The following is a 72089-nucleotide window of genomic DNA, read 5'->3' as shown; positions in this document are numbered from 1 at the left end:
GACTTCAACGCACACGTGGGCAATGATGGAGACACCTGGAGAGGCGTGATTGGGAGGAACGGCCTCCCTGATCTAAACCAATCTCCCATCAATGATCGATTTCATAATCATTTCATCTGATCTGAGGCCGTATGTTTTGGACACTCGGGTGAAGAGAAGGGCAGAGCTGTCAACCGATCACCATCTGGTGGTGAGTTGGGTCAGGGGTTGGGGGAAGACTCTGGACAGACCTGGTAAGCCCAAACGTGTAGTGCGGGTAAATTGGTAACGTCTGGAGGAGGCCCCTGTCCGACAGACTTTCAACTCACACCTCCGGCGGAGCTTTTCGTGCATCCCTGTGGAGGCTGGGGGCATTGAACCCGAGTGGACAATGTTCAAAGTTTCCATTGTTGAAGCTGCGGCGAGGAGCTGTGGTCTTAGGGTCTTAGGTGCCTCAAGGGGCGGTAACCCACAAACACCATGGTGGACACCGGTGGTCAAGGAAGCAGTCCGACTGAAGAAGGAGTCTTTCCGGTATATGTTATCCCGGAGGACTCCGGAGGCAGTTGCAGGGTACCGAAGGGCCCGAAGGGCTGCAGCCTCTGCCGTGAAAGAGGCAAAGCAGCGGGTGTGGGAGAAGTTTGGAGAAGACATGGAGAAGGACTTTCGGTCGGCACCAAAGTGCTTCTGGAAAACTGTTCGCCACCTCAGGAGGGGGGGGGGAACCATCCAAGCTGTGTACAGTAAGGATGGGACACTGTTGACCTCAACTGAGGAGGTAATAGGGCGGTGGAAGGAGCACTTTGAGGAACTCCTGAATCCGACTGATACGCCCTCTATGTTAGAGGCAGAGCTGGAGGATAACGGGGATTGTCGCCGATTTCCCAGGCGGAAGTCACTGATGTAGTCAAACAACTCCACAGGGGCAAAGCCCCGGGATTGATGAGATCCGTCCCAGAAATGCTCAAGGCTCTGGGTGTGGAGGGGCTGTCCTGGTTGACACGCCTCTTCAACATTGCGTGGAAGTCTGGGACGGTGCCAAAGGAGTGGCAGACTGGGGTGGTGGTTCCCCTTTTTTTAAAAGGGGGACCAGAGGGTGTGTGCCAATTACAGGGGTATCACACTTCTCAGCCTCCCTGGTAAAGTCTACTCCAAGGTGCTGGAAAGGAGGGTTCGGCCGATAGTTGAACCTCGGGTTGAGGAGGAACGATGCGGATTCCGTCCTGGTCGTGGAACAACGGACCAGCTCTTCACTCTCGCAAGGATCCTGGAGGGAGCCTGGGAGTATGCCCAACCGGTCTACATGTGTTTTGTGGATTTGGAGAAGGCGTATGACCGGGTCCCCCGGGAGATACTGTGGGAGGTGCTGCGGGAGTATGGGGTGAGGGGGTCTCTACTCAGGGCCATCCAATCTCTGTATGACCAAAGTGAGAGCTGTGTCTGGGTTCTCGGTAGTAAGTCGGACTCGTTTCAGGTGAGGGTTGGCCTCCGCCAGGGCTGCGCTTTGTCACCAATCCTGTTTGTAATATTTATGGACAGGATATCGAGGCATAGTCGGGGTGGGGAGGGGTTGCAGTTTGGTGGGCTGGGGATCTCATCGCTGCTCTTTGCAGATAATGTGGTCCTGATGGCATCATCGGCCTGCGACCTTCAGCACTCACTGGATCGGTTCGCAACCGAGTGTGAAGCGGTTGGGATGAGGATCAGCACCTCTAAATCTGAGGCCATGGTTCTCAGCAGGAAACCGATGGAATGCCTTCTCCAGGTAGGGAATGAGTCCTTACCCCAAGTGAAGGAGTTCAAGTACCTTGGGGTTTTGTTCGCGAGTGAGGGGACAATGGAGCGGGAGATTGGTCGGAGAATCGGGCGCAGCGGTGCGGTATTGCATTCAATCTATCGCACCGCCAGGACGAAAAGAGAGCTGAGCCAGAAGGCAAAGGTCTCGATCTACCGGTCAGTTTTCGTTCCTACCCTCACCTATGGTCATGAAGGCTGGGTCATGACCGAAAGAACGAGATCCAGGGTACAAGCGGCCGAAATGGGTTTCCTTAGGAGGGTGGCTGGCGTCTCCCTTAGAGTTAGGGTGAGAAGCTCAGTCATCCGTGAGGAGCTCGGAGTAGAGCCGCTGCTCCTTTGCGTCGAAAGGAGCCAGTTGAGGTGGTTCGGGCATCTGGTAAGGATGCCCCCGGGGCGCCTCCCTAGGGAAGTGTTCCAGGCACGTCCAGCTGGGAGGAGGCCTCGGGGAAGACCCAGGACTAGGTGGAGGGATTATATCTCCAACCTGGCCTGGGAACGCCTCGGGATCCCCCACTCGGAGCTGGTTAATGTTGCTCGGGAAAGGGAATTTTGGGGTCCCCTGCTGGAGCTGCTCCTCCCGCGACCCGACACCGGATAAGCGGACAAAGATGGATGGATGGATGGATCAGTTTGACCATGAGAATAAGTTACTCCTCAACCTGTGACAGGCAACAGCGGCGCATTGTTCTTTCTGACCATCAGTATAGCTAAAGTCTGCCTAACAGCTGATGAAGAGGGCGTGTGCCAAAAGACTGGGACCAGTCTGTGCACCAACCAGGGGACGCTAAGTCTAAATCACGGTACTCCTCCAACTTTAATAAACAAATCAAAATGCTCTTAGAGACTGATATATGAATTCATGTATAAGCTCAACTCGGACCCGTGTACACGTTTATGCTCTTATGATTTTACTTAAATAAATACTTGTTAAACTTTTAAATCCTCTCCTTGCCTACTTAGTGGATTTTGAAACGCACAAAGTGGTGACCCCGACGTGATCCACTAGGTGGCGCCAGAGGACTTTCCCCTGAATTGAGCAGACAGGACGGACTCCAGTTTTTCCTTCACTCAAAACAGAGCGCTGTCAAAAATAAGGTAAGCAGAGACCTGTTAATATCTAACTTCTGCACATTGAGCATAACCAAATTTTTGAGTGAAGAAGAACAAGAGTGCCATTGGTAAATTGAATGAAATCTTAAGAGTATAAAAGAAAACTAAACAGTAAAACGAAATTGCAAAATAAGAACTGTTAACAGAGTGAAAAGAAAGCCTGTAAAAAGCTCCTGGTCTACTGTGACCTGGGAGTTGGGCAACAAAAAATAAATCTAAATTAGCCTGTAAAAAGCTCCTGGTTCGCCGTGATCGGGGAGTTGGGCGACAAAAATTAAATCTAAATTAGACCTGTAAAAAGCTCTTGGTTCATTGAAATCGGAGAGTTCGGCAAAACTAAAATCAAAGAGGTAAACCTTCGAAGGTTCAATGGTCTGACGAGACCTATAAATTGGCTATAAGAGACTCGTAAAAAGCTTTTGATCTACAACTGGTCGGAAAGTTGAGTACATTGGGTGAAATAAAACCGTAAAAAGCTCTTGGTTAGAAAAATCTGAGAGTTGGTTTAATTTGACTTAATTAGAGGAATCTCAGTCGGTTGGTTGGTAGATACTGTAAAAAGCCAATGGTTGGTTATTCAATCGGTTGGTTGGTAGATACTGTAAAAAGCCAATGATTGTAAATTCACCGTAAAAAAGCTCTTGGTTAGAAAAATCGGAGAGTTGGTAAATTTGACTTAATTAGAGGAATCTCAGTCGGTTGGTTGGTAGATACTGTAAAAAGCCAATGGTTGGTTATTCAATCGGTTGGTTGGTAGATACTGTAAAAAGCCAATGATTGTGAATTCACCGTAAAAAGCTCTTGGTTAGAAAAATCGGAGAGTTGGTTTAATTTGACTTAATTAGAGGAATCTCAGTTGGTTGGTTGGTAGATACTGTAAAAAGCCAATGATTGTGAATTCAATGCAATGACAGAAAACGTTTTACATTTCGATACGGAGGCAGATTTTGAAGTATATTGTGAAGAGAATAAAATTACTAGAGCACTGTTTGATTTTGAGGTATACTGTGAAGAGGATAAAATGAATAAGGCACAGCTTGAAGTAGAAACAATTACTAGTGAAGGTTCATTGTGTGAAGTGTCCGAACGGACAGGAGAGAATACTTTAGGAAGAGTGAAACAGTAACAGGTAGTGGTGACGAAGTGAGTTTAGAGCTAGACTCAGATTTTGAGAGCAACATACAGCAGGACAAGAGACAGACTGACGTTACAGAGCCAAATTGACACTTTGAAAAGCAGAGACAATTGTTCGTTGAAAATATATACGGTTTCTTATATATAGTGTGTTTCGGGTGCTGTTGGGAACTGTATCATGGCATAAAGAAGTGAAAGATTGTGCATACAGTGCTGAAATGGAAGAACTGAAAGCTTTTCTGTTGGTGAAACTGGGGAAGAAAGCACCGGGGGGGCAGCAGAAACAATGGGTTGAGACAGGGAAAAAGATACTCTGTAAGTGGGAAAAGGAAGGACTGTTGGCAGACATAGGGAGAGATGAGAGTGTATTGAGAACTTTGAATATCAGAGCAGAGAGTCAGGCACGAGTGGCAGACACAGAATGGAAAGAAAAAGGGAGTAGTAGGTGGGGGCCTGCATGGGGGCGTAAACAAAAGAAAGCCGTGGAGAAAGATGTCACAATCGGGCTGACTGAACTGCTGGGTAAACTGAAAAGGAAAAATGATAAGTTGGCAACATCTGGTGGCACAACTGAAGTAGTACCAGAAAAGACTAATAATAACCCAACCACAGCCACTGCCAGCATGTACCCTTCCCTGCCACAACCAACAGCACCTCCATCCTACGAGGCTATAACAGTGGTTCAAGCTCCTGTGGTGCCAGTAAAGAGAGGTGTACTGGAAGTGAATGGAGGAGTTCTGGATCTGACATCCCCAACACAACGACCTGGCAAATCTGGTGAAATGCACAGCCGACCTGACTGACACAGTTGACAAACTAGAAAATCAAATGCAAAACACCAGAGCAGAAATGAGCCAGCTCAAGGGGGAATCCATGGTTGGGACACAGTCGCCATCAGGCCAAGGACCCCCAGGACCATCCACTGCATCACTCCAGCTGCCACCATCACAATCAACGCCTCAACTCCTGCCCCAACCTCGGTCCCAGAGCACTCCTAGAGGGGGTCTGCAAGTGAGACCACCTCCTTTTGATCCATTTGTAAATGAGTATGCCCCCTCAGATAAAGTCTCCAAACACTCTGACTACACCTTCTCCAGCCACACCTCAGCAGTTAGCTTGAAGGAATCAGGAACTGACGTATCCTCTACTGACGATGAAGATGAAAAGCAGCACAGAATTATAAAACACTTCACCAAAAGGGGTCCCCCACACGATGGAGGCATGCAGAAACTGCAGCTGCAAGGTGTGTTTGAAGGAGAAGCGAAGGTCATGGATGAAGCAAGAAGAGTATATGACCTTAGAGACAGACCCCAAAAAAGGGGGGCTGGAGCTTTCCCTATTATGGAACACCCCTCAACCAACTTTGGAGTGTATGTGCCATTCAAACACAGAGATCTGGAGGGGTTACTGGATGACCTCCCGCCAATCACCCAGGGAGCTGGACCATGGATACGAAAGTTGGAAGTGGACTCAGGAATAATACCACAACCTGCATCAGCACAAATGGCTGAAATATTGGCACTCACAAAAGCACTGCAGTGGTCAGAAGGGAAAAGGGTCAATATCTACACAGACTCAGCATACGCACATGGAGCGGTGCATATAGATGGACCACAATGGCAGAAGAGGAATTTCCTGACCACCAGCAAGACTCCTGTCAAGCACAAGGATCAACTGGTAACCCTACTGGAAGCAATAATGAAGTGCAAAGGACTTGACAAAGCAGACACAAGGGTGGCAAAAGGAAATGAAGCAGCAGACCAAAGAGCCAAAGAAGTTGGAGGGTACACTCCCAGACAAATGACACTGCAACCAGAGGGAGGACCAACAGAACTAACCACAGAAAACATAAAAGACATCCAAGAAGAGGCCAGACCATATGAACATTCAGAATGGCAGAGAAAAGGAGCATGCAAGGATAAAGACGGCATTTGGAGGTCACTCACTGGACACATAGTGGCTCCGGCAAAGCTATGTCGACTATTGTTCCCAACCATGCACGGACCCACCCATGAGGGAACCAGAAGAACCCTTACAAACATGAAAGAACTATGGTGGCACCCATGGATGTCAGACAACATCACCAACTTTGTGGAAGAATGTGACACATGCAACAAACACAATAACAAGAAACCATTCAAGGCCCCAGCAGGAAAATTCCCTGTGCCTACAGCCCCCTTTCAAGACATCACCATAGATTTCACAGATATGGGGCCAGAGAACAGAGTAGGGGGAAAAAGGTATCTCCTTGTAATGGTAGACAGATTCACAAAATGGGTTGAAGCGATGCCAAGTAAAGATGAAACAGCACAGACAGTTGTAAAATGGCTGAAAAATGAACTAGTACCCAGATATGGCGTACCACGCACAATAAGATCAGACAATGGATCTCATTTTGCTAACAAACATCTACAGAAAGTAGAAGAGGCATTAGGGATCATACACAGATATGGGTCAGTTTATCATCCACAATCACAGGGATTAGTGGAGAGGGCCAACCAGACACTGAAAAGAAAAATCGCTAAAGCATGTGAAGGTACAAAACTAACATGGGTAGAAGCACTGCCGTTAGCTCTTATGTCCATGCGCAGTTCCCCAGGATCTGACACACACTTATCTCCTCATGAGTTACTGACTGGAAGAAAAATGCCAGGCCCACCCAGGGATGGAGGTCATATGCCATCCCTGGATGTGTGTAAACAAGAATATGATGACTACATGAATTGACCTGTCTTACTTCAGTTTTATCTGAACAGGTCGCCAGAGCACAGACCCCGGGAGAAGAGGAGCCCCGGAGCAGTGTCAAGGTAGGTGACTGGGTGCGAGTGAAAGTCCACAAGAGAAAGTGGACCGAGCCCAGGTGGCTTGGACCGTCATTTAAGTGAGGGAGGTTACTTCACACTCTGTCCAAGTAAAAGGCCGGGCAGGAGCTGCTTGGCACCACCTGACACATTGTGCCCCAGCACCTACACCTTCCCGTGATTTGAGGGAAGTTAGAGCTGATTTGATCAACAATGCCGCTCCCTGCTCAAACTTAGGCAATCAGGCCAAGGGAGTGAACCCAGACAAAAATACTACTATGGATGCACATGGAAGGTCTGGTTAGGTATGCTAATATCTACAGCCATACTCGTTATGTTGTTATTTTGGTTCATAGATACCAAATATGACAGAGGAAGAAGGGAGGTTCAGGTGACTAGAACAAAAGGGACAGATCACATTGTCATTTATTAGGGGACACACAAGCACAGCCCTATTAGACCTATGCGACATAGTGCCATGCACCACCAAAGACAGAAGAGAGGAAGTCATATACATATGCGTCACGACCAACTCAGACAAGTGGTGTAGCAGTTGGAAGTGTGCCATAGCTAACACAGGCTCAGATTGGGGAAATGTGGGATGTGAACCATATGATACAATGCACCTTACGATAACACATAGGGACCTCAAATCCAGACTGAGTGTAGGTAGAAAGCAGGAAGGACGATGCCAGAAACAGAAATGTAATCCTATATATGTGACGTTGAAGGATCCAAAACAAGAGGATGCAGGGACTTATGTTATGGGATTGTATGCTGAAGGGAAAGATCCATTAGGACAGTTCATCATTCGAGTCACCCATGGAGTAATAGTACACCGTCCACATCCATTACTTCCCAGGTTGACGCAATGAACACAGGTATGGGTGTCCTGAAAGACTCTAAAGGGCCATTAGTGAAATATTTGAACCTAGAGGACTTTACCATTGAGGAAAGGTTGGAGATGGAAACTGGTTTCACACCCTCAGGTAACATGTGGCTCAAAATGATGAAATATACTGCTAGAACGCATAAAATGTCTGACTGTGTTATCTGTGCTAAAGCAAGACCTCATTTGGGGACCGTACCATTCCCACTCTCACCTGTGGATGACCTTATTGGTTATAATTGTATGTTAAGTCTTTACAGTGATGTGACCATGGAAAGTGATGTCTGCAGGACCCTGTCTCTCCTGTATCCCAGAGTGCGTGCAATACAACCGCCTCCAGGAGTGGTCGCCTACCCTGGTAACTATACTTGCATCACACAACCCAACAGCTCTACCATGAATGTGGGACACCTACCTAAGAAGAACATCTTTGTTCGTTCCCAATGTCACACAGTCGATGTTTAACAATCAGAGTAAGGGACTCGCTGATGTCTGGTGGATGTGTGGGACACAGCCCCGCCTTAGACCATCCTTACCTGCTAAATGGGGGGGAACCTGCGCCTTAGTGTCCCTATTACTGCCAATTACCATGCTTCCTATTAGCGCAGGGAAGCTAGAGGAGACAGTACAGTCTACCTACCACAAACATTCCTTGAAGAGGGCTAAAAGAGACACTGACTTGGGTTTTGGTACATGGGGAGATCCAAGCACCCCGTTCGGGTCTATAGATAGTAGGGTGTATATAGATGCAATTGGAATACCAAGGGGTGTACCAGAGGAGTTCAAAGCTCAGAATCAGATAGCAAAGGGTTTTGAGTCTATACTGCCCTGGATAACTACAAACAAGAATGTGGACTGGATAAATTATATATACTACAACCAGCAGAGGTTTTTGAACCGGACTAGGGATGGCCTGAGGGGTGTGTCCGAACAATTAGCCGCCTCCTCACTCATGGCATTTCAGAACCGTATAGCACTGGACATGTTGTTGGCAGAAAAAGGGGGTGTGTGCCACATGTTTGGAGATGCTTGTTGTACATTTATTCCCAATAATACTGCCCCGGATGGTAGCATCCCTAGAGCCTTGGAGGGGTTGACCTCTCTAGCCAATGAATTAGCAGAGAACTCGGGTGTGGCTGAAAACCTCATCACCAGTTTGCTGGAGGACGTTTTTGGCAAATACAAAGCAATTGTGCTCTCCATGCTTATGTCCGTGGCAGTGTTTGTGGGCATATTGGTGTGTTGTGGATGCTGTTGCATCCCTTGTTGTCGCACTCTGGTGAACAGATGGATTGATGTGGCTCTGACCAAAAAAGATCCCCAGAAAGATGCTCCTCCAGCCTACTCCATGCCCCTGTTGGGGATGGAGGATGGTGATGAGACTGATTCGGACAATGAAGGAAGTGAATCACCAATGTAATGCTATGCTATATTAATCTTGCTTCTTCTTCCCCTAGTGCGGACAATTATTTACCAGTTTGAGGGCCATATAATCTTAAGCTTAGTAGTATTCACACCTGAGGTGTGAAAAGGGGGATCTGTAAGAAATAAAAATAATCAGTCAAGCTGGCTATGCTTTATGAGGATACAAATCATAGTTGAATTATAGTTGTGTGTTTAGTGGAAGAGCACTGTGACAGCTTAGTCATGCAAAATAAGAAAAGGATACTGTTGTACTGTTGTACAGCAGCACTGTATGACGGTGGTCAGAAAGCAACAAAAGTGCAGCAACAAAGTTAATATCAGTTTGATATCAGTTTGACCATGAGAATAAGTTACTCCTCAACCTGTGACAGGCAACAGTGGCGCATTGTTCTTTCTGACCATCAGCATAGCTAAAGTCTGCCTAACAGCTGATGAAGAAGGCGTGTGCCAAAAGACTGGGACCAGTCTGTGCACCAACCAGGGGACGCTAAGTCTAAACCACGGTACTCCTCCAACTTTAATAAACAAATCAAAATGCTCTTAGAGACTGATATATGAATTCATGTATAAGCCAGAAAATTCAGTCTGATGAGAGAAGCCTGTGTGCCTGCTCGACTCGGACCCGTGTACACGTTTATGCTCTTATGATTTTACTTAAATAAATACTTGTTAAACTTTTAAATCCTCTCCTTGCCTACTTAGTGGATTTTGAAACGCACACCAGCCAAACCAGTGAACCTTGGCCGCTAGGCCAAGATTGGCCCCCATGGTCTCTCTGGCCCTCTCTTCCCCACGACGAATTTAGCTGCTGCCCCAAATCACTGGACCTGTTAATAGCATACAGTAATCACAATCAGAACAGTGTTTTGTCAGTGTCAGTACACATGTTAAAGGCATGATATAATGCAAAACTGATTTTTATCCTGTCATAGTTGAATAACGACAGTTCGGTGGGTAAATAGGACATACATAGAAGCTCAAAATCCCATTGAGGCCCCTTTACTATTAAAATCTCATTTTGAAACTGCCGCTGAAAACAGGCGAATCTCAACAAAGCTGGAAGTTGACGTCAACCTCCCAAAAACCGGAACCTTTGTCAGCCCATGGGTGTATTAAGAGAACGGTCACGCCCCAATATTTACATAGGCTACACAACTGACCTGAGATCAGGTAGTCTTCCGAATCTAGGTTGCGCAGATCTCTGCTATTCCATTACAAAATTCACTTCTGAAACTTTTTTATGCGAGAAATCAACTATGTAAAGCTCAAATGTGGGCCGTTTTACGAAAATGTATGGCTAATTGCAAATTTTGTCCGACTGTGTGTCGGAATTCAGCGGCCGGTGCTGCCTGTGTTGTTGCCTCGCCGCCCGGCCTGCCTTCCTTCACAGACCCCGGCCTGCTCTAATCTTGGCTAATGGACTACTAAATGCCCCTGCCCTGACCGAGCTCCAGGGCCTGCAGCTCCCCTCTTCCTGCTAGTCTTAAAGCTAACAATGGTGTCTGATTTCAAATTAATGAATTTTTGTGAACATTAGGGGTTTCGATATATATGACTGTCCTTTCAATCCTAGCTATGTGTAGCTACAAATCACGGATAGTTAGCTTCATTTTCGGCATAATTTCTGTATATTTACAGTTTGAATTTCGTCATGCCAGTTATACAACATCTCCCTAAATGTCTTATAAAGCTAACAACGGTGTCCGATTTCAAGTTAATGAATTTTTGTGAACAGTGGGGGTTTTGTTAGCTATGACTGTCCCTTCAATCCTAGCTATGTGTAGCTAGCTACAAATCACGGATAGTTAGCTTCATTTTCCGCATAATTTCTGTATATTTACGGTTTAAATTTCGTCACGCCACTTATACAACATCTCCCTAAAGGTCTTATAAAGCTAACAACGGTGTCCAATTTCAAGTTAATGAATATTTGTGAATTTCAGAGGAATTCTAAGAGGAGGCTAGCTAGCTCTCATTGATAGAGCTCCATCCAGCAGCAGGCTCTATCAATGAGACTCGCGGACAAGCGGCGTTTATTTCCCCAATCGTTTGTTTAAATAACTCAACACATTATAATTACACACATTAAAAGATTAACTGGAACTTTGGTAACAGATTGCTGGTGTAACAAGCTCGCTGACCGTGCTTTCACTCACACACACCGGGCATTTAGCTAGCAGGAAGAGGGGAGCTGCAGGCCCTGGAGCTCTGTCAGTGCACCGGCGTTTAGTAGTCCATTAGCCAAAAACCGGTGACTTTGCGCGGGTATGGAGTGCTGTGGGAGTTCAATTGAGCTCAGACCAGGTCGGGGTCTGTGAAGGAAGGCAGGCCGGGCGGCGAGGCAACAACACAGGCAGCACCGGCCGCTGAATTCCGACACACAGTCGGACAAAATTTGCAATTAGCCATCCATTTTTGTAAAGCGGCCCATATTTGAGCTTTACATAGTTGATTTCTCGCATAAAAAAGTTTCAGAAGTGAATTTTGTAATGGAATAGCAGAGATCTGCGCGACCTAGATTCAGAAGACTACCTGATCTCAGGTCAGTTGTGTAGCCTATGTAAATGTTGGGGCGTGACCGTTCTCTTAATACACCCATGGGCTGACAGAGGTTCCGGTTTTTGGGAGGTTGACGTCAACTTCCAGCTTTGTTGAGATTCACCTGTTGTCAGCGGCAGTTTCAAAATATGAGATTTTCATAGTAAAGGCGTGTCAATGGGATTTTGAGCTTCTATGTATTTCCACCGAACTGTCGTTATTCAACTATGACAGGATAAAAATCGGTTTTGCATCTATCACCCCTTTAACGGGAGCATTTACAACCTTAAAATCCGATTTTGTTATGTGCTCAGAGTTTGGCGCTGGGCTGGTGGCGCTCTATTTCCGTGCACGTCAACAAGTTAAAGCCAGTAAAAATGTATGTTCCTAAACAGTCTTTGCTATGCGATTAACTGTCAGTATCTATATATTTTTTTTAATTATTATTATTGTCTGGCATAATAATAATTTTTCACTCGCTTTGCAGAAACACAGCTGAAGAACAAGAACCAGACCAAGGCAGTACCAGCCAACAGGAATTCACAGTACCTCAGAAGGTGATTTAAAAAACGAATTGAAAATGTAACAGACAGGATGGCTTTCATATCAATAATATTCATACTAGTTTACAACACAACTGGCGCTCTCCACAACCCCTCACTTGCTGAATATGGCTCCCTGCTTTTACCCGTCCTATTCCCCAAGATAAAGATTTGACACAGTAAAGAGAAAATCTAAAGTTTTTATCCATGCACAAGAACACTACTTTGAAGGGGATGGGTGTAACTGTCTGAGGGACAGTGTTATAAAGATTTGCTCGTTTGGTCTATATTTCTGATAATTTCATATTTAAAAAACATTAAAAATCTAATAAATAAGAGTTTAAAAAGGGGATGTTCAATTTAAAATTGTACAAAAATATTTTACTTTAAAATAAGTGGGTTTGAATGTTGTTCTGTAGTACAAATGTCATTTTTGTATGTGGAGGTCAAATGACCAGAGTTTAATGAAGGCCACACCTGTTGCATTGTGGGTCGAAGACAGATAGAGAGCAAACGTGGCAGCAGAGACACATGTACGGCTTCAAATTAAGATTATGCACGGTTCAAGAGGCGCACACGGTAATTTTGCCCTTGTATTTCAGCCTTGTCACATTTATGTTTAATATTGTTGTACTTTCTTTACATTTACTGTATTGTTGTGAAGCTAACATTGTGGGCCCGTCTAGTTGGTGAAACGTGTTTCAGAGACTGTGAAATGATTGGTGGAATTGCATTTGACTTATTGTATTTTATGTGTTTATTTTTCTTTTAGTTTTCACGGTGTCTTACGATAAAACGTGGAAATAAATGAACAAGGACATCTGTATGATGCGTGGCCTTACTCAATTGGACCAGTGTATTTACAGTGAAAACGTAACGCCAGCATGGCCAAGAGTCTAAAGTGAGAGTCTTACTAAAGACCAGCGGTGTCCGGGAAGAGAGAGAGAGAGAGAGAGAGAGAGAGAGAGAGAGAGAGAGAGAGAGACAAGCATCGTTGAGGCAGCGTGTGACCGGACAAGAAGCGAGAGAAGTGGCGAGCTGATCCACGGAAGAAGGAAGGAGAGTCGTTCCTGAGACAGGGCGGAGAGTGCCGCGATTTCGCCAATAGAGGCCCCCACAGCGAGGACTAGCTCCGCAAATACCCTCTACTGGCCAGAGTGCAGAAACTGTTTCGGCCCAGTGCTGTCAACACAAAACGGGCGGCTCCACAGACAGCGCCAGGTTTGATTGTGCTACTCTGTGCTTCTTTATGGACCTTTGTACAGTTTGAAAGAAGGGACTTGATAAACAAACTACTGGTTCATTAAGAGAGATTCGCTCATTAATCCTTATAAGCAAAAAAAAAAAAAAAAAAAAAAAAATGTTAAAGGAAACTTGTTAAAAAAAAAAAAAAAACTGGTTTATTAACGATAGGGTACTTTATTTGTTTTTATAGCCCAACTGTTGTTCCTGAGTTATCAGTGTAGGCCTAATTGTTATTAATGTTTTAATGTTATTGGTAATAGCTTTCATCTGAGAGTTCAAATACTCTTAACGAGTTGAGTGAATAGAAATAGTAGTCGATCGCAATGATAACTACATAGTTGTAAAGGGTTTACCTGTACAGTTAGTAATAATTTGATGTATACAGCGCATTTTCCAAAATCTGTGAAATGTCAGTTCAGGATGAAAAATCACCAAGTGCCAAATTAAGTGAAAAAATAGAGTCCCTGCAAAAGGAGTTAAGCAGTTTGAGAGTACAGTTAAAGGCACAAACAGAGGAAGCTGAAAGGGAGAGACTAGAAATATGTATAGGTGAAATTCTTGCTAAAATAGAGATACTAAAAATATCAACAGTTGAGCCTAGCTCTAACACCTCCCAGACAGACAACCTCAGGAGATCTTCACGAGAGAAAAGTTAACCCCAAAAATGCTGGAGCTGAAGCAACAAGAGACCTCTCAAAATGAGGGTAAATTCATAACACTGTATGAAAAATGGAAAGAGCAGGTTAAAGCTGCACGCATCAATCTTAAAGATGAGTGCTCTGATGAAGACTTGAGTGAAATGATGGATGCCGTGGAAGGGCTAGAGAAACAAGTTAAAGATGCGTACGTAAATGTACGATCTCAATCAACACCCTCTACTGAGATTAGAAGGAAGGTGGATTCCTGCTCAGCGGTATCAAGAGACTTGATGGAGCTAATGAAGGTACGCATGAGTGAAGTAGGGCAAGAGGAATTTGATGCTAAAGCAGAAAACGCAAGACTTCATGTGATACTGGATAGAGAGTATGCCCAGTCAATATTTGGGTCTTCAAAGACCAAATCTACTGTTCGTAGCCACCACTCAAACCGTTCTTCACAGTCATCAGAACAGCAAAGCATAACAGCAAAAAGGGCGGAGTGCGCAGCGCAGCTGGCCGCAAAGAAGGTTGAAATAAATATGGAGGAGGCAATTGCTGCACAAAAGCAAGAACTTAAAAGACTGGAAAACCAGAGAGATCTTAATGTGATAGCTGCTAAGCTTAGGGCATACTCTGAAGCGGACTCAAATGAGATTTGCAGCGAAGACCAAGCAACACCTCCAGTACCACGTAAAGAAATTAAAAAGAAAAACGATAAGAATGATGATGAACAAACAACCAATACTAGCAAGGAATCATCATTAGTACAAGCCCTGCATGATGCAATGTTTCTTACAAGACTTCCTACACCTGAACCCTCAGTCTTTTTAGGAGACCCACTTAAGTTCTTAGAGTGGAGAACAAATTTCAAAGCACTAATAGAACGTCGATGTATAAATCCAGTGGACAGGTTGTTTTACCTGCAGAAGTACATCGGTGGTGAGGCAAGATCCGTAGTAGAAGGAGCCTTCTACAGAAAGGATGATGAAGCTTACAATCAAGCATGGGAAGCATTGAATGCTCGATACGGCCATCCCTTTGTGATCCAGTGTGCATACAGAGAAAAATTGAACAACTGGCCTAAGATTGGCTCAAGAGAGTCAGTGAAATTAAGACAATTTAGTGATTTCCTGACAGCATGCAGCAACGCCATGCCTCACATCAAGGGACTCCAGGTATTGAATGACTGTGAGGAAAACCGAAAGATCCTCCAGAAACTCCCAGATTGGTTGACCTCTCGCTGGAATCGCCATGTCACAAAGCAGCTGCGACAAACAGAGGAATATCCCAATTTCAAGGAGTTTGCAGACTTTTTAGCAAAGGAAGCAGATATAGCCTGCAATCCTGTGACATCCTTTCAAGCTTTAAAGTCTCCTGAAGAAAGGCCACTAAGAGATGTAAAACGTCCAAAGGCTAGTGCATTCAGTACAAATGTGAAAGCAGATACATCTGATAAATCAATGTCAAGTTTGAAAACAAACAGTGCTGTAGAGAACAGCTCAAAAGATTCAAATGGATCAAGGAAAGTGAGCATATCAGCATTCTCTTCTAACCCAGTAACATGCCTATGCTGTGGAGAGAGCCACTCCATCCACAAATGCCAGAAGCTCTCCGGTAAGCCTGCAGAGGAAAAGAAAAGGTTCGTATTAGACAATAACCTGTGTTTTGGTTGTCTTAGGAGGGGACACAATGCAAAGAACTGCAAGAATAAAGCAGCTTGTGGCATATGTAAGAAACCTCATCCAACACCACTTCACGAGGACCGATCTGCTACAGCAGACGCATCTTCTTCTCATGCTATGCAAGCAGAAGAAAACACATCTTCCCTTTCCTGCTGCGTGGATAGAGGTGAAGGTGGGAGCACATCCATGATAGTGCCTGTTTGGATTTCTTCAGTCACCACCCCTGAAACAGAGACCTTAGTGTATGCCCTACTAGATACGCAGAGTAGCAACACCTTTGTAGACCAAGGGGTAAGTGAGAAGATGGGGGCGGGTTCAGAGCCAGTCAAGTTGAAGCTTACCACTATGATGGGAAAAGATTCCATTGTTCAGAGTGAAAGAGTCAGTGGGCTTAGAATTAGAGGGTTTACCTCAAAAAGCTTTGTCAACTTGCCACCTGCTTACACCAGAGACTTCATTCCACTTGAACGTTCTCACATTCCTACCCCTGAAACTGCCAAAAGTGGAAACATTTGACCCAAATAGCACAGGAAATACCAGAGCTGATGGAGTGTGAGGTTGGACTCCTCATAGGCTATGATTGCCCCAGAGCCTTGGCTCCACGACGAGTCATAACAGGAGGTGACTGTGAGCCGTATGGTATCAAAACTGACCTGGGTTGGAGCATTGTTGGCAATTCATCTCAGGTTGCAAAGTCAACAGAAGTGACCGGTCTGTGCCATCGGGTATCTGTCAAGGAACTTCCACCATTGACACCAGCCAATGTCATCAGAGCCCTTGAAGCTGACTTCAAAGATACTAACCCAGGGGAAAAGAGCATATCACAATATGACATTCAGTTCATGCATTTACTGAATGAAAAAATACACCAGAATGCAGATGGACACCTTGAGATGCCTCTTCCTTTTAAGACACGCCCACAACTGTCAGAAAATAAGCGTCTGGCTTTGGTGCGGCTGAAGCAGCTGAAGAGAAAATTTGAGAGAAATCCAAGATTCAAAGATGACTACATTAAGTTCATGGACAGTGTATTTAAAGATGGGGATGCAGAGAAAGCTGAGAACCAACCCAGGGCAGGAGATGTCTGGTATATTCCTCACCAGGGAGTATACCACCCTAGAAAACCAGAAAAATTAGGGTTGTGTTTGATTGCTCAGCCAAGTATGAGGGCACAGCTCTGAATGATCACTTGTTAACCGGACCCGACCTCACAAACGGATTGACAGGAGTACTCTGCAGGTTCCGCAAACACCCAATCGCACTGATCTGTGATGTTGAAAAAATGTTCCATAGGTTCCATGTAAAGCCCAGAGGATAGAGACTACTTACGATTCCTGTGGTGGGAAAACGGTGATACAAAGACAGAGCCAAAAGAATATCGAATGCGGGTCCATCTGTTTGGAGCAGCATCTTCTCCAGGCTGCGCAAATTATGGAATGAAGTACCTCGCAAGCAAAAACGAGAAGGAGTATCCCGCAGCAGCCAACTTCATAAGAAAGAATTTTTATGTTGATGACGGGTTGATCAGCGTAGACTCTGTGGACACAGCCATCAAACTAGTCAGAGAAGCGCAAAATGTATGTGCGAAAGGAGATTACATCTTCACAAGTTCATCTCAAACAACAGAGAAGTCTTGGAGTCTATCCCTGACAGGGAACTAGCCAGTGGAGTACAGGATGTGGATCTCAATCATGAGGAACTCCCAGTTCAGACTGTGTTGGGAGTGAAGTGGAGTGCGAACAGTGACACATTCTCCTTTAATGTTGCCCTGGATGAGAAGCCAGTGTCACGGCGGGGAATTCTCTCTACAGTCGCTTCTGTGTTTGACCCGCTAGGCTTCCTGGCTCCTTTCCTTCTGCTGGGAAAGAAAATACTGCAGGAGATGTGCCAAAAGGGCATTGGATGGGACGAACAACTGCCTGCAGAATTAAAGCCTCGATGGGAGAATTGGCTGAACGATCTACAGAATCTGCAGAAACTCCAGATCCCAAGATGCTTTGTTCCTGAAAACCTAGGGATGGTACAGAGGATTGAACTGCATCACTTCTCGGATGCAAGTAGTTATGGGTACGGTCAGTGTTCATATATCCGAGTTGTGACAGAAGATAAAGTGCATTGCTCCTTAGTCATAGGTAAAGCTAGGGTTGCACCCACCAAAGTTGTAACTATAACTAGACTGGAGTTAACAGCTGCAGTGGTCTCCTCAGCAGTTGGCAGTATGTTAAAGGAGGAGCTGGAGCTCAAGATCGACCAAGAATACTTTTGGACAGACTCACAGGTAGTCTTAGGCTACATTAACAACGAGTCACGCAGGTTTCATGTTTTCGTTGCTAATCGAGTCCAACGAATCAGAGAAACATTTGAGTTGATGAATTCATCGTGGTTCACTGGACCAAAATTCCTGTGGGAAAGAAAATTGTCACCCAAAAGTCAACTCCACAGCTTATGGTGGGAGATCCAGAAGTCAAAGTAATACAAGCACTACAGACAGAAGTCGAGGAGGAAAACTTTCTGGAAAGACTTGGGCGCTTCTCAAAATGGCATACAACGTTGAATGTTGTTGCTCGAATCCAGAAACTGGCAAAAAGAGCAAAAACAGCAGAACCCATAAGTGTAGAAGACAGAAGGAAAGCCAGTCTTGTACTTGTGAAGTTAGCTCAAAAGAATGCCTTCAAAGAGGAAATACAAATGCTGAATCATGGTAAACTGCCACAAAACCATCAGTTGTTCCAGCTTGATCCGGTAATGCAAGACGGTGTTCTCAGAGTGGGAGGGCGATTAAAGAAGGCCTCCTTACCTCATGACTTGAAGCATCCGGTAATCTTACCAAGAGATGGGGTAATTACACCTCTGATCATAGGTTACTGTCATGAAAAAAGTCAGCATCAAGGCAGAGGACAGACTCTTAATGAGCTCAGAGCACATGGTTACTGGGTAGTGGGTGGCAGCAAAATTGTGGCAAGCTACATCAAACAATGTGTCACATGCAGAAGAGCTCGCAGACCTACAGAAACACAAAAGATGGCAGATCTACCTCCTAACCGTGTCGATCCCTCACCACCATTCTCCTTCTGTGGGATGGATTGTTTTGGGCCCTTTCTGACTAAACAGGGTCGTAAAGAGCATAAGGGATATGGTCTGATATTCACCTGTCTGTCCTCAAGAGCAATCCACATTGAAATATTAGAAGATCTAACAACTGATGCCTTCATAAACGCACTGCGATGTTTTATAGCTATTCGTGGAGCTGTAAGACAAATCAGGTCAGATCGAGGGACAAATTTTGTTGGGGCTAAAAATGAACTCACAAAGGCCTTTAAAGAAGTTGATAAAGACAGGCTGACGTCTTACCTGGCTGAGAAACATTGTGACTTTATCATGAACGTACCTGATGCTAGTCACATGGGAGGGGTTTGGGAACGGCAGATAAGGACAGTTAGGGCGTCCTCAGCTGTGTCCTCTCCAAGAGTGCTGGAAGATTAGATGATGCTTCTTTAAGAACATTTTTCTATGAAGCGATGTCAATAGTAAACAGTCGTCCCCTCACTACTGACAGCATCAATGATCCCAAAAGTCTAGAACCACTTACTCCAAACCATTTGCTGACCATGAAAAGCTCTGTTCCGCTTCCTCCTCCAGGAAAATTTGTGGCAGAAGATGTGTATGCCAAGAAAAGGTGGCGCAGGGTACAGTACCTGACAGAACAATTCTGGAGTAGATGGAAGAAAGAGTATCTGACAAACATTATCCTCAGACAACGCTGGCACTCTGCAAGGCGTAATGTGCAGATTGGCGATATAGTCATTGTCAAAGAAGATGAGGTGCCCCGTAATGAGTGGAGAATTGGCAGGGTACTAGATGTGTGTAAAGATGAAGATGGGTCATGCGTAAAGTTACAATACAAATGGGAAACAGAAAGCTCAAGAAAGAGGGTCAAAGACTTACTAGCTCATCCATTTTTGAGCGACCTATTCATAAGTTAGTTGTACTTGTAGAAAACAATTAAAATTGTTGTAATGGAACTAATATCTAAGAACCTACAAGTAAGGAGAGTTTAAAGTGGCAATGTTGACCTGCGAGGTATAAAATACCAGTTGTTTATTTCTGGAAATTACTAGATTTATTCAAATGCTTCCATAAATGTGTCATAAATCATAGTAATTTGATGGGAGTGTAACTGTCTGAGGGACAGTGTTATAAAGATTTGCTCGTTTGGTCTATATTTCTGATAATTTCATATTTAAAAAACATTAAAAATCTAATAAATAAGAGTTTAAAAAGGGGATGTTCAATTTAAAATTGTACAAAAATATTTTACTTTAAAATAAGTGGGTTTGAATGTTGTTCTGTAGTACAAATGTCATTTTTGTATGTGGAGGTCAAATGACCAGAGTTTAATGAAGGCCACACCTGTTGCATTGTGGGTCGAAGACAGATAGAGAGCAAACGTGGCCAAGAGAGACACATGTACGGCTTCAAATTAAGATTATGCACGGTTCAAGAGGCGCACACGGTAATTTTGCCCTTGTATTTCAGCCTTGTCACATTTATGTTTAATATTGTTGTACTTTCTTTACATTTACTGTATTGTTGTGAAGCTAACATTGTGGGCCCGTCTAGTTGGTGAAACGTGTTTCAGAGACTGTGAAATGATTGGTGGAATTGCATTTGACTTATTGTATTTTATGTGTTTATTTTTCTTTTAGTTTTCACGGTGTCTTACGATAAAACGTGGAAATAAATGAACAAGGACATCTGTATGATGCGTGGCCTTACTCAATTGGACCAGTGTATTTACAATGGGCGTTTTTTTTTATATTTGTAATTGTATAATTTGTCTAATTTTCTGAAATGTTATATCTATGCTGTTGGGTAGGCACATGATGATTCCATTGCAGCAGTTACTTCTAGAACAGCGATTGGATCAGCAAATTTATCGGAATCTGATCATGAATCAGATCCTCAGATGGTGAGTTAAAAAACGAATTGAAAATGTAACAGACAGGATGGCTTTCATATCAATAATATTCATACTAGGCCTGCAGGATAAATCGTTATAAAATCGCGATCTCGATTCACCCTGTTCACGATTTAATTTTTAAATAACTTCAATTTCAAAAAATAAAATAAAATCGGCCTTTATTTTGAAACGACAGCTTTCACAAAGTTCAGGGCTTGCCTCAGCCAATGACAAAGCACCTTTTAGTCTTGTGTTTTGGTCGTCGAGCTGCGAGCGCGGTAGTTTGGAAATAAACCCAGTCTGAAGCCCCAGGTCTAGTAACGAGAATCAGCAAACCACTCAGTCTAAAAAAAAAATTGCTCACATTCGGTGGTGTGGAAGTATTTTGGATTCAAGCAAGAAGACGAGGGTCATGTCTGGTGCGTAGCTACCAACTCTCACGCATTCACAGTGAGACACACGCAATTGACACTGTTGACACGCTAGACATCATTTTCTCACGCACAGTAAAATTGCAAAGCAAATACAGTAATTATGTGTAGGCCTACTATATTAAATATTCATTATATTTTTACTTATATCATTCAATACAGTAAAAAAAAGCATTATATTCCATTTGAGTTATAATTAACCTTAAATAATACTACCAGCTGAGGGTTGATTAGGTGAGGTTCTTTTTGTTTTTGTCTTGAGAAAAATGAATGCCTATCTTGTGTAGCCTACCTAATATTTATCCTAATGAGTCAATATTGAATAAAATCATAATCACTGAATTGAAATCATAAAATTTGTGTCAAGCAATAACAAAAAAAATTAGCTTACCAGAAATTGTACCATTTAAACAATATAACAATTAAAAATGTTGTTACTAAACCTAATACAATTGTGCTTAGTTATTAAAATGATCAGATTTTTTTTTTTACACCAATCTTTCAAATGATGATCTATACCAGTGGTTCCCAGCCTTTTTCCTTGGGGCCCAACCTATGTACATATTTAACAAGCCGAACATAACTTCTATAATTTTAATGATTATGGCTTACAGCTTATGAAATCCCCAAATTAAAAATTTGAATATTGTGAAAAGGTTTTAATCACCAAAATTCCAGATACTCTGGTTCTATGGGTGCCAAAACAAATATTTTTGGTACTGCCAATTTGTTTTGTTTTGTCATGGTTCATGATTGTGTGCAATAAACATTACACTTCATGAGAAAAAAAATCGTTGCAGAGAATCGTGATATCAATTCTAAGCTAAAAAATCGTGATTCACATTTTTCCCAAAATCGTGGATGCCTAATTCATACTAGTTTACAACACTGTTGCTCTTCACAACCCCTCACTTGCTGAATATGGCTCCCTGCTTTTACCCCTCCTCTTCCCCAAGATAAGGATTGACACAGTGGAGAAAATCTAAAGTGTTTATCCATACACAAGAACACTACTTTGAAGGGGATGGGCGGCCTTTTTTATTTTTGTGATTCTATAATTTGTCTAATTTTCTGAAATGTTACATCTATGCTTTTGGATAGGCACATGACGATTCCATTGGAGCAGTTACTTCTAGAACAGCAATTGGATCAGCAAATTTATCGGAATCTGATCATGAAACAGATCAAGGTCCAGTCCAGCCTGATGTGGAGGGATATCAGCAGAACAGATCTTCCCAGCAAACAAAGGAGCAAGTAGGCCTACTTTTTAGCCTTAAAATTAAAACATGGACTTACTGACAAGGCTACAGAAGATATTGGTCAATTAGTAAATTTCATTAGTCATGATCCTATAATTCCATCTAATTACTTGCATCAGAAGACCTTTGGGGATGTTAGAAACCATATGCAAGTTCACTATGTCTGTGAAAACTGTGTGTGTATCATGGAGGAGCAGGCAGATGACTCTTTACAGTGCAGATCTTGCAAAAAAAACTCAACGGTGACCAATCAGATGTCCAGAGGAAACTGTTTCCTTTATCTGCCCTTAGAGGAGCAACTAAAAACTTTGTTTTTGCAGAAAGATGTCATTAAACATGTCAGCCATGAATTTGAAAAGGAAATGGATCCAAATGTTATTAGTGACATATGTGATGGTGCTTTATATCAGCAACTGTCAGACTCACCCGAATCACCTTTACGTTCACCTAATATATCTCTAACATGCAGTTGTGATGCTGTGCCCATTTTTAAGTCCTCCTCATTTAGCATTTGGCCTCTCTTTTGCATCATTAATGAACTGCCAGTGTTTGACAGACAGAAGCATGTAATGCTATGTGGGCTATGGTTTGGCAATAGTAAACCAACATGAATGTGTACCTTCAACCCTTTTTTGAAGAGATTTTACATCTACAAACTCAGGGGTTCACTTGGCAAACATCTTTCACTACTAACACAGGAGTTTATCCTCTGGTACTTGTACGTGATTCAGTAGCAACGCCGGTAATCCAGAACTTCAAACAATTCAATGGTGAATATGGATGTTCATTTTGCCTGCAGAGAGGTGATATGGTTGAAAAAGGCAGGGGTTATACACGTGTATACCCAGTTGAATCCTGTGAGTTACGAATCCAGGCTCAAACTGAGGAGCACATTAAATGTGCTCTAGAATCTGGCATGCCTGTTAAAGGTGTGAAAGGACCAAGCATTTTACTACGTGTCCCACATTTTAATATAATTGAGTCCTGTGTCCCAGATTACATGCACAGTGTCTCTTTAGGTATTGCAAGGACAATGGCCAAGCTGTGGTTAAATAGTGAGAATCATCAAACAACATGGTACATTGGCAGATCAATTCACATGTTAGATAAGAGGCTTCTAGACATCAGACCTCCATGCAATGTTTCAAGGATACCTTGTTCCTTAAAGGACAGAAAGTTCTGGAAAGTGCACGAATGGTTGATGTGGTTGCTATACTATAGCATCCCGGTGTTGAAAGGAATTCTGCCTTAAAAGTATCTCCTTCACTGGTCTATGCTTGTCCAGGTGTAGCTATCTTACTGGCTGAGAGAATCAGCTTAGTTGAAATTCAGCAAGCTGAGGAGCTGCTACTGCAATATGTGGTAGAGATGCAAGACCTTTATGGACTTGAGAACATGACTGTCAATACACACCTTTGCCTTCATTTAACAAGGAGTGTTAGAAATTGGGGTCTGCTTTGGGCTCATTCTGCATTTGTATTCGAAGCATACAACAATGATCTCATGAACATGATCAGAAGTACACAAGGGGCCCTGTCTTGCACCCAGCGCAATTGCCTTTGTACACCGACGCATGTATCATTTTTATTTTGCACCCGACGCACAGCGGACTTTTCCCTCCACAGACGCACGTCGGTAAATTAGGGAATGAATTTGCGCTCCCGGGGGCGGTTCAGCGAAAAGAGGAGGCGTGTTCCGGCACAAGCGTTACTTGGTGCTATTTTGCACTTTCAGAAAACAATTCAGTGGTGCTAGTCTAAAGTCAGTGGTGCTAGTCTAAAGTCAGTGACGCTTGTCTAAAGTCAGTGGTGCTAGTCTAAAGTCAGTGGTGCTAGTCTAAAGTCAGTGACGCTTGTCTAAAGTCAGTGGTGCTAGTCTAAAGACAGTGTTGCTAGTCTAAAGTCAGTGGGTATAGTCTAAAGTCAGCGGTGCTAGTCTAAAGTCAGTGGCGCTAGTCCAAAGTCAGTGACGCTAGTCTAAAGTCAGTGGTGCTAGTCTAAAGTCAGTGGGTATAGTCTAAAGTCAGCGGTGCTAGTCTAAAGTCAGTGGCGCTAGTCCAAAGTCAGTGACGCTTGTCTAAAGTCAGTGGTGCTAGTCTAAAGTCAGTGGTGCTAGTCTAAAGTCAGTGGGTATAGTGTAAAGTCAGTGGTGCTAGTCTAAAGTCAGTGAAGCTTGTCTAAAGTCAGTGACGCTTGTCTAAAGTCAGTGGTGCTAGTCTAAAGTCAGTGACGCTTGTCTAAAGTCAGTGGTGCTAGTCTAAAGTCAGTGGTGCTAGTCTAAAGTCAATGGTACTAGTCTAAAGTCAGTGGTGCTAGTCTAAAGTCAGTGGTGCTAGTCTAAAGTCAGTGACGCTTGTCTAAAGTCAGTGGTGCTAGTCTAAAGTCAGTAGCGCTAGTCTAAAGTCAGTGGTGCTAGTCTAAAGTCAGTGGTACTAGTCTAAAGTCAGTAGCACGTTATTCAGATGCTATTTTAGGGGCGCATGCTTGGCCATAATGTAGCGTGTGCACAACGCGCATACACTTCTCTCATTTTTGCAAACCATACTACAAGGAAAAATATTACTGAAAATGCGCTTCAGGTGTTTGGATATGCTGCGACTCAAAAAGTCAAACATCGCCACCCGGCCAAGACGGGCATTTATTACTTTGCTGCATCTCGGACAGCTCCCGCTGGCGTGCGCCAGGCAAATCCGCCGTCATAATAGCAATCCACCATGGAACAAGCGCGCCTGCTCTTAAAGGGAATGTGAGATGACGCTGTGATTGGTTTATTGCACGTTACGCCCAAACCACACCTAGCTACTTCAGACCAACCCATTTTAGATTTGCGTCGGGAGCAAGACTCATTTATCCCGCCGTTATAATAGCAACAGCGCCCGAGATCCGCCTACTAAGCTACTTGCGTTTTGCGTTTCATACTTGCGTTTCAGATCGTTAAAATAGGGCCCTCAGAGTCTGGTCTGGAGGACACACAAGCCACTCCGCAGGGGATTACTACAAGATTAATAAGGTGTAAGTATTGATCATATATATATTATCTGTGATCTACGTTGCAAGCATGGTTACTAGACATTTGTTGTTTTGTTGTGTTAAGTTACTAGCTAGCTAGCTAGTAAAGCTTTTTTAAGTTAGCATTTAACGTTAGCTATACTGCTAACTTTATCTAAAACTTGTAGCCACGGGCTACCTTACTGAGTTAATTTACCATGGGAATCATGTATTCTTTGTGAGGCCTTACTCAATAGAGCTGTATTAATTATTGTCTTCTCTCTGTAGAGACCTGCAGGACCCGAGCAGAGCTACAATGCTCTCCCAGGTAACCTTAGGTTAGTAACGTAGCTATATTATGGTCTATTAGGAAAAATTATTATCCAGCTAAGATCTGAAGAACGATGCAGACGTAGCCACATTTCTTCTCGACAGGTAACATAATTACCATGAATGATTCATCTTTCACTTGGTTATTAGTAGTCAAAAGTCCACAAAGCTACGTTGGTAGGATGATAGTAACGTTTGCACAGTGGTCGGTCTGATATGATGCTGAAATGGCTAACGCTAGCCTGCTAGTTAGCATCGTTTTACTGTTGGTGAGTAAAGTTAACATTGTGTTAGTGTTGTTAGTTATTGAAAATATTGTCTAACATGCCGGCAGTTCTGTCAAACTCCCTTGTGTGGGAGGGGCTTAGGAGACGGTTTGGGCTGCAGCAGAAAGGGAGGGACTGAGAAGTTGTCCATGTTCAAATTTGTTAGCAAAGTCCTTGCTCTTCACAATCTTACCTACAGCAGCTTTAATTGCTTTGCTTTCATCCGTCTTCTTCTGTAAGTTCCATAGGTCCCTCCGCATTTCTGTATATTTCCTTTGGAGTCTAGCTTTCACTTTCTTCTGTTATATTAGTTCTACAGATCACATCTTGTTTCTGTATATTTTCTTTCATGTTTGTAGCTTAATTGCTTTGCTTTTTTCTGTTAGATGTTTAGTTCTGTAGTTCACTCCCTCTGTAAATTGTTTTTGGTAAATTGTTTTTATACCTTTCTAGTTTGCTTGTGTGCCATTTGTCTTTGGAATTTCATTTTGATTAGTATTTCTTTCTGCAGTCCTTTTCCAAGTTCTTTGGTTACCCCTTGCCTTGGTATACTTGAGGAGTACAACTCCACATTTAAACAAGGACATTGGTCATCATTCTGACATGCACACATTGCAGTGCATAACAGCCCTGATGTGCATTGTTTTTTACAGGCACACAGGATAATTTCCAGGCAACTTTCAGGTATTGGATTCTGTGACATAAGAATGGGCTGTAGTCCTGAATCGCCATGTTTCCATCCCATGTCCAAGGGTGAAGAAGCTCAGGTGTGGCATAGTGATCATTTCTCCAAACCATTGCCTGGTAGTGTACTCTCAACAGTTGGAAGTGGAGCGCATCGCTTGTTGCCAACATTGCTTCTGGTTTACCTGTCCTGGATATGCCTGAGTTGATTTATAAAAGTGTATTTTTTTGGTCTTGTAATTTACAGGAAGCAGTACACCGTCTTCACAACTCAGAGATAAACTGTAGCAGGCGCTACGAACCGGAGCAAAGGTAAGATTTGAAGAATATGCTTTCATTGAATGAATTTCATTAATTCTTCTGTATAAGCACATAGATACGTTAATAGATGCCGGTCTTTTTTTTTTTTTTACAGACTAACCTCGCCTCATAACGAGGCTGTGACCTATATTTGCTCGGAGCTGTCTGCAAGTCCAGATTTACATGACGCTGATAATGACGCCATTGTGTGTAAGTCATTTTTACTTTTTCATCTTTCCTTGTTTAATTTTACTGTGACTTATGTTTTTTTTTATTCATACCACTCTCATTTAGGACGTGCTGACGTGTAAGGTGAGCGTATTGTGTCACTTCCGGTGTTCCCGTGTTACAAACGCTAGTTTGCTGCTCCGGCAAAAACTTATTGAACTCTGCTTTACTGGCTAAATTAGTGGCTATTTGCCTGGATTGCATTTGAATTACAACTGTTTTACTCAAGCACTTATACTTAGCTTCACTTACAGTGACTGACTCGCTGAATTTACAATTGTTAAAACGCTGTTAGCTACTTTAGCTTAGCCACTAGCAATGGCTTATTCCTCTCCCTCTCCTGCTCTTTCTTGCTCTGTGTGTCAAATGTTTAGTTATTCCTCTGCCTCCTTTAGTGATAACGATACATGTAATAAATGTAGTATATTCGCTGCTCTGGAGGCAAGGCTTAGTGAATTTGAGTCACGGCTCCGCACCGTGGAATCAGAATCGTATGCTTCCGTAGCTAGCCAGCACCATGTGGTTAATGCGGACCACCATACTGTAGCTTCTCTAGCTGCTTTAGCTTCTGCTAGCTGTCCCCGTCAAACCCCGAGCAGCCGGGCGGTGGGTGACTGTCCGAGGGAAGTGGCGTTAGATCTAGACCAGGGAGTGCACATGATGACGGTCGCTCTAAACGGGCGTCTTCGCCTCTCTAACAGGTTCTCCCTACTCAGTGATACACCCGCTGAGAAGCCAATTCTGGTTATTGGGAACTCTATACTGCGATATGTGAAGCCGGCGGCCCCAGCGGCTAAAGTACCTACGGTCATATGTGTCCCCGGGCCAGAGCGGGCGATATAGAAACCCATCTAGAGCTGCTGGCCAAAAAGAACCGTAAATACAGTAAGATCATACTTCACGTAGGGGGTAATGGTCGTAAATCAGAGATCACTAAATTGAATGTTGAGTCACTTTGTGCATACGCAAAGACTATGTCGGACTCAGTAGTTTTCTCTGGACCCCTGCCAAACCTGACCAATGATGAAATGTACAGCCGTACGTCATCCTTCCACCGCTGGTTGTCGGGGTGGTGCCCAGCTAACGATGTGGGCTATGTGAATAACTGGGGGGCGTTCTGGGGAAAGCCTGGTCTGATGGAGAGAGACGGCATTCATCCCACCTGGGACGGAGCCGCTCTCATATCAAAAAAATCTGACCGAGTTTATCAGACATAAACCATGACAACCCAAGTTTGATATTAGTAATCAGGGGTGCAGTGCAATACACCCCCCTGTGCTTCCGTTGGAGCAGTCACCCACTCATAGTCTAATAAGCACGGTGTCTGTTCCCCGACTCAGATCGGTTAAATCAAAGGTAAACAAAAGATACGCTATACAAAAGATACGCTATACTTAACAACCTAATTGGAATTAAAACGACTGCAACGATAGAACAAAATAAGAAAATTAGATGTGGACTATTAAATATTAGATCTCTGTCTTCTAAAGCATTATTGGTTAACGAGTTGATATCAGATAACAACATTGATTTATTTTGTCTTACTGAAACCTGGCTGGGCCATGAAGACTATGTCAGTCTAAATGAAGCCACTCCTCCCAGTCATATTAATACTCAAATTCCTAGAGGCTCAGGCCGAGGAGGGGGAGTTGCAGCCATCTTTGATGCAAGCCTGTTAATTACTCCTAAACCTAAATTAAATTATAACTCCTTTGAAAGTCTTGTTCTTAATCTTCAACATCCAAAATGGAAAACATTACAGCCAATTATATTTGTGGTTATTTACAGGGCTCCAGGTCCGTATTCTGAATTTTTATCAGAATTCTCAGAGTTTTTATCATGTTTAGTCCTTAAATCAGACCAAGTACTTATTGTAGGTGATTTTAATATCCATGTGGACGTTGACAATGATAGCCTTAGTACTGCTTTCAACTCATTACTGGATTCAATCGGTTTCAGTCAGAGTGTGCACAAGGCGACGCACTGTTTCAACCACACCCTCGACCTTGTGCTGGCATATGGTATTGAAATTGAGGATTTAATAATATTTCCATGAAATTCGGTATTGTCAGATCATTCTTTAATCACTTTCGAATTCTTACTTCCTGACTATATTAAATTAGATAAAAGCTACTACACCAGATGCCTATCTGACAGTGCTATAGCTAAATTTAAAGAAGATATTCCAACAGCATTCGACTCTATGTCATGCCTTAACATAACAGAGGACCTCTATGTTAACCTCAGTCCCTCTCAAATTGATACATTTGTAGATTTGTTGCTACGACTTGCCTACGGACGACCTTAGACTCTGTTGCTCCCCTGAAAAAGAAGATGATGAAGCAAAGGAAATTAGCACCTTGGTATAACTCCCAAACCCGCAAATTAAAACAAATCTCGCGAAACCTCGAATGTAAGTGGCGTTCCACCAAAGTGGAAGAATCCCGTTTCGATTGGCAAGAAAGTCTGAAAACCTATAGGAAGGCCCTAAGAAAGGCCAGATCAGACTATTACTCATCACTAATAGAAGAAAACAAGAACAACCCAAGGTTTCTTTTCAGCACTGTAGCCAGGCTGACAGATAGTCACAGCTCCACTGAGCCATCTATTCCTTTAGCTCTGAGTAGTGATGACTTCATGAGCTTCTTTAATGATAAAATTACAACAATTAGAGATAAAATTCATCACCTTTTGCCTTCAACCTCTAACGGTTCACCTTTAAACGCAGAGTCGCTAGAAATAACGACTAGTCTCGACATATACTTAGACTGCTTTTATCCTATAGACCTTCAACAATTAATGTTAAAGATATCCTCAGCTAAGCCATCTACCTGTCTCTTAGACCCCATCCCAACGAGGCTACTTAAAGAAGCGTTACCCGTGGTATACACTTCATTACTAGATATGATCAATATGTCCTTATTAAAAGGTTATGTACCGCAGTCATTTAAAGTAGCTGTGATAAAATCTCTTCTGAAAAAACCCACCCTCGATCCTGAGGTCTTAGCAAACTATAGACCTATATCTAACCTTCCCTTTCTCTCCAAGATCCTTGAGAAGGTGGTTGCTAATCAGTTATGTGATTTTCTACATAGCAATAGTTTATTTGATGACTTTCAATCAGGATTTAGAAAGCATCATAGCACAGAGACGGCACTGGTGAAAATTACTAACGACCTTTTAACTGCTGCAGACAAAGGACTTGTCTCCATTCTTGTTTTACTAGATCTTAGTGCTGCATTTGACACTATTGACCATTCAATCCTGTTACAGAGATTGGAACACTTAATTGGCATTAAAGGAATTGCTCTAAGCTGGTTTAAGTCCTCTTTCTCTGATCGATCTCAATTTGTTAATGTTAATGATAAATCCTCCAAGTACGCTAAAGTTAGCCATGGGGTTCCTCAAGGCTCAGTGCTTGGACCAATTCTATTCTCCTTATATATGCTTCCTCTAGGCAATATTATTAGGAAACACTCAATTAACTTTCACTGTTATGCGGATGACACCCAATTATACTTGTCAATCAAACCGGACGAAAACCAGTCAGCTAGCTAAATTTCAAACGTGCATTAAAGATATAAAATCCTGGATGACCTATAATTTTCTGATGTTAAACCCTAACAAAACTGAAGTTATTGTACTGGGACCTAAACACCTCAGAACCTCATTATCTAAAGACATAGCTACTCTGGATGGTATTGCCCTGGCCTCCAGCACTACTGTCAGAAATTTAGGAGTTATTTTTGATCAGGATATATCCTTTAATGCCAATCTACAACAAACCTCAAGAACAGCCTTTTTTCATCTTCGTAACATTGCCAAAATTAGGAATATCCTGTCTCAAAACGACGCTGAAAAACTAGTGCATGCATTTGTTACTTCCAGGCTGGACTATTGTAACTCCCTACTGTCAGGTTGCTCAAATAAGTCCCTTAAGACTCTCCAGCTGATCCAGAATGCTGCAGCGCGTGTTCTCACAAGAACTAAGAGAAGAGATCATATTTCTCCTGTATTAGCTTCTCTGCACTGGCTTCCTGTTGAATCCAGGATTGAGTTTAAAATCCTTCTATTGACCTACAAAGCTCTAAATGGTCTAGCACCATCATATCTAGAAGAGCTCCTAATACCTTATTGTCCCACTAGAGCACTGCGCTCCCAGAATGCAGAGTTACTGGTGGTACCTAGAGTCTCTAAAAGTAGAATGGGAGCAAGAGCGTTCAGTTATCAGGCTCCTCTCCTATGGAACCAGCTCCCGATCTGGGTTCGGGGGGCAGAAACTGTAATCGCTTTCAAGAATGAACTTAAAACTCTTCTATTTGATAAAGCTTATAGTTAGGGAGTGAGGAGTTGCAGTGTTCACCTAACTGGCCCACCTGCTTCTTTTCATAATTGTTAGACTAATAATACATAACAAAGTAGAGGGAGGCAGGCCAGCCAAGCCCGATCCGGCAGGGGAGAGTTCTAAGCCCGAAAAGCTACCTCTCCTTATGACCTGTCTCTCTTAGTTACGCTGTTATAGTTACGCTGTTATAGTTCTAGACTGCCGGGGGACTTCCTTCCTTCCTTTGACACACTGAGCTGCTCTCTCCTCTCCCTTTCTATTACTTTTACTATTACTATTTGTGTGTATCCAGTCCCAGAAATGCTTGTTACTAATCCTAGCTTCTGGGGAGTTTACTCCCCGGAGTCCTTATGTTTTTTCCCCCAGCGTATTTCCTTGGAGAACGTTGGCACCAAGATCCTGGTTCCAGCTGTCGCCGTGGTCCTGCTGCACTCCCTGCCGAGCTCAGCGGTGCCCTGCAATGTCATGCTTCTTCCGGCTGAACCCTGCTGCTTCCTGCTGAACCCTGCTGCCTCCTGCTGAACCCTGCTGCTTCCTGCTGAACCCTGCTGCTTCCTGCTGAACCCTGCAGCTTCCCGCTACATCCAGTCACTGTTCCATTATTAATGTGACTATTATTGCCACTGTTCATCACACCCCCAACCGGCCCGTCAGACACCGCCTACCAAGAGCCTGGGTCTGTCCGAGGTTTCTTCCCAAGAGGGAGTTTTTCCTCGCCACTGTCGCACTGCTTGCTCTTGAGGGAATTACTGTAATTGTTGGAATTGTTGGGGCTTTGTAAATTATAGAGTGTGGTCTGGACCTACTCTATCTGTAAAGTGTCTCGAGATAACTCTTGTTATGATTTGATACTATAAATAAAATTGAATTGAAAATTGAATTGAATTCCACTTAGGAGAGGTCCTGGTATTAAACCATTAATGATGGCTGCATTCCACTTAGGAGAGACCCTGGTATTAAACCATTAATGATGGCTGCATTCCACTTAGGAGAGGTCCTGGTATTGTGCATGCTGACTTACTGAAATATCTTACTGGAACACTTGATGGAATAGAGCCCTCGTTAAGGTTATCATTGTCAGCTGTGCTTTTCCTACTATGACAAGTCAACATGTCTGCTGTGATAAAGGTCCATTCAAGTTGACCGTGTTTATAAACCTGCTTTGATGTCTGTGATGAGATCTCTTTGAAGTGTCATCAGTGTGTCTGTGTGTGCCTGTGTATGTGTGTGTGTGTGTGTCTGTGTGTGTGTGTGTGTGTGTGTGTGTGTGTGTTTGTGTGTGTGTGTGTGTGTGTGTGTGTGTGTGTGTGTGTGTGTGTGTGTGTGTGTGTGTGTGTGTGTGTGTGTGTGTGACTTTGTCATTCTTTGAGTGTGGGTCTGTGTGTCTGTCTGTGTGTGTGTCTGTGTTTGAGTGAGTCTGTGTGTGTTTGTGTGTGTGTCTGTGTGTATGTCTGTGTCTGTGTGTATGTGTGTGTGTTTGTGTGTGTATGTGTGTCTGTGTGTGTGTGTGTGTGTGTGTGTGTGTGTCTGTGTGTCTTTGTGTGTGTGTGTGTGTGTGTGTCTGTGTCTGTGTGTGTGTCTGTGTTTGAGTCTGTGTGTGTTTGTGTGTGTGTTTGTGTGTGTATGTGTGTGTGTGGCTATGTGTGTGTCTGTGTCTGTGTGTATGTGTGTGTGTTTGTGTATGTGTGTCTGTGTGTGTGTCTGTGTCTGTGTGTGTGTGTGTGTGTGTGTGTGTGTGTGTGTGTGTGTGTGTGTGTGTGACTTTGTCATTCTTTGAGTGTGGGTCTGTGTGTCTGTCTGTGTGTGTGTCTGTGTTTGAGTGTGAGTCTGTGTGTGTTTGTATGTGTGTGTTTGTGTGTGTATGTGTGTGTGTGGCTATGTGTGTGTCTCTGTGTCTGTGTGTGTGTCTGTGTGTATGTGTGTGTGTGTGTGTGTGTGTGTGTCTGTGTGTGTGTGTGTGTGTGTGTGTGTGTGTGTGTGTGTTTGTGTGTGTGTGTTTATGTGTCTGCTTGTGTGTGTGTGTGTGTGTGTGTGTGTATATGTGTGTGTGTGTGTGTGTGTGTGTGTGTTTGCGTGTGTGCATGTGTGTGAGTTTGCAAAATAAAACATGAATAGCTGAATTGCTAAAGCTAAACTGGATGAATAGCTTAAAACCGTAAAAATAAGTTGAAGTAGTGAGAGTATAAGTTGAAGTAGTGAGAGTAGTTGAAAAAGTCAAATAACACCTTTGCCAGGAACATGATTGATGTGCCACAGTGGGGTTTGAACCTGGGCCCCCTACACTCTAGCCATGTGCCATAACCACTACCCTATCTTCAGAACAGACAAACAATGTTCCTTCAGTACTTATAAAGCCTCTCTTTGATCATTAATCCCCACACCTGATTAGTGAGAGACAGTGTGGGAGAACTCTTCAAACAAGACTAAATAAATCCACAACAGTACATGCTATTGAAACAGCAACTTGACCGTTAGAGACACACGGCCTTTGTGAACATATCGGTATAAAATGTATATGGATAAACATAAAAATGTGGGCATATCAGTGATTTAAAAAAGTGGTTCGTTCTGCTCTAAACTGGAAAATATGGACCTCTTTTATCATTGGAGCGGATTGAGGCAAATTTGTTATTCTCATCATTTGGAAGCTCGCTGAGCCAAAAGTATGAGACGTATCACATAACTGAGCATATGTTTTGAAACTAGACAAAAATACCTACGTTGTGATGTATAAATTGTTTATGACAAGTAGATATTGTGGGCATGAGAGCAGTTTACAGACAAGGAACTAAGATTATTTTTTCTAAGCTTCACCCTCTAGCTGTGACATCATCCACTCTAAGCAGCGCAATACACACTCTGTTAAATCGATAAAATTTCCTGAAATAATCACTAAACTTAAACAGCTTTTTCACAAAAACTGTAAAATATATCAACCTGAAAGGTAGACCCCGGATAGCTGAATATTTTGTGAATATTTTAAAGTTTGAATCACGTCTGTAGGTGGAAGAATGTAGGAGGAGAGACATTTTGAAGCAGAAGAAGATTTTAAGGAGTTGAAGCCTGCTCTCATTGACTTTAATGTTAAAAAAAAGTGTAAGAAAGCTTAAAATTTTAAAAAGTATAAATAGTAGAAAAAAAGTTGAAGAAGTCCCATCATTAGCTGAAAGAGCTGAACATTTGAAAAGTTCAATGGTTTAAATAGGTGAAAGTATGCAGAAGTTACAGAGAGCCAAAAAACGTACGGAAGAGGGATTAATAAAACTAAGAATAAAAAGAATAAATAAAGAACCGAATAACAATAGGTGGAATGCTGTAGAACAGCATTCCCCCAATTAAGAAGAAAAATAAAGAACAGGATAACAATAGTTGGAATGCTGTTGAACAGCATTCCCACTAATAAAGAACAGAATAACAATAGGTGGAATGCTGTAGAACAGCATTCCCCCAAAAATAAATACAATGGCCGACACGAATAACAATAGTTGGAATGCTGTAGAACAGCATTCCCACTAAAAATGCATTTCCTGCAGAAAATGCGTGGGAATGCTGAATAGCTGAATTGCTAAAGCTAAACTGGTTGAATAGCTTAAATCCGTAAGAAGAAGTTGAAGTAGTGAGAGTAGTTGAAAAAGTGGAAATTGGTTTAATAAGTATGAATTTCATTAAAAAGTTATATACACTTCATAGAACGAAAAAGCATCAATCCAGCTGAGATGAGATGTGAAATATATTGCCTGAAAAGAAAGGGGCTGAACAACTTTGAAAACGAAAAATGAAATACATTAATGACAAGCATGTTCAAAAACACATAGTATACGATGATATTAAGGCATCGAAATTGCCTAAATATGGATTGTTTTTTTTTTATGTGATCTGAAGTTTACTGAAACAATGTAAGTCTGAGGAGTTTATAGTAATTTTTATATTGAGTAATAATGTTGGAGTTTTCCCATCAAACATTATGTTCTGATGTTACAATTAACAACAGTCCTGACATTATATACATGAAAACAATGGCATGATCTGGAAAATGGAAAGGTAATGAAATGGTGTGTGGATCTTTGTAAGATATTGTGAAACAGATCATTGGTCTCACTATTTTAAAAAGTAAGGTGCAGACGGTGACCTGGTTTAAAATATATTTTAATTTATTTAATTATGTTATATTATACTGTTTTGATCCAAAAATGTTGTAGTAATTAACACCATAATTTGTATCTTTCAAAATGCAGTCATATCAACAGTACAAATACAAAAAAATCGTTATATGACGTTCATACAGAAATATTAATCACAATGTTTAAAAAAAATAGTTGGGTAAGCAGCATTACAGTAAAAAATATATGATTGTTAAAATACATATTGTAAATACATATCGATACATACAAAATAAGAATATATTATATTCTATATATAATTTTTTCAGTATGCACATATATACAGTAGCATGATAGGACCGTCATACCGGCAATGTCAAAAATGTGTGTCTATGAATGTTGAAGTGTGTAGGGATGACTATTGAATTGAATGTAGAATGACCTAAGTTATATTTTAATTAATTGAACATCATTGAAATGAGCTAAAATGAATTTAAAAGAAAATTAGAAATGTAAAAAAAGATCCAACACCATGGGGACACATTGGCCAACCAGTAAGAAACTTACTGTTTCCAAAAACAGTTTCCAAAAACAAAGTACCAAAGAAAAAAACTTGCAAATGCCCTCTAACAGTCTGCTAAGATGGTAGCTGAGAAAAATGTGTGAAATATGTATTATTAAACAATTGGTTACTTGCAACGCCAAAATCTATAATGCCTAAACAGTAATTGTTTTCTACTACTTCTACATCTGTCATTTATCTGTTAGAAAACAGTTCACGAGGGAAAGGAAAAATAAATAAACAATATTAATTGTGATTAAAAAAATGAGGCATGCACTTCTAAGGCATATAAGTTAGATATTAATAAATAAATAAAATAAAATTGTTGTCATACTGTTGACAGAAAGGCAGCCAGTGAGCCCAATGGGTCAATACTGTATGTTGCAATGGTTTAGAATATAGTTTTTTTTTTTTAAATAAATAAAAATAACATAGAAAAATACAATCCAGCAATTCTTGCAAAACCAAAATCCATAGTGCCTAAACAGTCATTGTTTTTCTACTAGTTATTTAAGGCAGGGCCCAACAATATACAGTGGTTTGAAAAAGTGTTTGCCGCTTTCCTGATTTCTTATTTTTTTACATGTTTGTCACACTTAAATGTTTCAGATCATCAAACAAATTTAAATATTAGTCAAAGTTAACACAAGTAAACACAAAATGCAGTTTTTAAATGAAGGTTGTTATTATTAAGGGAAAACAAAATCCAAACCTACATGGCCTTATAACTGTTTGGACCACCCTTAGCAGCAACGACTGCAATCAAGCGTTTGCAATACCTTGCATTGAGTCTTTTACAGCGCTGTGGAGGAATTTTGGCCCACTCATCTCTGCAGAATTGTTGTCATTCAGCCACATTGAAGGGTTTTTGAGCATGAGCTGCCTTTTTAAGGTCATGACACAGCATCACAATAGGATTCAGGTCAGGACTTTGACTAGGCCACTCCAAAGTCTTCATTTTGTTTTTTTTCAGCCATTCAGAGGTGGATTTGCAGATGTGCTTTGGATCATTGTCCTTCTGCAGAACCCAAGTTTGCTTCAGCTTGAGGTCACGAACATATGGCTGGAAATTGTCCTTCAGGATTTTCTGGTAAACAGCAGAATTCATGGTTCCATTTATCACAGCAAGTCTTCCAGGTCCTGAAGCAGCAAAACAGGCGCAGACCATCACATTACTGTTGTTATTATGTTCTCTTTCTGAAATGAGGTTTTCTCGTCACTCCACAGAGTATTTTCCTAAAAGTCTTGGGGATGATCAAGATGTTTTCTGGCAAAAATGAGACAAGCCTTAATGTTCTTTTTGCTCAGCAGTGGTTTTGTCCTTGAATTCTGCCATGCAGGCCATTTTTGCCCAGTCTCTTTGTTATGGTGGAGTCCTGAACACTGACCTTAACTGAGGAAAGTGAGGCCTGCAGTTTGGATGTTGTTGTTGGGTCTTTTCTGACCTCTTGGATGACTCGTCACTGCCCTTTTGGGGTAAATTTGGTCTGCCGGCCACTTCTGGGAAGAAGTTATGTTTTAACAGCGCGGGGGGGGGGGGGCAAACACTTTTTCACACATGGTCATGTAGGTTTGGATTTTTTCCTTAATAATAAAACTTGTGTTATCTTTGTATTATAATTAAATTAGTTTGACGATCTGAAACATTTAGGTGTAACAAAAAGTAACAATAACAAATCAGGAAGGGGTTAAACACTTTTTCACACCACTGTATATTGTCCCCATCAGTAGGCCTATGTCCTGCCAACTAAAGTAAAATTAAATTAAATATATCAATTGTGATAACATCAAATGGGTCCATAATATATGTTTCAATGGTTTACAATATTGTTAGGCCGGCTACACACTGGCTGTGTGGCGTGAGCGTGCCGTTTCTGTTACGTGGCGGCTGCGTGTCTTTACACATCAGAAACGTGTCTGACGTGGCGCTGCTGCTGCTACTCTTGTCTGTACGCAGGGATGTTTCCCATTGATTTACTGCACTCAAGCGGTAGTATATTTCATGATAAACATAAATATATACCGACCTGATTACAGCAAAGACAACAACGGCAGTATTGACGGCGAAATAGGCTAGAATATTTTGCTCTGTATTGGCAGATCAATAATTATTTATTATTTCTTTAAATTACATTTATATCTGCATTAATGTCAAAACATAAAGACTTTCAAACATGAAAATGTCATTTATTAAATGTATTTGTGTCAAAATTACATATAAATATCTTTTCGTATTCTATTTTGACTAGAAACGCTTTCTGTTTCTAGCATGCACGCATTTTCGGTGCGTCTGAGTCGTGCGTGTCACACAGACAAAAATATGCCAAAATAGGAACGGACACGCCATGAAGCCAGTGTGCAGACGGCCTAAGCCCTGCCATTAAAGGCCTTTTACATGGTGGTTAGACTGAGGCTAATATCCCATTTTTGGTTCAAGCTACAGTCGCCCTGTACCGACAATCGCTTTCATTTTAAACGTTATCACAACATTTAGCTCAGTTTACTGAAATCCCAAAAAAGGAGGGACAAAAGAGGGAAAACAGAAAGGTGACTTGAAAAATAAATAAAAATAAAATATATGAATTGTACTGAAACAGAAAAATAAGGATACAATGTATAATAAATCATCTAAGGTGGAGATAAATAATAAAAATAAAAGTCGTACTGTTTAGGCAGCCTGATGGGTCAGTGCAGTATGTTTCAATGGTTTACAATATTGTTCAACCCTACAAATAAAGGCTTTTTACATGGTTGTTAGACCGAAGGCTAAAAACCCCAAATAATGTCTCAAGCTGCAGGGTAATTCAGGGTTATCCTTGACTTTGAAGGAACATAGGGTTAGAGTCACTTGATTGTCTTCTGGTTAGAAGACAATCATAGGAACATTAGTTCTTGACTAGTTCTTTTGACAAGGCGTATTTAACCAAGGCATGTATTTTGGGAAATCTGAAGATAAAATGTTCAACTTTGATTTTTAAATTTAAACACTGTCATAGCTTTTCACTAGGGTTTATTTTAGCCCAAGGCAGAGTTTACACGTGTGAAAATCCTTTAACACACCTTTAACACACCTTTAACTACCAGCTGAAACCCCACACTAATAATTATAAGTTTTGTAAAATATATTCCATGTCATCCTTTCCTTTTCCTTCTATGTATGTATGTATGTATGTATATAATCTGTTTTGTCTTCCAAGAAAACAGATAATGAAGGAAAAAGAAAGGTGACATGAAAAATAAATTAATAAAATAAAAGATATTAATTGTGATGAAATACAAAATAAGCATACACTGTTCGAATTATACGATATATATAAATTATCAATGTACCAAAATAAATCGGTGTCTTAGAGTCAGTGTCCATGGGTCAGTAGTGTAAGTTGCTAATTGTTGAATCCGTCCATTGTTGGCACAAACCAAAACTCTTAACAGAGCACAGTGTAATTGTGAAGATGTAAGGGGCTGTAGCATTGTGACCTTTGATGATCCAGGGACTGTAGAACTGCTGCTTCCAGGTATCTGGCCCCAGATGGCAGGAGCAGAGGCCTTAGATGGAAAAACAGTAAAAAAACATTATCCCTCGCATTCCTGATGCAAACAGCAACCACAAACAGTAATGCCATCAGTGTTTTTTGTTAGTTATTTGGTCAAATCTTGTACTAATTTAATACAAATAAAAGTTACCTTTACAACTTGGTTGCACTAAGGAGGAGCTGTCTCTGTGATAGTGATGAGTGACTGACTGATGAATGATCAGCGTAAGTTTGGTTCTCCGCATCAGTTCACCTGATCACTCGCCAACGTCAACAGTAGTTGGGCTCTACTGAACTGTGGAAAGCATTGGATGCGAAGCTGTGGACATGAAGCGGGTCCTGACAAGAGAAAACAGAAAGTTGTTGTAATGAACTGCAGACCATGCAAAAAACATGTTCAAAAGTCACGTAATCCACAATAATGAAATACCTTGAACACTGCTGCACGGCAACACAACATTTCTGTCCAGTGCAGAGTAGTTTATGAAGGATGAATGAGGTTCAGCTTATTGTCATGTTTAGCCTTCTTTAAAGTCCTGATTGTCTCCACTGTGTGGAGTGATCACAGGAGAGGCAGATCTGCAGCAAAAAGTTCATTTAAATGACAATGTACTGCTAGCTGTAACAATGGTGTTGCAAAATTGCTGCAGAAAGTGAATACAGGAATAAACACACAATTAAAGTAATATAGAAAGCACATAAGAAATTAGAATCATTACCTTCTGTTGTGAGACCTTCAGCGCTGTCAGGTGGAAAGCAGGCAGTGGTGGTCCAACTAGAGAGAAGGTGAAGCAAAGGCAGGCAGGCGTTATCTCATCCTCTGCTAGCATGAAGGTAAAGGTGTCCCTGTGTGGTCCAACAGTGATTGTCTGGCCATTGTCCGTCCACTGTTGATTGACAGTTAAGCTGCTGCTGCTGCTGAAGCATCTGTTCTCGGTTCTTGTTGTTCTTGGTTGGCTGTTAGTCTTGGTCAAGACAGTCGTGCTGGGCTGGGTGAAGTCGTGATCAAGGAGGTGAGGCCAAAGCTGGCGGTGTCCTCACAGAGGACACAGGAGAACTGTGTCTCTTGTCCAGGGGAAAGTAAACATACATGAGTTATAGTCTATAACTAATGTGGGGTTTCAGCTGGTAGGTACCAATACACCAGAAAGTGTGTGTTACATATAGAACACCTACTTTCTGATGTATTTCTGCTACAGTAAATGATAGCAGCTGTGTACAGCATTGTACACAGCTGCTATCATTTACTGTTGTCACAACCTGGCTCAAGGGCCCTGACATACCATGACGATGGCCGAATCAACTAGCCCTGACAATGGACAGGGCCAGCAACAGGAGCCGCGAGGGCTATGCCGCAACGAGTAGGAGTGTGAGCACGGAAGCCTAGGGCGTGGGCCCGGGGGCAGATCTTGGTGGTAGTAGCAAATATTAAAACGAGAACTTTGAAGGCTGAAGTGGAGAAGAGTTCCATGTGAACAGCAGTTGAACATGGGTCAGTTTGTCCTAAGAGATGGGCAAACGCCGTTCGGAAGGGTGGGGCGATGGCCTACATCGCCCCCGGCCGATCGAAAGGGAGTCGGGTTCAGATCCCCGAATCTGGAGTTGCGGAGAATGTTTAGGGCTGTACTTGGGATGTACAGCCCAAGATATGTTGTAAATATAGTGGTATGCAAGTATAGACACCCATGCTAAAGTCCTGGATCCATGAAATTACTGGCCTTTCAAAATAAAGATCTACCTGCCTCTATGGGAATTTAACACAGTGGTGTCTAAACTTATGCCCCCTGTATTTTAAGGAAGAAAATTCATTTATTTACAATACATTATTCATTCACAAAGAAAATGTGTGTCCTTAAAGGTTGGATTTTTCCTCATTTGTTTATTAAGGCATTAAGATCAATTTCCAAAAGATGATTTTTTTTTCTCTTTTTAGTCAACTTTAGCATGGGTGTCTAAACTTAGGCATACCACTGTATATCTCATAATAATATGGTTACCTGAAATAATTATGACCAAAACATTATCCATTACTGCCAAAATATAAGATTACCAAACAAAATGTCTTTCAGCTTACTAAATTAAGTACATCCATATGTTGTGTGACAGCAAAATTGGGTTTTCTTTACATAGCAAGAGAAACAGAGACCAACATCAATGAGGTATCCTGAAAAAACACAACATAATGCTCAGTGGATTTTTGTTTTACCTGCCAACTGTTCAGGATAGATTAACATGTGGTAAAGCTGCAACAAAGATGCATTTAAATTATTAGACCATAATGTATTTTATCATTGCAGGTTTCAATAATTTTGTCTTTAAAATCAAACTGTTATTAATCCATGTTTCACTCACTCATTTTGGTTATTAGGTACAGACCTTTTTTGTCTTTTTCTTTATCTGTAAAACTCAGCTGCCCTCTTGGACTATGGACTGTTAGAGGACCTGACACAGTATACAGGATTATGATAACTATAATACGTTCTCATCACACCAGAGTGGAGACAATGCTGCGGTTTAGAAATGAAAATGAGGTCCAGAAGTGTGTTCTTATCTGTGGTGGCAGCAGTGATGAGTTGAACATATCCCCGGGACCGAAACAACTCAAGGATTGGCTTACTTGCGTTGGATAAGTGATTCTCGTTGAAATCCCCGCAGACAATGATAGGGTGGCAATCCATGATCTCCAATGAGTCCAGCAGGCTTCCCAGGTTTGACAGAAACAATGTCACACTGTAGTCCGGAGGTCTGTACACAGCTGCAATCAAAGCACTCACTGGGGCTTCAACCTTTAGAGCCAAAAACTCAAGGTCAGTGACATTATGTACGTACTGTTTTTCACGTACTTGAATGTGCTCTTTCACATAAACGGCAACGCCACCACCACGTTTGTTGGCCATCTGTGGAACATTTGTGTAGGACAGGTGTCTGTTGCGTTTGAACATAGTGTAGCCCTCTAAATGGAGACTGTCTGCAACAAAGGAGCCTTGTAGGTGCACATCTGCTAGACACAGTTCATGGTGGCTCTTGATGTCATTCACGTGGCATGGCAAACCTGTGTTATGGTGAACAATGGTCAGAGTGTCATGTCCGTTCACAGCCTGCGTGATTTTGAGAAGAGGCATCATGTCATCTAAATTGACTTGTCTCATGGTCCGTAGGGCTGCAGTGATTTGTGAGTTGGCATATATTTTACTCTCGTCCATATCCAGAATGTGCAGTCCGCTGAGAGAGGTTACTCTGCTGACAGCTACGTAAGCCATGCCAGGTTCAAAAATGTGTTTCAGTGACACTACAGCTGATGTCCTTGTCATACCTTGAACCTTATGAATCGTACAAGCAAATGCCAGTTTGATAGGAAACTGACTGCGTACCACTCCTTTCTGTTTCATATTCTCCTCCGCTCTGTCGATGTACACTAGATTGTCTGGTCCTCCTGGTGCTCTGTTACGATAATTCCTTCCAGCTGTTTCATCATCCATCTTGAGCCCGAGCATAGTGACATGTGCGACACCATTTTGTTCAGAGGATATTACCCTGACCAGCGTAGAGAAAGATCCATTCACCAATCCTTGAGACACGTCTATGTTTCTGGTGAGCATGACTCTGACACCTTCAGTTACATTTAGCGTATCTGGTAACTCATTTCTGTTTCCTTTAAATGGTTTGGCTTGTCGTGCCATTCTACCAGTCTGTGGATCCTTTTTATAGTCATCCGCATCAATCTTGGTGATGTGAGAATGGAGCAGAGCTAACATTGCAGAGTTGTGTGAATCGACTTGTTTATTAGTTGCAAAAACGTGTAGCACATCAGTTGGAAACAGTTCTTGTTCGGTGACGGCCTGTGACAACAAAGCTCTGTCTGGCTCGGACAACTCCTCTGACTTTTCTTTCACACGGATCCTGTTCAACATCTCTGCAAAGGCAACATCATCCTTCTGACGCATAATCTCAGTCAGAGTGATCATCTGAAAGTGTTCCCGCCACAGGTCAATCTCACATGGGTCATACACACAGAGGGGCTTGGACTGTCGCACTGGTGGAAGCTGAAAGAAATCTCCGACAGCTATTACCGACATTCCTCCGAATGGTCTCTGACTGCCTTTGATCTGTTTGAGCCTTGCATCAACATAGGCAAAAAGTGGCTTTGAAACCATGGACACTTCATCAATGATGATGATCTCAGCATTTAAAACTTCAGATCTGACTTCATCCAAATTGTTACCAAGGCCTTGAAATGGGGTTTTTAGGCTTCTGGGCATTTTGAGTAACGAGTGCAGTGTAGTGCCTGATATGTTGAAGGCTGCGGTTCCAGTAAATGCGGTCAACAGGACAGTTGGGTTTGATATGTCGGCCTCCTCAGCGCGTCTCGGCAGTTTGCACAGTATCTTAGATGCCTCAGAGTAGATGCCATCCATCCATCCATCCATCTTCGTCCGCTTATCCGGTGTCGGGTCGCGGGGGGAGCAGCTCCAGCAGGGGACCCCAAACTTCCCTTTCCCGAGCAACATTAACCAGCTCCGACTGGGGGATCCCGAGGCGTTCCCAGGCCAGGTTGGAGATATAATCCCTCCACCTAGTCCTGGGTCTTCCCCGAGGCCTCCTCCCAGCTGGACGTGCCTGGAACACCTCCCTAGGGGAGGCGCCCAGGGGCATCCTTACCAGATGCCCGAACCACCTCAACTGGCTCCTTTCGACGCAAAGGAGCAGCGGCTCTCTCCGAGCTCCTCACGGATGAGTGAGCTTCTCACCCTATCTCTAAGGGAGACGCCAGCCACCCTCCTGAGGAAACCCATTTCGCCGCTTGTACCCTGGATCTCGTTCTTTCGGTCATGACCCAGCCTTCATGACCATAGGTGAGGGTAGGAACGAAAACTGACCGGTAGATCGAGAGCTTTGCCTTCTGGCTAAGCTCTCTTTTCGTCTAACGGTGCGATAGATTGAATGCAATACCGCACCCGCTGCGCCCGATTCTCCGACCAATCTCCCGCTCCATTGTCCCCTCACTCGCGAACACAACCCCAAGGTACTTGAACTCCTTCACTTGGGGTAAGGACTCATTCCCTACCTGGAGAAGGCATTCCATCGGTTTCCTGCTGAGAACCATGGCCTCAGATTTAGAGGTGCTGATCCTCATCCCAACCGCTTCACACTCGGTTTGCGAACCGATCCAGTGAGTGCTGAAGGTCGCAGGCCGATGATGCCATCAGGACCACATCATCTGCAAAGAGCAGCGATGAGATCCCCAGCCCACCAAACTGCAACCCCTCCCCACCCCGACTACGCCTCGATATCCTGTCCATAAATACTACAAACAGGATTGGTGACAAAGCGCAGCCCTGGCGGAGGCCAACCCTCACCTGAAACGAGTCCGACTTACTACCGAGAACCCGGAAACAGCTCTCGCTTTGGTTGTACAGAGATTGGATGGCCCTGAGAAGAGACCCCCTCACCCCATACTCCCGCAGCACCTCCCACAGTATCTCCCGGGGGACCCGGTCATACGCCTTCTCCAAATCCACAAAACACATGTAGGGCATACTCCCAGGCTCCCTCCAGGATCCTTGCGAGAGTGAAGAGCTGGTCCGTTGTTCCACGACCAGGACGGAATCCGCATTGTTCCTCCTCAACCCGAGGTTCGACTATTGGCCGAACCCTCCTTTCCAGCACCTTGGAGTAGACTTTACCAGGGAGGCTGAGAAGTGTGATACCCCTATAATTGGCACACACCCCTCTGGTCCCCCTTTTTTAAAGGGGAACCACCACCCCAGTCTGCCACTCCTTTGGCACCGTCCCAGACTTCCACGCAATGTTGAAAAGGCGTGTCAACCAGGACAGCCCCTCCACACCCAGAGCCTTGAGCATTTCTGGACGGATCTCATCAATCCCGGGGCTTTGCCACTGTGTAGTTGTTTGACTACATCAGTGACTTCCGCCTGGGAAATCGACGACAATCCCCCATTATCCTCCAGCTCTGCCTCTAACATAGAGGGCGTATTAGTCGGATTCAGGAGTTCCTCAAAGTGCTCCTTCCACCGCCCTATTACCTCCTCAGTTGAGGTCAACAGTGTCCCATCCTTACTGTACACAGCTTGGATGGTTCCCCTTCCCCTCCTGAGGTGGCGAACAGTTTTCCAGAAGCACTTTGGTGCCGACCGAAAGTCCTTCTCCATGTCTTCTCCAAACTTCTCCCACACCCGCTGCTTTGCCTCTTTCACGGCAGAGGCTGCAGCCCTTCGGGCCCTTCGGTACCCTGCAACTGCCTCCGAGTCCTCCGGGATAACATATCCCGGAAAGACTCCTTCTTCAGTCGGACGGCTTCCCTGACCACCGTTGTCCACCACGGTGTTCGTGGGTTACCGCCCCTTGAGGCACCTAAGACCCTAAGACCACAGCTCCTCGCTGCAGCTTCAGCAATGGAAACTTTGAACATTGTCCACTCGGGTTCAATGCCCCAGCCTCCACAGGGATGCACGAAAAGCTCCGCCCGGAGGTGTGAGTTGAAAGTCTGTTGGACAGGGGCCTCCTCCAGACGTTCCCAATTTACCCGCACTACACGTTTGGGCTTACCAGGTCTGTCCAGAGTCTTCCCCACCCTCTGACCCAACTCACCACCAGATGGTGATCGGTTGACAGCTCTGCCCCTCTCTTCACCCGAGTGTCCAAAACATACGGCCTCAGATCAGATGAAACGATTATGAAATCGATCATTGACCTTCGGCCTAGGGTGCTCTGGTACCAGGTACACTTATGAGCATCCCTATATGTTCGAACATGGTGTTCGTTATAGACAATCCATGACTAGCACAGAAGTCCAACAACAAACAACCACTCTGGTTTAGATCAGGGAGGCCGTTCCTCCCAATCACGCCTCTCAGGTGTCTCCATCATTGCCCACGTGTGCGTTGAAGTCCCCAGCAGAACAATGGAGTCCCCCACTGGAGCCCCATGCAGGACTCCAGTCAAGGTCTCCAAGAAGGCCGAATACTCCGAACTCCTGTTTGGTGCATATGCACAAACAACAGTCAGAGTTTTCCCCCACAACCCGCAGGCGTGGGAGGCGACCCTCTCGTCCACCGGGGTAAACTCCAACACAGCGGCGCTCAGCCGGGGGCTTGTGAGTATCCCCACACCCGCCCGGCGCCTCACACCCTGGGCAACTCCGGAGAAGAAAAGAGTCCAACCCCTATCCAGGAGTATGGTTCCAGAACCAAGACTGTGCGTAGAGGTAAGCCCCACCAGATCTAACCGGTAGCGCTCCACCTCCCGCACCAGTTCCGGCTCCTTCCCCCACAGAGAGGTGACGTTCCACGTCCCCAGAGCCAGCGTCTGCTGCCCGGGTCTGGTCCGTCGAGGCCCCTGACCTTCACTGCCGCAATTTTGTAAATAAATAAATAGTAAAATAACATCAATAGTAAAATAACATCAAAGACTGTGCATAAAATCTTTAAGGAGCCTACAAAATCTGGTCCCAAAATTGCCACAGAGTAGATGCATTTGATTAAATGTGACTCCTGTTCCAGCGCCACCATTGATGTAAAAGAAGAACTGGTCTGGATTTAGGCCACAGATTCGCTTTATGCACCACTCTCTAACTGCATAGAACACACAGGCTTGTTTCTTGTTCAGATTCTGATACATTTGGCGTAACAATATGGGATCAAATGCAGGTGGCTCTCTGATGGCTCTGACTTCTGTTACAGCATTAGCCTGATTACTGTATTCTGGGACATTATCTTGTTCATTTTCACAATCTGGCTCTCTTGCCTCCAGCTCTTCAATACACTCCAACCTCACAACTTCCGATTCTGGCGCCAGATTACACCATTCATCAATCACACCTCTGTTCTGCTCAAACTCCTCAACAGCATTCTCAATCTCGTCACTGTTTTTCTCATATTTGTCCCTGTTTCGTTTCACAATGTGTTGGACACTCTCCAGATGATCACAACCTGGTAATTGTATACATGCATTGCTGTAAAATGACTCATATGTAGTGTAATGCGGTCTTTTCAGTTCCTGCTCTGATCGGTAGGGAACGTACAGTTTCAGTAACGTGCCGTAAAACTTCTCAGGATATTTTTCCTTGGATGGGCGGTAAAACCTGATGATAGCAGGCTTATCGTCTTTCCGTCTTTGCACAAATCCCATCTCATTCAGGAGGGGCAAAACATTTTTACCTTTCGTCTGTTTGCCATAGACAATTCTGCAAGTAGCTGCAAAATCAGCCAAACACATCTCCTCAAACTCCGGTGTTTCAGGTCTGGCTTTGTACTTGTCAGTCAAAGACGTCATCCACACATCTGAACATTCAGGTGTTGTGTTTTCCAGGGACGAGAGGGGACGACTCATTTTCACTGCGTTGTCATCTGTCGGTATGAATACAACACCACGTGAACACTTCTTCATGTTAATTCCACATGCACGAGTCACACATTCCTGAGCGCTGACCTCTCTTTTTTTGGAATACGCCTGCATTATTTCCCTCATTTCATCACATTCATTGACGTGCTCTCTGTTGGAGTTTTCGATGACTGTTTTGAGGTACTCAGAAAGTCCAGATTCTTTTTTGGTAATGTAGCTGGTGAGATAAATGATGCACGAATATGTGTTGAGTATATAACTGACATCAATATTGGCATCCCAGGCTTCAAGTAGATATGGATTATATCCATTTACCCAGCAGTCCTTGGGGTCACGCTTCAGAATGACTGCACTGGATTTATTCACCATGTTAAGGCATTGTTCATACTCACTGTATGTCAGATTGCATTGAGCTAGGAGCTGCTGCAAACTCAGAGATGCTGTTTCAGGTTCATTCAATAACAAGTTAAGTGGTTGAAATTTTTGCTTTGCTTTTTCCACTTCCACTGGATCGATGCACTCACCAGGTCTCGTTATCAATGTGTTTCTGACGGGTGGTTTAGGAAATTCAAATCTGCAACCCGAGCTGCGACTTTTGAAACATGTCCTTGAGTGATTTTTGCTGTGTGTCTGCACTTCTGTGACTTTCTTGTAGAGATCAGGTTGTGAATGCGGGTCGGGCAGCTGAGCTGTGATGTATTTGGACACAAAATCTAACACAGTCTGATCGTCGTCTTCTTCAAAAACAGGAGCACCATCAACCCATATGAGACAGTGGATGTGTGGACTTCCTCGATGCTGAAACTCAACTCGGTAAAAAAAGTCAACGACTCTGCCCAGGGGCTCTGCAGGAGATAAGATCAAATCCCTGAATAATGCCTCAACACGCTTATCAAACATGCGCATTGCTGTCACAGGATTGCTTGTATGTCACACTTAGCTGACCAGTCAAGCCCTTCAAAATCAACATCTTCACCTTGCTGCCTTTTTATTGCCTCGATAACCTCAGGCCATCGCATTTCAGCTGCAGAAAACGTACAGAAGAATGTAGGAGTTCCCAACTGTCTGATCATGGCAAAAAGATCTCTTGTAGTTTTCTCCCAAAATGCAGGCGTCCCGCGCAACGTTTTCATAAACCTCACGGCATCTTTGTTTCGCACCAGTCTCTCCACCTCACGTTTGTCTTGCAACATTCCCGAGGTAATATTTCTTCCATCCCTCGTAAACGGTTTTCCTTTCCTTAGCTGTATTGTCATGCTCGATGTTGCTAAATGAATTTCTGTCACAAACTGTGCAAAGAACAAGTAGTTTGTGTCTCTGACGAAACGATCATCAACACCAAAAAGCCTTATTTTGAAATATTTACTGGGTGTTACTTTAAGAGGTCTCTGTTCATCCAGTGTGTTCTGACCAGTAGGAAACTGTACAGGGAAAGCCATGGCCTCCAGTTTAGGTGTTTTGAAAAAGCTGACAGGATTATTTCTTTCAGCAGGTGCAACAGAATAGATTCCTTCACTGAAACATAAAATCTCCTCTGCCACGTCACTAGGCTGAAGGCATGACTCGAGAGCAAAACCACCATTTGGCATTTCACCTTCTTCGTCATCTCTCTGCTCATTTGGTTGTTCACCATCACATGACACCATGTCTATATCCTGTTCATTTTCAGGCTCATTTTCTGCCTCACAAAGAGCATTACTCTCACACCTGTCAATTTCCATTAAATCAGTTTCATCATAATCATCTTCCTTCATTGTAGTATCCACATCATCATCATCATCATCATCATCATCATCATCATCATCATCCTCATCATCATCAGGAAGTGTTGGATCACATAACTCAGCCTCATCTCTGATAGTTATGTCCTCGTACTGTGGGTGTATCTGTTTGAGTTTATGTAGAGCTTGTATGAGCTTTGACCAACTAACTGTCTGAAAAAGTTGGTGTCCTTTATAACACAACCGTCTCTTCAGTTTCACTCTCATCACTAAACACAAGCAGGAGCACTTGCATTGTATTTCGACTTGTGAAGGTTTTTAGGTTTTAGGAGAAGGCCTCCATCAACGTTGCTACTAGCTAAACTAGCAAGCTACACGATGCCCCCCCTCAGCTGTTCACCTGGCTGTGACTCGTGCCTCCTGTTCAGCCAGAAGATAGTGGAACTTGAAGCCAGAATATTGTCTCTCCTCCAGATCAAGGCAAGTGAAGAGTTCCTTGACTCCATTATCATTGGAAGTTCCCCCCACACACACACTGACGGATGTTTTGATTCCACTGTGCCCTGCAATACTCTCACCCCACTCAAGAATAGCCTTTTTCCATCTTCGTAACATTGCCAAAATTAGGAATATCCTGTCTCAAAACGATGCTGAAAAACTAGTCCATGCATTCGTTACTTCTAGACTAGATTACTGCAATTCCTTATTATCAGGTTGCCCAAATAAGTCCATTAAGACTCTCCAGCTGATCCAGAATGCTGCAGCACGTGTTCTGACGAGAAGTAAGAGAAGAGATCATATTTCTCCTGTATTAGCTTCTCTGCATTGGCTTCCAGTGAAATCTAGGATCGAATTTAAAATCCTCCTCCTGACTTACAAAGCTCTAAATGGTCAAGCACCATCATACTTAGAAGAGCTCATAGTACCTTATTGTCCCACTAGAGCACTGCGCTCCCAGAATGCGGGGCTACTTATGGTTCCTAGAGTCTCTGGAAGTAGACTGGGGGCCAGGGCCTTCAGCTATCAGGCTCCAGTATTGTGGAACCAGCTCCCAGTCTGGGTTCGAGGAGCAGACACCGTCACCACATTTAAGAGTAAACTGAAAACCCTCCTCTTTGATAAAGCTTATAGTTAGGGACGAGGAGTTGCAGCGTCCGCCTAACCCGGCCCACCTGCTTCTTCTCGTAGTCATCAGTTTATATACTGTATAATTAATAATCTAGCGAGAGTAGAGGGAGGCAGGCCAGTACAGCCCGATCCGGTTGGGGGGAGTTCTAGCCCGACCAGGCACCTCTCTTTAACCTGCCTCTCTTAAGTTATGCTATTACAATTCTAGACTGCCGGGGAGGCTGTTCCTCCCTAAGACACACTGAGCTGCTCGCTCATCTCTACTTGTTACTTTTGTATGCATCCTGTCCAAGAAATGCTTGTTACTAATCTAGCTCTGGGGAGTTTACTCCCCGGAGTCCTTATGTTTCTTCTTCATTTCATTTCATTTCTCTGCATTTCCCGGCCGCATCCTGCTGCGTACTGCTGCACCCGCCGCACCCACCCGTGCTCTGCAGCGCCACGTTACATCCCGCAACGCCCCGCTGTGATGTTCCTATGCACAGAGTAGTCAGGATCCGGTATAGGAGACTGCACTACTCAGTATAACACGATGTGCCCTGCTATGACATGAACTTCCACGATAACCTTCGAAGTCACTGTGACTTCTAATGTGACTGTTATCACCACTGTTCATCACGCCCCCAACCGGCCCGTCAGACACCACCTACCAAGAGTCTGGGTCTGCCGAGGTTTCTTCCTAAAAGGGAGTTTTTTCTTGCCACTGTCGCAATAGCCACTGCTAATGCTTGCTCTTGAGGGAATTACTGTAATTGTTGGGGTTTTGGAATTTATAGAGTGTGGTCTAGACCTACTCTATCTGTAAAGTGTCTCGAGATAACTTTTGTTATGATTTGATACTATAAATAAAATTGAATTGAATTGAATTGAAATTGAATCACCTGAGACTCACTTCTCAGTCTGGGTAAAGCTTCAATCGTTTCCTGCACCTCAGACAGGACACACACAACATTTCCTCGTATTAGTCTCTGACGCCCTTTAGGTAGAGGTATAATTTTTGCAAAAGCTATACATCTGGATGCGAGATGCCTTTCCAGTATGTTGAGATCTGACAGCTCAGGTGGAATGTCAGCAAGCATTAAGTTGTTGGCTACAGCGAGAGCTGGCATAGCTCCATCTTTAAGATGATCATGACAGGTGTAACAGATCCACTCACTTCTTCTCTCATCAGGCACCTTGCAGTGTTCACAGCCTTCATCGCAAACATGGACGTACTTTCCTGTCAAGCAAGCTGCAACTATATGTGGATTTTTGACATAATTTGACCTTGTGCAGGGGCGGACTTGGTTTGGAAACGAGGCTTTATGACAGACAGTGCATACATAAGTGGGACCTTCTTTTATATGCGATCTGAAAAGAGATATGGCCTCTTTGATTAAAGAGTTGTCATTTTCTCTGTCACTCTCACATGTTTGTCAATTTATCATTCTGTATTTCCTTTTTATTTTATTTGCAAGATACCTGTGGTACACCTGGCTCATCACTTTGACCTCTGAGCTTTACCGGGGTCACAATAGAAGGCTTTGCTTCACCATCGTTGTGACATCCTCTCTCGTCAGCAGAAACCTTTGGTGCATCGCTCTGACTTCCCTGTGTCACACTTTCATCATCATGAGACGCTGCAGCCATCTTCACCTCTCCACAGCTCTGAGGACCAACACATTCTACCTGTTCACCTGCTGTACCCTGAACCTCCTTTGACCTCTGATGGCGCAGACTTGCAGCTTGTGACCTCTTACTCTTTCTCGGCATTGTTGATGTGATCCAAAACCACAAACCTTGTTTGATTTGTATTGTAGACAATCAAGATAAACACAATATGAATCAAAATATATTAACTTAGCAAGATAAGAAAGTAGATTAAAGCATTATCTGCTCTTAGTAATGGCGATTTATATCTCAAAAATATTCTATTTATATTTATTTTAAAGCAAAACACTAAGTGATCAAATAAATGTTTTCCCACAAAATCTTTTCAAGTCTGTGAAGATATTATAGATATTTAGAAATAAAACTAAAGTTGACGTATCACACAAATTATATATGGATATACTGTATTCCAGTGGTACTTAAGTTTCTATATCTTCAGCAAATTGAAAACAATAGGACACAGGAATATGGTTTATTTAGTATTTTAAGGCACTATCAAGAAATCTGTTTAAATACTGTGCTTTTCTAAGAATAACTTTGGTATTTGGATAATTAAGGTTTTGTAAATGAATAAAAAAAATGTCAACCTTAATATATTCAGGTTTATTTTAATATATGTAAAGAATACAGTTTCTCCTTACAGTTGGTTTATTTATTCCATCCATCCATCCATCCATCTTCGTCCGCTTATCCGGTGTCGGGTCGCGGGGGGAGCAGCTCCAGCAGGGGACCCCAAACTTCCCTTTCCCGAGCAACATTAACCAGCTCCGACTGGGGATCGGAGTTCCCCAGGCCAGGTTGGAGATATAATCCCTCCACCTTCCTGGGTCTTCCCGAGGCCTCCTCCCAGCTGGACGTGCCTGGAACACCTCCCTAGGGAGGCGCCCAGGGGCATCCTTACCAGATGCCCGAACCACCTCAACTGGCTCCTTCGGACGCAAAGAGCAGCGGCTCTCTCCGAGCTCCTCACGGATGACTGAGCTTCTCACCCCTATCTCTAAGGGAGACGCCAGCCACCCTCCTGAGGAAACCCATTTCAGCCGCTTGTACCCTGGATCTCGTTCTTTCGGTCATGACCCAGCCTTCATGACCATAGGTGAGGGTAGGAACGAAAACTGACCGGTAGATCGAGAGCTTTGCCTTCTGGCTCAGCTCTCTTTTCGTCTAGCAGTGCGATAGATTGAATGCAATACCGCACCCGCTGCGCGATTCTCCGACCAATCTCCCGCTCCATTGTCCCCCACTCGCGAACAAAACCCCAAGGTACTTGAACTCCTTCACTTGGGGTAAGGACTCATTCCCTACCTGGAGAAGGCATTCCATCGGTTTCCTGCTGAGAACCATGGCCTCCGATTTAGAGGTGCTGATCCTCATCCCAACCGCTTCACACTCGGTTGCGAACCGATCCAGTGAGTGCTGAAGGTCGCTTGATGATGCCATCAGGACCACATCATCTGCAAAGAGCAGCGATGAGATCCCCAGCCCACAAACTGCAACCCCTCCCACCCGACTACGCCTCGATATCCTGTCCATAAATATTACAAACAGGATTGGTGACAAAGCGCAGCCCTGGCGGAGGCCAACCCTCACCTGAAACGAGTCCGACTTACTACCGTGTTTATTTATTCCACTTGGTTTATTTATTTCACTTTGTAAAGGTTTAACCAACAATAAAGCATGTACAAAAGGTGTTGATGCCAACAATGTGGGTGGATCTATAGACGAGGTACAAATATGTGAATGAGAGACAAATAACTCAATGTATGTAGTGTAATTACTTTTACACTTGTACAAACAAAAATTGATTATGTGTACTCTGGTGTGAATATATTTGCAGTCAAAACAAACCTTTTGGTACAGAGCTCCACAGCAACACGGTCCAGGAAAACTACAGCTCTTTTCTTTTATAAATATAGATTTGGACTTCAATTTATTGTTATGTACATTAACAATAGACAGTTTTCTTCAATGATACACTTTATAACAGCAACTTATATATTTGGAAATGTACCAATTTAATTTTTAATTACTTTTTACAGTCCAATGTTTGTGATAAAAAGCTAAACAAAATGTGTGTTATTTATGTTTTTTCTGTCTTTTCAATTATTTTAAATTTAATGAACAAAAATACTTAATCATTTATTAAATTATGACTGTTACCAAATACAATATTGATACAATATGGACAATTCAAAAATACAATAATAAGGTTTTTGCCAATTGAAAAGGCCAAATCCAATGTGTGTGTGAGAGAAAGACAGGAGAGGTAGAAAAAGTGTGAGCAGAGAAACTCACAGATCCATAAAACAGAATGATCAGATTCCAATCAACCCATGAATCCAAAACAGATACCAGTAATCTGTAATATCAGGTTCCAAAAGACAAGGTTCAAGTATATCGTTCCAAAATATCGGTTTCTTGCAAGAATGCAAGGAGATAGAGCGGGATAGAATTAGAGGGATAGAATGATAGATAGATAGATATATTAGATATGACAGTAGAGATAGAAAACCTCAAAATTAGATAGATGTATTAGATTTGACAGGAGAGATAGAACGTCTTATATTAAGGGATGAGTGGGTAGAGTGATAGGAGAGAGGTGAATGATCTCAAATGGATAGATTGAGAGGGAGAGGAGCTGGAGGCCAGCGGACCCTGTAACACAAAATGGAGACATTGCATTAGACATACAAAACAGAAAAAAACATTACATAAAAAGTGATTGCTTTGAATATGTGAATATTTTTTTAACATCAAGGAAGGAACAGATTATTGGTATGATTTAGCTAAGAGGGACTTTAGTAGTGTCATTGTTTCACTATGACTTTAGTAGGTGTCTCTAGGAAATCTCTGTATTCACTGACTTCTGTGTTCAATCACATCATGTTGCCTAATTTTTGCGTGTGTGAAGTATACTGTGGTGTGTCCAAGTATTCACAAACACAGATGGTGAAATACTAACTAAAAGTATGTAGAGTGCACAAGCAGATGTGTACAGTAACGTTAGACAGTAGTAGTATTTACTGCCAAACAAAGTGTCAAGGCAACACGTCATAGCAACAACATCATTCATGTGTGTTAACATACTGTCGACATACCACGGAGGTAACCAACACTGATGGTCCAGCAGCAACGTAGAGAGGAGGCGGAACAAAAGCAGTGGGGGAGAGAGAGGAGAGGATTTTCAGTTTCAGTTGTTACAAGATAAGATATTCACAACAGTAATTTATTTTATTATCAAGATCCTTTAGATCACTGTAATATTAAATTCATACACAGTATATACGTGCAGTGGTGGAAGAACTATTTACTATTATCATTCACTTAAGTAAAATACTTATACCACGTGTGAAAATACTCTACTACAACTACAACTACAAACCCTACAAACGTTGGGTAGCTTAATCTACAGCAATGCATCATGTTCTATAAGATCATCATCTGTATGGTGAGGGATAGATACCAGACATATCCAGTTTTACTTTAGAAAACCAAACTCACAGCTTATTTTAAAGGTCCCTTGGAATGAAAATTACACTTTATGAGGTTTTTTTTAACATTAATATGCGTTCCCCAGCCTGCCTATGGTCCCCCAGTGGCTAGAAATGGTGGTCTATATAAAAGCATCCAAAGAGCACCATATCATGGGACCTTTAATGAGTACTTTTCAGGCTGGACAACATATTAACGTATTCAATATCAAAGTGTCCTTCGTGATTCATATTTAAAAAAATGTGTGTGTGCAGACTGTGTCTGTGCGTGCGTGAGTGTGTGTGGGAGTGTGTGTGTGTGCATGTGTGTTTGTGCTTGTTGTGGGGATGTGTGTTTCTCTCTGTTTCTGTGTGTGTGTATGTTTGTGTATGTGTGGGTCTTTCTGTGTCTGTCTATGTGTTTGTGCGTGTGCGTATCTGTATGTGTGTGTGCGTCTGTATGCATGTGTGTGTGTTTCCTATTCTATGTTTCTGGATTAATGATTACTGCTGCTGCATTAATGTGATTGTTGCATTTCACTGATAATTGTGCTAATCTTAACTCCTCTATATACTAGAGCTGTCAATCTTCCTCTATAATACTATTCGAATTCCATTTGAGATTTTTTTTAATATTCAAATAATATTCGACTATTTAATGCTCAATTGCAGCCTGTTAAATATGTTCTACACTACTCAGGCTTATGCATTGCCAATGCCACTACAATCATGTGGCTGTTACACGTTCTGTCCACTAGAGGGACTTCTAACTTTAGCGGTCTGCTTTTAATAGCCACAGTACACATAATTAATCATCACCTGGTGTAAATCATATGGAAATGGCTTTTTTCTAAACAAAACTTAAATGTGTTCAGATGCTAAATAATTATCTACAGTCGAGTTATGTGATCTATTATCAATTTCAGTTATAGTATTACTATACTTACCAATCAAAAGCGCACAGCAGTATCAATGTTCTGTTGAGAAAACCAGTGACAAACTGTGAGTTAGTGGGTTCACGGTTACAGTGTACAAACAGACAAAAAAACTCAGTAAATGGTAAGATGCTGCTATAACAGCAAGTCTGGCTGTGAGGCAGAGCAGCTATTTCATTTTTGTTTAAATTTATGAATACACACAATTAGGGATGTTAACCGATGACCGTTTGACCGGTGGTTGACCGTTTCAACGTTAACCGGTCAAAATTATCGTTAGTCGGTTAAAAAAAAAAAGTGATCTCTAAATTAGGCAATTATAGATATTGGAATAAACGCTACTACAGTTAGCCATCTCATTCCAATATTTTTTTTTCTGTGAAGTGAAATTATCCCTCACGCAAAATTTTTCATAAGGCATAAAAAAAAATAGTTTGGTTCCGGTTTGTTGTCTGTTGAGGTCATGGGTCGATAGGGAATTTATTTTATTTTTATTTTTTTCCCAGTGGCAGCAAGGGAAAAGTAAGATTTTTCTGTTTGCCTTTACAATAGCGATGGATACTCAATATTTTCATAACATAGCCTACCTGTTGTACATGTACAGTTGTCGCTTAATAAATTGAAAACATGTCATTCACGTGCATATTAAGTAGCCACGTGTATTTGTTTTGGTCTTATAATACAGCCACAGGTTTACCGCTCCAGCGGAGAGGATGGTTCGTTTAGACAGCAGCTACGTTTACAAGAGTTTGTCCAAAAATCAAGATTCGTTGCAAACTAAGAAACAGACTACAAACTGACATCTTTCATTTTAGCTTGTTTGTAAAGTCGCTATTTGCAGAGTGGAGCTTTGTTTGCACCGCGCGGTGAACAAGAGTGGACAGCGCATGAAGAGCACCTGAAGCACATGAAGAGTGTTAGCCACCTCCACTGGTTTGCTTGCTACGTTGCCATCCTCTTGAACGACATTAAACACAACATATAGTTCATGAGTGGTTTCATCTGCCCTGTTTAACGTGTTGAAGCTCCCCAGCGGCGCAGTAGCCCTGTAGCTGGCCGCCGTGGCCGGTGAGGGCTGGTTGAAGGCGCCGTCCTCACGCTGCTGCTGCCGCCCTAAAACTGGACACGGCAAAGTTAAGTGGCACTGCGGCGACATCGGGTCCTCTTCCAGCAGTGCTGGAGGAAAACGGGCATCTTGCATCGCAAGAGTGCTGTACAAAAATGTAATTATAGTTCGCCTTAAACTTTTTATTTGTGTATTTATTTAATTTGTATCATTTCTTCCCCAAGCTCATAAAATAAATTTGGGTCGCACATTAATTGACAGAGTCGGTCGGAAACCGGAACCAAACAATTAATTTTGTTAGGCCTAATCGCCTGTTTTAGCATTCTGAAGGTGCCTGTTTTATCCATTGGTTGTATCCTGTTGCAGTCTATAAGGCAATATTCCGCATAAGATGGGCTTATATTTGGAAACACATTACATCTGCATTTCAGTGGTAACAGATAAGGTGATGATGATCATCATCTTTCTTTATTATTGTTAGCACTACACTCAAACTAAAGCGGCGTCTCTTCGGAGCTGTCATTTTCTCAAATGAGCCGCGGCAATGTTTCTAATGAGCTTCTAACGCTAGACAAACAACTTTATTTTAAACGCGATCACCTGGCTTGTACCCAAACTATTTCAAAACTAAGGAGCCATTTGTCCTCTGATTACATACATACAAGCTCCTCTGCGCCGCATTTGCGGGACTTGTTTCGCGCTGTAGGGGATTTAAAAAACATGACGTGAGTGGAAGGGCGGTGCCGGGGCTGTGTGTGTGTGTGTGTGTGTTGTGTGTGTGTGTGTGTGAGAGAGAGAGAGAGATGCGACAGAGTTGAGAAATTGCAGGCGCGGCTCGAAATGGCTGTTATTTCAAATAGCGTAGCATATTTTAAACTTAATGAGGCTTGGTGACCGGTCAAGAAAATTTTTTGTTTTCGCCATCCCTACACACAATGCCACAATGTCAGTTACAAGCTAAACAGTTTAAAGATTAGGTTCATTGACAAAAAGCAGATTGAAGAGGGCTGCTAACGTTAGCTAAGTGCTAAGTGCTAATCTTGTGCACTTATGCTTGCTCTAAAACGTTTGCCAGAGATTTTTATTAACAATATTATAACTTACTATTAACACTTAGCATCAACTGTGATCACTCTCATAGAGCACCATACCATACATCCCTTTGTATGTGAATTTTTTTTTAATTCAATATATCTTTTATTGTCCATATTATTCATGTGGAATGTCTTTTTATCATCCTGTTTATCATGTATGTATGTTGTGTGTGATGTCTTTAGGCTACTGGGACCTTGAAATCAACCTACCTACCTACCTAGCTAGCTACCTTTCACTAAGTGAGATAGAGCAACATTAGCATCATTGTTGTCTTGGTATTACATTTTCCAGCAAGAACACAGTTTGTTTGCTTTTCCATTGACAATAGCTAAACCACTAACAAGTTGTTTTATGTTAGTTAACAAAGCTAGTATTAGCTAAAGATAGCTATCAATAATTGTATCAAACCTGCTATCATTAGCTAATATTAGCGCCAATCCTAACACTATCTTAGCTAATATTAGCTAAAGATACCAAGCTGCTATCATTAGCTAATATTAGCTAGCGTGAGAGTTAGCATCGCGTTAGCGTTAGCATCGGCGCTAATAATAGCTAATGATAGCTAAGTATAATTTACCAAGCTGTAACGTTACAGTTAAACATTTCGCTCTTAATTCATGTTTGTATTCTGTATGAAGTGGAAACCAATACCAGCCTTTTTTTAAACATAAAACCTATATTTCTACCGTTCAAAAACGTTATTAGACAGCAGACTGGATACTGCTACTTACCTCAGAAGGTTCTAGAACACAATGACGACGCCCTGCTGCTGAGTGCGGAGCTGCGTAGATATCATTGAGGCGTTCAGGGAAAGTCAGAGATTCCGGCGCCAAACACAATGTGTGTGTGTGCGTGTGTGTGTGTGTGTGTGTGTGTGTGTAAAAGCTTTAATTATGAAGCAGCCACATGAGGAAATGTTGAGTCTTCATCAGCAGTTACTTAACGACTGCTTAATCGAACATGAAACATAAAAATGAAGCAGATATAATATAGAAACTGAGCAGAAATTGAAACAATCAGACAAACTGAGCAAAGACTTTTAAAAAGTTCCCCTTCACCAACTCAGCCTTAGTGACCCTTTTCCCCTTCACTGTTATTTTTACATAAAATGGCAGCTTGACCATTTTCCCCTGAAGAGGGGTCCAAAGCTCCTCCTCAATGTCGTAGACCTGTTCCCTCTCAACCAGTAATTTCAGCACCCCCTCTTTACCCTCCACCTCGATGGTCCCCAGGGCACTGACAACCAGCACGCTGTCGGTCTCCTGTAGGGAAGAAATCAGCCTTTGTTGAGACAGGGAAGACCACCAACATCTTTTAAAACATCTATTTGTGCGATACATTCATTATGTAAGGATGGGCCAATCACAATGCCTGATTAAATCTGAGTTTTTTACATCACTTGGAATTGGAACAAGGTAAAAATCTTAAAATATTTTAAGCTGACTTTTAAAACTGACTATGCTTTACTGTTTAGATTAACAATCAAATAATGTATGAAATCATAAAAAAACCTACCTCACAAACTGTGAAATGTGTTGAGTGGACACGGTACCCATAAGAGGACTGGTGTCCCTTCAGGTGGGTCAGCCTGGCCTCGTCCCCTATTGCAAAGGAGAACAGGGCTGCCTCCCTCCACAGGCTGATGGACACCTGTGCTTTGTCCTTTTAAAAAAAAAATGAATATATGTATTTGTTTGCTCCCATTTCCATTAATATTTCCTCAAAATAAAACACAGGTAGCATTCAACTATATGGAGTCGTAGGCACACATAATGGTTTTGCTCATCTAACAATCAAATCAAACTAACAATATGTCGTTTCCCTTGAGTAGTGTAAGTTTTCTAAAAAAAAAAAAAAAAAAAAAAAAAGAAAAAGTCTCCATTGCATTGATCTGTAGATAAATAAATAAAAAGTGTAGTGTGCTACTATGTGGCAATGCTTTCCTCAGCGGTTTTGCTACGTTTAATACGTGGGCTACATTTCCTTTTAACCTGTTTAAATGCTTTTACTTGTGATGGAGACTTTTTACAGTGTGGTATATTTACTTTTAGTGAGTTAATGATCTGTATACTTTTTCCACCATATTTGGATTTTGAAAGTAGTCTTTAGGCTTTTTAAGAGACAGCCATGGTTTAAAAATGTCTCTCTCTCTCTCTGTCTGTCTGTCTTTTTCTCTCTCCTCCTGTAGCAGTCCATGTTTCATAAATGCTCAATACTCATCGGTACAAACACAAGCTGTAAAGCTGCGATGTATAGCTTACCTGCTCCAGCACCACTGTCTTCATGGGCACCATGTCCTTTCCAACTTTAATTTTTTTCACTGCAGAGATCTAAAAACAGTACAATGTATCGGTGTCAATAGACATGTTATACTAACAAGCCCACAATATCATTCTTTTTTCAAAACCTACCTCCACCACCTCTCCCTGTAAGGTCAGGAACCCCTCCTGACTCTTCATGTCTTTTGTGGCAGTTGGTGTTGATGAGGGGCACAGAAGTTTTTCTGCGCTGGCACGCAGCTCCCCGCTCACCTCCACCGGGGCAGATCTGAAGAACTGTGTTTCCTTCGTGACGTTTATAGCGAAGGGTGGGCCCTCGCCGTGCAGGGAGTACCCACGCATTATATATGCCCCGCCTTGGCTGACCCTTCCGGCGAATGCCTCAAATAGGGTCACTTTACTTAGGCTGCAACCGTGAGGATGACCAGCCTGTTTTCCTTGGTTAGCGCAGCCTTGGCCTCCCCACTCGCATCATCAAAACTCCAGGACACCACCCGCCTCTCATCCCTCATCGCCACCACAGTGACGTGGAGTGGAGGAGGCCGGGAATAAGGTGTCTGTGGGCGTTCCGATAAAACTTTTTGAAGTGCCATTCTAGAATAAACACAAAAGGGTAAATAGTTAGGCTTAAGAAGAAAATGCTGGAAAAAATACACACACACACACGCACAGAAAACCCCACTGCCTTAATTTCCAATATTTATTTTAATTAATGCTGCCAAATTCTCCGCAGACATTAAACATTAACAGCCTATAAACAACAAATTTCCCCTCCAGTCTAGTTGATTTTTTTTGTATAGTTATGAAGTTTTATTTTAGAATAAAGGATACAGTGCTGGACTAATGCCCTAGCTATTTTCATGAAGGGCACCAAACAAGGCTAACAGACTACATGTAATATTAGCTCTTAATTTTGAAGAAAATAGTCTGTATAATAAATACCAGTAAGCTATTAATAAATTATTCCCTTAACCTAAGAAGACAAACAGTTAGTGTAAGACATAGTCTAGAATAACTTAAAGTAATGTTAATAGCCTACATGTTAATATTAACTATCAATTTAGATCAAAATAGTCTGTATAATAAGTACATTTTATTAACATAAGATGACAGACAGTCAGACAGCTAGACATAAGCTAGGCTACACAAAGACAAACTTTGATATTTTATGAGCTATTTTCCTGAAAAGGATTAATGACACCAAAAAGTATATACATATTAGGCCAACCCTTAATATTGAAGAAATTATATGTACAAGTTATGAATTATTATCCTACCTAATTTAACAAGAGAAAATTACACCCACCTTTCTCATGTGTTGTCTTCTCTGTCTTTCTTCCAAATGAAGCTGTTCCATGAAATGTTTTGATTTACAGTAAGATAAGATTCCCGCCACTGCTACTGATTGGCTTGGAAAGCCTTTGAAGTCACGTGTTGCTATGCGTTTTTCATTGATCGGTTTATTTTTAGATACACGGACATACACGCACACACACACACACACACACACACACACACACAGTTAATTTAGACATTTAGGCTACTCAGAAATTCTTCCTTCAATCATTACTAAGCAGGGCAGATAGATGGCCTATTTGTCTCTCTTTGAGAGGCTCGTAAATACATTATTAAAAATTCATTTAAAAATTAATTGTCGTTGACACACATTCTCAAGACAGACCTTTTGAGGACAATACACAACAGTTACAGACACACAGATTACAATAGTATACACAATATAATATATAATACTTGGAAATGTATATACAATTTAAAATTTGGAAATTTGATTTCAGTTTGTGTGTGTTTGTTTGTGTGTGTGTGTGTGTGTCTGTGTGTGTGTGTTTGTGTGTGTGTCTGTCTGTGTGTGTATGAGTGTGTTTGTGTGTGTATGTGTTTGTTCAAGAAGAAAAAAGAAAAAGAGATATGAGGAAAAAGGAAAACTTTCATTCAAAGCAATTTCCAATTGCTACATATGTCAGAGATAAAAAACCCCATAAGCAGGACTTGAACACCTGGTCTCCCACACCAAAGTCAGATGTCTTATCCATTACTCTACCACTACTCATTAGATGCACACTGTTCCTTCATCTATTTAATTATCTCACCTGTTGAATCATAAACATTGTAGACCAGCCAGCTTGAGAGCTGTTGAGGATGCCTTCAAAGAAGCCTTAATAAATCCAAAACAGTTCACGCTATCCATACAGTGACTTCACCGTGGGAAACAGGAAGCCTTTGTGAACGTCTCCATCTAAAATTCATGTGACTAAACTTAAAAATGTGGGCATATCAGTGATTTCAAAAAGTGGTTCGTTCTGCATTTTGCTTGGAAATGTGAACAATGTTATACAGGAGAGTCAATGGAGGGAAGAGTGGAACTCTTGTCATTTGGAAGCTGACTGCGACAAAAGTAAAACTAAACAAAGTTTCTGAAACTAGACAAAAATACCTACGTTTTGATGTATAAATTGTGTATGACAAGTAGATATTGTGGGCAGGAGAGCAATTTACAAAGAAGGAACTAAGATTATTTTTTCGAAGCTTCACACTGGATGATGACATCATCACTCTAAGCAGCGCAATACACACTCTGTTTAATTGATAAAATTTCCTGAAATAATCACTAAACTTAAACAGCTTTTTCACAAAAACTGTAAAATATATCAAACTGAAAGGTAGTAGCCGGATAGCTGAATATTTTGTGAACATTTTAAAGTTTGTTTGGCGTCTGTAGGTGAAAGTATTTAGGAGCTGAAAATTTTGGGAGCGGAAGAAGATTTTAAGGAGTTGAAGGCTGCTCTCATTCACTTCAATGTTAAAAAAAAAGTGTTAAAAAGCTTAAAATTTTAAAAAGTATAAATAGTAAAAAAAAAGTTGAAGAAGTCCCATCATTAGCTGAAAGAGCTGAACATTTGAAAAGTTGAATGGTTTAAATAGCTGAAAGTATGCAGAAGTTACGCAGAGCCAAAAAACTTACGGAATAAAGTTAAAATTAAAAAAATTAAAAATAAAGAACAGAATAACAATAGGTGGAATGCTGTAGAACAGCATTCCGCCAATAATAAAATAATTTCTTGAAATACATTTGTAGAAAAGCGGTAAGCTAAACTGTAAAACTGGAAGTTTCAATAAATTGACTAAAAAGACTTATTATCAGCCATATCCATTGCATAGAACAAACAAGAGAGAAAGAGAGGGACAGAGAGGAAAGGAGAGAGAGAGAGGGAAAGAAAGATAGAAAGATAGAGAGAGGGGGGGGGAGGGAGGGAGAGAGGGAGGGAGAAGGAGGGATGGATAGAGGAGAGAGAGAGAAAAAGAGAGAGAGACAGGGAGAGAGAAAGAGATAGAGAGAGAGGCAGAGGTAAAGAAAAAGAGACAGAGAGAGAGAGAGAGAGAGAGGGAAAGAGAGAGATGGAGGGAGGGAGAGAGACAGAGACGGAGGGAAGGAGATAGAGGGAGTGTGGGAGACAGAAAAGAAAAAGGAGCGAGGGAGGGATACAGACAGAGGGAGGAAAGAAGATAGAGGGAGGAAGGGAGACAGAGGGAGGAAGACAGAAGTAGGGTAAGGAGACAGCGAGAGACAGAGAATGAGGGAGGAGGAGGGAGACAAAAACAAAAAAACAGATGAGGGACGGAGAGAGAAAAGGAGGGAGAGAGGGAGACAGACAGATTAGGAGACAGACAGAAGTGGAAGGCAACAGATCTAGACTACTGTTCATATTACTGCCTGTAGTATCTGGGTGTGTCTGTGAAAGTGTTGTCATGGTAACGAATGGCCAGTGGATATGTTTATAAACATGCTTTGATGTCTGTAATCAAGTTAACGAGCCTGTCACCTGCTGAATCTGTCAGCTGTGCTGTGCTTCAGCTATTCAAACAAAGGCTCAGGCTGCCAAAACTATAACTGATATCACTCAAATGATGTTATCCTGAGCACCACAAGGCCTTTGTGAACGTATCGGTATAAAATTTATGTTGATAAACTTAAAAATGTGGGCATATCAGCGATCTAAAAAAGTGGTTCGCTGTGCGTTTCGCTGGGAATTGAGGAGAATTTTTAATATGGGAGCCAATGGAGAAAGATTTCAAACTCTTGTCATTTGGAAGCTTGCTGAGCCAAAGGTATAAGATGTATAAAAAAACTGAGCAGATTTGCTGAAATTAGACAAAAATACCTACGTTTTGATGTATACTTTGTGTATGACAAGTAGAAAATGTGGGCGTGAGAGCAATTTAAGGAGAAGGGACAAAGATATTTCTTTTAAGGCTCTGTGCTCTAGCTATGATGTCATCCACTCTAAGCAGCGCAATACACACTCTGTTTAATCCATAAAAAACCCTGAAATTATCACTGAATTTAAACAGCTTTTTCACAAAAACTGTACAAGATATCAACCTGAAAGGTAATAGCCAGATAGCTGAATATGTTGTGAACATTTTAAAGTTTGTTTGGCGTCTGTAGGTGAAAGTATGAAGGAGCTGAAAATTTTGGGAGCGGAAGAAGATTTTAAGGAGTTGAAGCCTGCTCTCATTCACTTCAATGTTAAAAAAAATGTTAAAATGCTTAAAATTTTAAAAAGTAGAAATAGTAGAAAAAAAGTTGAATAAGTCCCATCATTAGCTGAAAGAGGTGAACATTTGAAAAGTTGAATGGTTTAAATAGGTGAAAGTATGCAGAAGTTACAGAACAGCATTCCCACTAAATAAAGAACAGGATAACAATAGTTGGAATGCTGTTGAACAGCATTCCCACTAATAAATAAAGAACCGAATAACAATAGGTGGAATGCTGTAGAACAGCATTCCCCCAATTAAAAATAAAGAACAGAATAACAATAGGTGGAATGCTGTAGAACAGCATTCCCACTAATTACCAACATTACATAGGCCTACATCATTTATGGTTCATATTTGCCATTTACCCTTGTGAGATCACATTTATGACCATATGATAATTTTCAATTTTTGTGAGAAAACAAGGAAATTCAATTCTTAAAAAGGTAAAAAAATATTTTTATATAAGATTTTCAATCAAATCAGATCAAACAAACAACGCATTTCACGGGGAGAGGCAGGGGAGAGCGGCGCTGCACGGTATGGGAGGAGCCCCTGCCTCTCCCCGTTGCTGGCAGCCCCTCGCCGGGCGCCGCGACCGGTTCTGGGTTGTGGTTTTAGCAAGAACGGGATTGTTGGGTTCAGGAAAACAAAAACTGGGTTAGGTTCGGAAAACGGGCATACCATCGGAGTTCACTAAAATGCAGTCTATAAAACCTTGGGAGCATTACGCATGATCACACGTGTGGTCAAAAGGTTGCGGAAAACTGGGAAAATGTTTGCGCATGGAAATTCTTTATAAATCCTGACTATTGCGAGGAATGTTGCAAGGACAAATTTCACCCTGCTTCACGCAACTTTTTCATGCGTAACAGGTTTTATAAATGAGGCCCATGGAGTCATGGGAAGAGATTCCAAGTTCTGGTTAGTATTTATTTAGGGGTGGTGGATCCAAGCAATGAACATTTCATTGGTGAAATTAAAATTAGTGTCTTTGTTGAAGTCAGCATTGTATAGTCCCATAAGCCACACATACACAAGTCACCAGTGAATTGTTCTGCTCTTTTAAAGTCCACCTCTCCACAGAAATATACTAATGTTTAGTATTTTATATCCTAAGGTGGATGACCACAAAACGTTGTGGTCATTTGGGCAAGCGGCATTTTCACTTAATAATGAGGAGTATGGATGGATGGAAGAATTGACAAAGGGCAGTTGCTGTAGGCCAGGACAGGAAAGCGTATATGTATTCCACACTCCACTCGGCAGGCAGATCCAGAAGCCTCTAACCTTCTTACATCTGGCTTGGATCGATGCCGGTTTGAAGGGAACTGTAACCTTCAATCAGATTCGGAGCAGCGTCTCGACTCAAGTAATAAATTAATATAAGTTGGATTATGGCCATAGATCAGAATTTTTTGAATCCTCAATTTTTTGGCGATAATTACAAATGAGATGATGTTGATGTTTGCATTTAAGTAGAAGCAACAAATTTGGTGTAAACACATTTTAGAGACTGGATGTCATTGGGAGCGTTGATTAAGACTGTTGACTCACAGTTGCTCTCTTTTCATATCAAACTTTTGTAAAAACTTCTTTATTTGGGTTTCCAGGCCAGCAGACACCTCTCAGAGACGGAGAGGAAGAAGGTGCCCAGCACGGCAGAGCGATTCCATGTCGCTCTGCCAGACAAATGGTCTGGCTCCAAAACCAGAAGGCTGAGGCTGAAAACCCTGGAGGATGCACTCAATGATGATGATGATGATGATGACCTCGATTCCAGCTCAACCCAACCCAAAAGCCAAAACAATCCGGCTGTGTTGCTGATGCCAAAGAAACACAAGCGACACGTCGCTCTAAAAGGAGGTTGACCTTCAAAGGTCACAAGAAGGATTTGCAGTCACCTACGAAGTGCAAAGTAATGGTGAACAAACTGAGGCAACCAATTGCATCATGTTACCGAACAAAAATGTCTGCCACAAAGCCTCTGCTGAGGCAAGGTTTAGCACCCCCTGAGGAGAAGGCTCTAAGCCCAGCGCCCCTCACCCTCAATGAGGAGACGGCTGGAGTGATGGACGAAACCCCAGCAGAGATGTGCTCGCTCCTCCCTCCGTCTCATTCTGACTACTCCTTCTACCCCCCCGTTAACAACTGAATGAGAAAATGAAATGTTTGTTACCGTGTGTTCAGGGCACGCGACAGAAAACCTAACGAGGTAACGAGACGCACACACAGAATGTCGAAGGTGTGTTGTTTTTGACTCTCAGCAACAAAACCAAAATGGCGGCTTTGTTCAGGACAGCCCCGTCTGTCCCTGCCCAATGTGAGTCGAGCGCAAATGTGAGTCGCGCATGCGTAATTTTGACAAGTAGCCTACAAGATGCTAACGGCTTTTTGAGCTAACGTTAGCAATCAAACAATCATAGATAGCTAAAACGTTTTTGAAATGACTGCTAGCTACAAATTAGCAATCAAACACAACAAAGGCTGTCACTTGAATGGCGTTTTGAGCTAACGTTGGTAATCTAACAGTCATAGATAGCTAAACATAGATGTTTATTTTTACAGTATTTTCAGGGCACCAGCTGCAAACTTGAGGCCCTTTTACTTTAATTTTTTTGCACCGGTTTGTGTTTTAACAATAAAAGTTCCTAACAGCATGTTTGCCTCTGCCTTTTGCTTTAAGTTTAGAAAAAAAATGTCATGACTGGGGATGGTCAAAGATGAGAATCTGGAAGCACTTCAAAGGATCATATTTCAAAGACAGTGAGAGGTATCAGGCTGATTCCTATACAAAATGGAAGCCTGGAGATTACTGCATCCAACACAGGTCGCTGTAACACCCTAGGTACATGTACTGATGAGTTATCAAGCTGGAGAGTGCTTCCAAATTCTTATCCACAGGTGAATAAATACTGAAAAAATGCAAGCAATCAGAAAACAAGGCGCACCTTTGAAAATAAAAAAGCTCAGCTGCGCTCAAAATCAGTGCTTTCAGCTCTGGCACTAAACACACCACTAAAGTGCAATTTCTTAGAGAAAAAAAAGACATGCTGCAAAGTTGAGTACACACGTTTAAAAGGCTAAAAACACTTTTTATTAGTAAGCAATTACTTTACGAAGTAGCAGAGCAGTGAAGAAAACAGAATAAGGCTTAAAACTGAATGAGGCAGAGAAGACGGGAAAACAGCTTTTTTTCCAAAAACTATTAGAAGGCTAAACAATTACAAAACCTAATTATTGTTCAAAAACACACCACTAAAGTGCAGTTTGTTACACAGTAATTAACTTTCACAAGCAAAAACTACAGAGCTACAGAGAATAGGTCTTACCTTGTCAGTTGTCAGCAGTTAATGAGGCTCTTCGTGCACCAGGCGTGGGGCCTTGAGCAGATGCACTGGCACGAGGCGATCACGTGCTGGGGTCGTGATACTTTATTTTAGTTAGATTTAGGAACACAGGGTTTAAACAAAAACGAAAATTTACTATCTAGGCCTTAATATAAAATATAAAGGGATGATAGATAGGTCGATAGATGAATATATCAATAGATAAAATAGATAAATATACTTAACGAGCTACAGTGGAGCAATTTGGCATCACAGCATGCATGGGCATTGTGATCAGCTTAGAGAGAGAGAGAGAGAGAGAGAGAGAGAAATATATAGATATATGGATGGATAGATAACACACGTTTTTTGCTATGATTTTCTTTTCTTAGATTTATATATTTAAGTTCACTCAATGAATATAGATTTAGAGAGAGTCTGCATTGGAAGGTAGGCCATTCTGTAACACTTTTGAAATTCCCACATTATGTACATTTGTCAGGGATGGGCTTTGGAAGTCCAACCCAGGACATTTGGCCTGTTTTTAATACAACTGGCTGTTCCCAAATGTCCGTTCCCTTCTGGGGGTGGCTTGGATGCACTTTAGGCCTCAAACCTGAACCAGAGAAATAGCCATTTTTCAGCTTTCAGCCAGAGCCCTGGTTTTTGAGTATGTTGTTGCCATCTGTTTAATTCAATTCAGTTCAATTTTATTTATAGTATCAAATCATAATACGAGCTATCTCGAGACATGGAGTAAACCTGTGTTGGTTTGGACATGCTAGCACTTAGCATGGCTGCATAGGAAGGTCGGCCATTTGGAAACACTTTTGCCATTTGGGAAGGACAACCGGGAACAGTCACTCCCCTTATTAAAAACAGGCCAAATGTCCAATTTTAAGTAAGGGAAGTACAGTGTTAGGGAAGACCAACCCAGGACATAACTGAAGTCATTTAGTATACCATTTTTGCTCCAAACCACCTAGAAAATTTGTTCCATTAAAATTTCCCCAAAAACATGGTCTTGAGATCATTACGTCCAACACCACGTTTAAATATTGTTTTGAACGGAGAAACTTTTGTTTTGAGTGTGCCAGTGCCCCGAAACTTTATTATGTTGTTGCCGGGCCTAAATGGGGCGGGGCCATCTTGGTTTGGAGTTGCTCGCACCTAGCATGCTCACGTGGGAGGTGGGACAAGTGCAATTACAAATGAATGGAAGGATTTTATATGGGAAAATGATTGGAAAATGTTCCCAAATGTCCCTTCTCTAAACAGCCATATTTCTTCCAAAAATGGCGCTACGTATGTAAAACCTGCACCCAGTCAGTCGTCACGAACCATAGATTCAGTGTGTAGGGCATGGCCATCGTAGATCATCAGGAATCCTATATGCTCAAGGCAAAGGTCCTGGGGGCTGGAACCAAGCTTATTGTCAGGGTCCCACCGTCACCAGCACTCACTCCTCCCCCGTCACTCACTCCCCTCAGCCGCTCACAATCTCCTCAGTACTGATTACACACACCTGCACTTCATTACACCACATCATCAGGTCACCACCTGCACCTCATTAGTCCACCACCTTTATAAGCAGCACACACACATTCGCTCCTTGTCTGGTCTTGTTTGTCGCACAACACTTAAACTCACTCTCGCTGACTACCTGTTATCCTATGAAGTACTTACCCGTTGAAGATCTGCCAGTTTGTTCCTGCTCTCTGTTTCTCCTGTTGGATTTTGCAATAAAGCTCAACTTCACTCACCTCCAATCTGACTCTTGGTCAATCCGTGACACCTATATTGTAGCCACGCCCCTTTTATACAGCATACCTGACATCTGTTTAAATAATGTAATGACAAGTATTATTTTTTCAATTGTACTTATTAGGTTTATAAGGGTTTTTTCCATTTGGGAACACTTTTGACATTTGGGACCATCAGGGGGTGTGTGGGCCGGGCAGGAAGGCTGACTGTGAGGCCTGAGTGCAGGTTCAGCCCCAGTCTGGCCTCCCTTCCTCTCACTGGAAGTCAGTTAGTATACCAGGGGTATGAAAAAAAAAATATATATAACAAAGTATTGAATACCCAACCCAGGAAATTTGGCCCATTTTCAATAGGATGGTTGAGTGTTCCCAATTGTCCTTCTCAAATGGCAAAAATGTTCCCAAGTTTCCTTCCTAAATAGAAGAAGTATTCCCAAGATTCGCAAAATATAAGATCCAAAGGTCATAAAGCCGTTGTCAAAGGTCAAAAAGCCATTTTCAATGCTAATAATTTTGTTTCCACATTTAACAGTAAAATAAAGGCCTGAAACGTGTTCAATATTGATGAGGGTTTTCTGGAGAATGAATGACCAAATTTTGGTGGGAAGGGTCCCTGCTGGCTCGCCGAGAAGGGGTCTGAACATTTCTTTTCCATTTCCCATGGCAAGTATTGAAAGTCCAGTCCAGGACATTTGGCCTGTTTTTCATAGGAGGGGGTTGAGTCTTCCCAATTGTCCATCCCAAATGACAAAAGTGTTCCCAATTGTCCCATGTACCCACCACCCCTGACCCATCCCAACCCCCCAAGACTCCCTCCAGGCCACTGCAGCCCCCCCAGAGCTTCCCATCATTTTTATACCCAAGTGTCAAAAAGTGTCCCCAATTGTAAAGGGCAATAACTCAGGAACACAAGGGGCTAGGGACGAGGGCCCAACATTTCCCGACAGCCCCCGGGGAGCTATACAACACA

At 42.3% G+C, this 72089-nt stretch overlaps 1 protein-coding gene across 1 annotated transcript; it reads right to left on the bottom strand.

The window, feature by feature from the left end:
• Positions 1–54265: 54265 nt before the first annotated feature.
• On the bottom strand, positions 54266–63055 carry LOC114566795 (uncharacterized). The gene is made up of 7 exons (XM_028595550.1): positions 61603–63055; positions 61453–61521; positions 60707–60853; positions 59923–60453; positions 57043–57072; positions 55724–55740; positions 54266–55280 (listed from the first exon to the last, which is right to left on the bottom strand). The coding sequence occupies exons 1-4, from the start codon at positions 61810–61812 to the stop codon at positions 60208–60210; spliced, it is 672 nt and encodes a 223-aa protein (XP_028451351.1). The 5' UTR covers positions 61813–63055; the 3' UTR covers positions 54266–55280; positions 55724–55740; positions 57043–57072; positions 59923–60207.
• Positions 63056–72089: the final 9034 nt, after the last annotated feature.

This window comes from Perca flavescens, chromosome 13 (assembly GCF_004354835.1).
Source record: "Perca flavescens isolate YP-PL-M2 chromosome 13, PFLA_1.0, whole genome shotgun sequence".
NCBI lineage: Eukaryota > Metazoa > Chordata > Actinopteri > Perciformes > Percidae > Perca > Perca flavescens.
This window is presented reverse-complemented; position numbering and strand designations above follow the sequence as displayed.

Excerpts from the sequence above, each read along its gene's own strand:
- LOC114566795 (XM_028595550.1), bottom strand. The coding sequence starts at position 61,812 with ATGCGTGGGTACTCCCTGCACGGCGAGGGCCCACCCTTCGCTATAAAC. Across the intron at positions 61,522-61,602 it reads TACAGGGAGAGGTGGTGGAG|ATCTCTGCAGTGAAAAAAAT; the intron begins GTAGGTTTTGAA and ends TACTGTTTTTAG. Across the intron at positions 60,454-60,706 it reads CACATTTCACAGTTTGTGAG|GAGACCGACAGCGTGCTGGT; the intron begins GTAGGTTTTTTT and ends TCTTCCCTACAG.